Source organism: Vigna radiata, chromosome 7 (genome assembly GCF_000741045.1).
Source record: "Vigna radiata var. radiata cultivar VC1973A chromosome 7, Vradiata_ver6, whole genome shotgun sequence".
In the NCBI taxonomy this organism is placed as follows: Eukaryota; Viridiplantae; Streptophyta; class Magnoliopsida; order Fabales; family Fabaceae; genus Vigna; species Vigna radiata.
The window spans coordinates 26,653,747-26,725,835 of record NC_028357.1 but is presented as its reverse complement, the minus strand read 5'-3'; the positions used below and the strand labels follow the sequence as shown (position 1 = coordinate 26,725,835).

Here is a 72,089-nt window from a genome sequence, read left to right as displayed (position 1 = left end):
TAAAATAAGAATATACACTTAATTAGTCGTTACATCATTAATTAATAAAAATAATATTAGACGTAAAAAATTAATTTGAAAAATATAATTTATAATCTTTTAAGTATTTATCATAAAAATTCACAAATTTAATATGAACAATTAAGTTCATACTTCAAGATTTCCACGACCGAAAATTATTTAGAAAATTACTTAAATAAATTTTTTGTCTGTGCTAGTCACTATAAAATATTTTTAAATTAAATTAATCTATTTTTCAATTTAATTTAAATTAACTTTGTGATTTTATTATATAATTTTTTTATTAATTCGATTATTTGATCTTTTCTTCTTCACCTACTGTATAATGTTATTTCACTATTGTATAATGTTATTAATACTTTTACTTTTTTTTACTTCAATATAATTAAATTCTTATTTTTCATGTGTATAGTATTAAACATTTTCCTTGCTTGTATCAATAATTTTTGTCTCATTGGTAAAAGAAATACGAAGATACAAAAAAGTGTTTAGATTTCTACAATAAAATTAGCAAAGAGCTCATGTTTTGTTTACATTGATGTTAATAATTCCTATAACTTACCTCTTTTAGTATAGTAAATCTTCTCCAAGCATCTAAGATATTACAATATTTTCAAAATATAAATATTAAAATTAATTTTATATTCTTTTGTTAATAGTTTAGTTTGTTATAATATTGTTCTCTTCAAAGCTAAGAATGTAATACTTAACTTGGTAATGCAATTTTTTTATTCATCTCATTTATATATTACTGTATTATTCTTTTGTCATAGATTTACAAAATATAATTTTGTCATAGATTAAATTTATAAATATGAATTAAGTTAGATATTATAATTTTTTCTTATATATACATATTTCATGAGTAAAATAATAAATAATATAGTAGTATTTAAATAATTAATTTTTTTTGTTCAATTTAAATAGGCTTTGATCTAAAAATTTCAATGTTAGTTAATTATCAATTTTCTACATTACTTTTTTTGTTATATCTTTCATAAATCAGTTTTCAGACATTATGAAGGAGCTTAGTACATCGAACAGTTAAAAAATAATTTCGAAATATATATACTTCTAATTCAAGATAATATGTTTGAGAAATCTTAAACAATTTTTATTTATTTATTTAAGAATGATAACAATAGATTTTTTTTCTTCAAACCATAAGGATATATATAAAAGGAACTATGACAAAAAAATAACAACATGAAGTTATGAAGGTAGGTGGTTTAATAAATGGTTGAATAGTAGGATTTCTGTTTTAATTTTAGTTATTTTTATCCTCTGAGGTTCATTTAGAAATTATGGAAGTGTAGAAAGAAAAAACTGGATTAAGTCTGTCATGAAGCTGAAATGATTAGGTTAGAGAATAGTTGTTTTTTTTTTTTTTTCACGTTGTTCTATGAATCTTTTGAAGGCAGAGGTCATCCAAAATCTGGATAGATGTGTGAAGAGTAAAGAAGGGAAAGCAAATAGTAGTAGGGACTTGGATTATTTGTCTAAGGCTTTTTTTGGTTAGGCTTTTGCTTTCTGCAATCCCATAATTTCTTAAGAACCTCCAAAATTTTGAAAACAACCCATTTGATCTTCTTGAAAGTACATGTAAGTGACATTAAAAACTATTTTTATCCTAAAAATATTTGTCTTACACAAAAGTAAAGTCTTAGTTCTAAGACATTCATCAAGTTACATAAATATATTTTAATAGGATTATCTTATAAGACATAGGTCTTAAATTAAGATGCTTACTAAAACTATTGTATATGGTCTGCAAGTTAAATTTTTTAAGGACATTTAGTATAGTAAAAGTGTTAGTCATATTGAAGGAGAAAGAACATAAATGATATGATAACTGACATAAATTAACTTACTTGCTCATCAGTTAAAATTTCTAAATTGAGACATGATAACTGACATATTAATAAGTTGAAGAGATTAAAGGTTGGAAACAGTTTTTCTTTAATTATTTGCTGATAAAAAATTTATTATTTGTTTTAGAAAAGAAAAATGAACCTCTTTCAATATCTTTAGCTTATGGGTGCAAGAGAATCTCTAAAAGGTATTTCTACGTGGTTCCTTATTAAATGTGTGACAATGTTTCAACCAAACCATTTTGAGGGAAATTTGTAGAGTTTGCATGGAAATAGATATAAATAAATCCACACACAGACGTCATGAAGAAGATACATAAAGAAAAGACAAGAAAGAAGTTAAGAGTAATTGAGCCGTCACAATTAGAAGGGAGATGTATGTGGCTAACCATGCAAATTGACACTTGCCATTTATATATATACGTGCCGTGATTGTGGAATGGAGTATTTTAAGTTGTAACAATGCCAAAGGGCAAATAGAAATTGAGAAAAAAAAAAAAAAAAACACAAAGTCCAGGTAAAGTCAACAGGGTGCATCGGTTTGGTGTGTGAGACCCAGTAAAAGATTGATTTTGGTGGATCAATTTTGTTCATTTTCATTCAGTCTCTACACTAGTACAATAAAAAGAAATGTTCATAGAAAGTGGTTTCTGAATTAAGACATATATAAACTAGTTAAAAAATTTATTTTTTTATGTCTCTGTTCAAAGATAACTAAAGTAGTAGAGTTTTTTTTTTTTTTTTCAAATAACTTTACGTCTTAGTTTTTTTTTTAAACTAAAACAATATGTCCATCTCTACTGCCTCGGTTAAGACCAGAACCGAAGTAGTAAAGTGTTTTTTTTTTGCTTTTTCACTGGACTTTATGTTTCGGTTGTGGCTTGAACCGATTTTATATAGGATTTTCTGTCTTGGTTATGGTCATAACCGATATCTATTTCTTTGTTTTTATTAAGATTAGTCTCTGTTTCTGCAATATTTCCAATTGTAAAAATAGACCTGCATATAATTTTACAGCTAGAACAGTCAATACAATTCAAAAACATATATTTTCAATAAAAATTATATTAAAACATAAATGCTTCCACAATATGTATTTGGGTTTTAAAAAGTAGATTGAATAAATCTGCCACAAATAAAAATAAGAAATGATTTTTTTCTTTCTCATAAGAAATTAATTGTTTTGTAATTTCATCATTACTTATAACATGTAAAATATTATATGCAATATTTTAGTAACCTTATTTTTATTTAATTTAACTAAAAAATTTTATAAGTTTATTTTTTATTAATAATTTTATATTTTTTAATTTATTATTATAAGCTATTAAAAATTTCATAGCAAAGATATGTATAATTAAATCAATAATGAAAACTGAATTTCATGTATACACAAATAAATTTGAGAACGGATGAAAGATTCTTCCAAAAATAAACTTTAATTAATAACAAATATACACAATAATCATATAAGTGAATACATTATAAGTAATAAACATATTTTGAGACAAATTAACACAATACAAGTTATGCAGACTAGTATATCCTATCGTTAGTTTATACAAAATATAGACTATGTAGGATAGATGCAAACAAACCAACAAACTAAAATACTTAGTTCATCCTAAACTTTTTCTTATAAGTCTAAGAACATGTTTATTTCATATTGTTATTTCTATATCTTTCAATAATAAACTTTGCTTTATAAGTTTTTATTCAAAAATCAAGAAAAATAATATATTTATTTTTTCATGAGTTAGAGCTAAATTATACATAAGCTAAAAAAGATAATTTCTAGAAGGGTTAAATATGTTTTTTTGGTCCTTTAATTTTTAGTGAAAATTGGAATTAGTCCCTCTTCGGCATAATTTAGTCTCCAAATGTATAAATTTAGTCATTTTAACCAAATTTTGTTAACTTTATTTGCGGTTTCAAACGTGTTTTCCAGTTAACACTGAAGCAAAAATGTGTTAAACAGTGTAAACAACCAAAATGCTATCATGAAACATGTTTGAAACATAAAAAAAATCTAAAAAAATTTGATTAAAAAGACTAAATTCATACATAATCTTTCTTCATAAATATTTTTCATAAATATTTTTCAGATATGACTATAACTTTTCCCTATAGCTGGAAACACAGTCACCCTATTAGATAAGTAAAAAGAAAAATTATAATTTTGAGTTTTGAGGTCAAAAACTATATTAATATAAAATATATTTGAACAAGCTATTTTCATAAATATTTTTAAACGAAATAAGTTTCTTCCTAGTATGTAACATAAAAGATGAAAATTTTATTTAATTTTTTGTATAAAACATGTAAAATTTGATCCAAATATATATATATTGAAACTTAACAAAGAAAATAGTGTGAAGTGTATAAAAAGCTGAGAATCCATTTAAATGGTAAAAATGTTGAAGTATTAACAATAAGAAGGTATAAAGAAATGTTAAGTCATCTAAGAAAAATGAAGCAAGGCTAGAGTGGTAAATTCCAGTTATATAATTATTAGTATTGGTGACATTTTTCTGGAGCTTTCCCGAATTGTGGGAAAAAGAGCTTATGTAAATGGTTTGAGAAGACAACAGAATTTGGTTAAGTGGCATATTATATTGATGAAAATGAATGGTATGTAGTAAATTGATTTGACTTAGGATTACAAGATTTTAGGGTTCATGAGAACGTGTTGGAGTGGACATGGATACACATTATCACAATGCAACAAATTCAAAGTATTATCTACTTACATTGAGTACTAAGTTTGTGATGGATTGTGTTTTGGTTATACCATTTTATAATTTAGTGCTTGACCATCGCCATCACCAATATATTTTCTACTTTTCAAATAAGAAATCATTATCGTGTAATTTGGTCTATGCTAGGGGACGTTTTCCACACACATGACCTGTTCCCCATAATTTTAAAAACATGTTAGTTGTAACACCCACATATATTTATGTAAAGCAAAACTTCACATATATTAGTATTTTACAAGTTAAATTTAATACAAGAGTGATACACCATAAAAGCCTTATAAAACTTATCAATTCTGAAATATATATGCATTTAATCAAAACATCAATATGTATATGTATATAATCTAAAACAAAATAAAATAATTTTGTATAAGGGGAGTTATTTCAAGTAGGTAAGTTACTTAAAATTAGCAATTTATGATTGAATGTAAAATATATACATTAAACTGTTCTGAACATATTTTGTATTAAGAGTCGTCTCCACACATTATAAATTTAAAATAAATATAAGCACAACTGAACACTAGATAGATAATAAGAGACTAACATCATTTAAAAAAGAGTCATATTAAAATATATAACTAACATTTGAACTACTTTGAAAAAAAAATCTAAACATCAAGGATCGATTTAAGTTCATTGTAACTAATATTTATACATCTATCATGCATTTTATATATACAAGATATTCTTTCTCAACTTCTTATTGTTGATACAAAGTGATTCTAGAAGGGAGATAAATAATAGATATATTATACGTTTGATTGTGTTATGATTGTATTTAGGACATAACAGATGTTAATGTAAATTTCGGTGATAATTCTAAACAAATATTAAATTTTCATATAAGTCTTTTATTGATAATCAAAGTAAGAAAATAAAAGAGATTGCAGACATATATTTATACTAATTACCTTATATACTAAGACTACATTCAATCTTTAAGCAATTTCTTTGAGATATCACCAATCAAAACTTTTTATTAGAACGAGAGTCGCCCTTTCTAGGTTATAATGAGTATCAACCTCTTTAGGTATCATGAAACTTTTTTAAGTTACAAGTATATATCTCTTTAAGTTACAAGTATAAACTTTTTTATGCCTCTTTCTCAATCTTCCTATGATATTGAGAACTCTCAAATGAAATAATAATTATAACTCAAATTAAAAATGTACAATCAAAGCTCATAAGATATACTTAGTGGAAAGGATTTACCATGATTAATCACATAATCCAATATTTCTCACAATTAATAAAATTTGACTCTATAATATCAATATGTATATGAATCTTTTGCTTGTTCTTATTCTATCTTTATTTAGTCATTCATTCCTATTCTTCATCTATGTCTTAGTATTTATAATCACGTTGTAGAATATGATTGTTGATGTATTAATTCTTTCTCTAAATATTTTCTCTCAACTTAATATCTTTATCTATAAAGAAAGTCTTGATATATCTATCAAAGTATTTACTCGTGTACTAATTTTATTTTTTGGCAACTTCATTGATTTGACTCGTCTGCTTATTTTTAATTTAGTCGTCTAATCAATATTAGTTACCTTATCTACTTTGAATCGTATGATGAAATTCTTTGTTATTTTGACTTGTCAATGTCTTTTACCTGAATTGTTTGGTCAACAATTTTGCCTTAGTTGTTTTGATTTGTCTAGTGAACTTCTTTGACTTGACTCATTTATTCTTTACTCTAAACTTATTTCATTTGATTTTTGCTAATATACTTTCAATAAATCTTAATTACTTCAACTCATGAGCAAACTTTAGATAATCAAATATAATCACAATTTATATTGAACATATCATTAAACAACTCTCTTCAATGAATCATCTCATGGATATTTAATAATAATAACTAAGTCTATTTTAGTCTTTATATGAATATATTCTACTTATTTCTTTAATTCATCAATAACTTTAATACTTGAATAATTTAACTAATATATTTCAATTCATTATAAATTTTGTTATCATCAAAACGTGCTTAATGTTTAATGAATTTGTGATGTCTAATTCTAACACTTATCACTCGATATTTTAAATTAAACTGTTTAAATTATTATATTATTGACTATGTAAAAGAATATGCTATATTGTAGATTCTATTAATTAATACTCACAAATGTCACTAAAGTCTAGATATGATGCTTAGATACATGACTCAATTAATCTAATTTAACAAAATCATATCATACATTAATTTAATAAAATATATCATTTTAGGTTTATGCATAAACTTAAAAAAAAAATACTATATATTAACCAATGATATTATATCTACTAATTAATATACATACATATTTGTATATACATACAAAATATATATATATATATATATATATATATATATATATATATTATAATTTGATAATATATATTAAAATAGTAGTACGTAAAGTGAACATTATTAAATATTTATTAAACATGATAATTATAATAAAATTGTAGAACATATATAGAAATAAATTCGTATAAATTTAGAGAATATAAGGCAGTTTGTTGGAATAGTTAAATATTTGTCCCCAATATCACACGAATAAGACAGACGCAGGTTTAAATAAATTAAGTGTGTTTTTGAATGAAGATAGTCAATTATCCAGGAGGAAAAAAAAATCAATTTTTGTCATTGACTATTTCAAGATAATTAATTATATTTTTAATATTATTAATTATTTTATTTTGTTTAACTAAAAGATGATTTAAAAAAATGTAAAACTTCTGAAAGACAGTATAAATAATAAATTTATATAAATACTTAAGAAATATCTGTTTTCTTATTACCTTTTTTGCGATAACCTATAGTCAAAACACCTTCCCCATTTTAATGTATAAGTAAATTTTAGTATTTAAAATAAATTTATTTATTTGTTTTTTCTTTTTATGTGTTTGCAAAAACTAATGGTCACTACTTATACCAACATTTTCTTTTTAAATTACATATAAATAAATTCTAGTTTAAGACGATATATTTATTTTTTTTCCTTTTATATTATTAGAAATGTTTTGCAAAATGGTTATGACTTAGAGTATTTTTTTTTACCCAACTTTTGTTTTTTCCTTAAATGGAAAGTTGGCCAAACAATTATTTAGAAATATTCTTAAAAAAATGTTTTTATATAAGGGAAAATATGTAAATTAAGGATTTTTTTTTATGAGAGTAAATTAAGGAGCTTAAAAATAAGTTAGTGTCACCAAGTGGAACTTTTTAAGTGTATTACCTTCTACTCCTAACTCAAGACAAAATAAAAAGATAAAATATGAAATCACTCTTGGCAAGACAACACTATGGTCAATGGTTTAACGTAGAGATCTTATCTAAAGAGGTTGATTTATTAGTTATTTTTATTCATATATTAATTTTAAATTATTTCTTTAAATTTCCATAATATGAATTTATATTATTTTTATTTTTCAAAATATTTTTTATTCCTTTGAAATATTGATTAACAACAATATATAGGAACATAAATATTTTATCACTTGGAATGAAATATTGAAATTCTTTGATTGTGGTAATAAATATATTATATGCAATACTATGAGTAAAATAAAGTTTCATTACTTAAAGAAATTTTATATTTCAATAATTAAAGGTTTTCAATAATTACGTACGTGCCAAAGAAGCATGTGTGTGTGGAGAAGAAAATAAGCAAAGGGTAGACTGGTGATTGAGAAAAGACCCAAAAATGAAGACATATCTTTTACGTTGGGGTCCCAGGAGGACAAGTGGTCTGAGACGCTACACAAGAATTAGAAGAAGCTTCTCTGAAACTCACTCAATCAAAGCGCTCTGTTTGCCTGTGTTACGCAGTGCGATGCTCTTCTTTCATTCCTTGGTCTCTTTATGCTTCACAAACGACAACGTTAACTCTTCTACTACTACTTCTTACATCACATCACACACACCATTAACTTTCAACCTCGATCTTCGAGTGGTTTGGTGAAGAACTCCTGCCTCTGCCACACCCATTAATTTTCCAACGTTGCCCAGCCCGGAAGCTAAAGGTATATGCATGCATATCATATCAACATCACCCTTCATTTTTCTCTCTGTTTTCCATTCCATACTTAATTCAAACCTTTATTTCCTGTGAGCATTTATTGAGATAGATGGCTCCCCAACCGCATCCTTCGCAGGATTTAATTTCCGTTTCTCCAAAGTCAACCATATATTTATACGCTTTTCCAACTTCCTCAAAAGCCTAACTCTTTATTACACCAGAAAGCTCATGATTACACCGTTCCCTCAAATCCAAGTTTCATTTCGCATCCAGAGATGTTCCACCGCAGCACAAAGTTCGCACTGCTTCTCACCATCTTCCTTTTCTGTTCAACCATCGCCCCAACCAGTAGCAGCTGCCAGCCCAGTTGCGGACAACATTCCCTAAAATACCCTTTTGGGTTCTGTTCTGACAGCAAAGTCAAACTAAACTGCAGCAGCGACAGTTCGAAAGTCAAAATCGGCGAGTTCGAGGTTCAGAATATAACCTCTGATAGCATATTCGTGAGTCTTCCGGTGAAGTGCAACCGCAGCTTGGGAGTCATAGACCCTCTTTTCGGTGGCAACTTTGCTCCTACGTTCAACAATAGCTTTCTGTTGCAGGGTTGCAAGTCCAAACAGAATGGCTGCGATATTACCCCATCGAGTTTCGTTGGCGAGCACGGCCCAGTGGAGGGGTGTGACTGGAAAAGCAAAAGTGAAGATGTTATTTGCTTCAAGCGGTTGCCGCGTGATAATAGTTCGCGTGAAGATGTGCTCCCGAGTGATTTGAAAGGAATTGGGTGCAGCTTCCTGTTTTCTGCCATTGCTTATGATAAGAATAAAGGAAAAGAGCTTTCGTTCCAATTACAGATGCTTGAGTTGGGGTGGTGGCTCAAAGGGCCGTGTAATTGCTCCAACAATGCATCCTGCACGGTGGTCAAGCTTGCCACAGGAGATCGAGGTTACCGGTGCCGGTGCCATGAAGGTTTCGTAGGCGACGGTTTCAAAGACGGCGATGGCTGCCGGAGTAGTGAGTCTTTTCTCATTCTTACTTTTCAAAGTCTATCTTAATTACAATTTCATTCTGGTTAATGCATTAATAGTAGTAGCAAGGTAAACGGTAAACAGTGTCTAAAGTGGTATTTAAGAAAAACGTTTAAACTGAGAGAGGAGGTATATGTATTGTTTGCTTTTCGTGAAGTAGTTATTGTAATGATGATAATAATGGATGGTGATTATGATTGTTGAATGATGACCAAGTGGTGTTTGACATCTGGTTGCGGCTTTATGCTTTGGGCAACCAGGTTGGTTTAGTTTATAATACTAGTGTAGGATTGTGCATCGGGAATTTCGGGGATGAGGTTTTTTAAGTGGGGGAATCTCTTAAAGATCAGTGTGTGCTTTATCAAGGTCCACAATGGGAATATTTGATTTGTTAGGGGCATGGGTGTTATGTAGATTTAAGCATAAAGTTCAATATTTTGATTATTGTGGACCCATTTGGACCATGATGATATTGATTCTCTTTCCGGGTGTGGGTGTTGATTTTTTAGTTAATGGGTGATTAGTGACCCAGAATTTTGCAGAGAATATGGAACTGGTCAATGCTAGGCTTGATATGTTTTTGTTTTGAAGGGTAACCTGCGTAGGAAATAATTCTTCAGAAGTCAACATGTTCTGATGGTACCTTTGGATTATTTATGGATCAATGGTAGGTAAAGCACATGTCTGGTATGATGGATTTGAATTTTTTTTGATTCTATATTATAAGTGGTCAGAGGGGAGAGAGTGGTGCCAAATACATTTATCAAGTGGGGATGTAGGAAATGAACCTAATATTACACGTAATTTCTTAGTTCAGGACATCACCGACCGACGCTTGTAGCTTATCATTTTTTTCTTTTGCTGACACTAGAAGTTGAGTGTGATACGAGTCATTGGAAAACTGAAATTAAGTAAACATCTACTTTGACGCAATCCATAAGGAATATTATTGAAGGCACGACAGATCCGGTTAGTATTGGTCAGTAGATACACGGATATGAACTCACCGACATGTTGTAGATATGAATAATGCCATGATATTTAGTTGTTTACTCTATTGTTTTGGTGTCTGAACTAGAATTATGGGTGCAAAAAAATCAGTTGCATCATGCCACAATTCTTGTATCAACTATTTCATTTCCTTGGAGACTTAAGCTTCTGTGTATTTAATATTGTCGTTTTTCTAATCCCCTTTTTCATTTTAGCCTTTTCAGCAGTTCCTCAATGCAAACCTTCAACACTATGGCCTGGCAGATGTAGAAAAGCAATCAAAATCGGTGTCCTTGTTGGAGGTAGAACCTTACGAAATTCAGCCAATATATGATCCTCTATATAGTATAGTTCATAGATTTATTTTATTCAATGCTTTCCTGATAAATGGACCAAAGTTTCTTGTTAATTATTAGTTTACAAGTATTGATTATTGAATGCATATCTTTATTAAAATATACTGAAATAAGCAAAAGTTGGAGAGAACTGAACAAAAAGTAAATCACCGAGAGTTGGAGAGAACTAAGCACTAACTGGATTTTGTGTTTTTCTTGATTGAATTATTTCTCTATTCCCATTATCCGGATACATAATCGATTCAGTTAAAAACGTGCATTAGAATCTGAACAAGTGCTGCATTGTTGTTTACAGGGGTGATAATTGTGGCTACCCTGGTGGTTGCTCTGTCTCTTGTATGTTACTTTACTAGGCGTCGTTCCTCTTGGCTGAGAAAACAAGTTACAGTAAAGCGGTTATTACGAGAAGCTGCGGGCGACTCTACTGTTCCTCTATATCCCTACAAAGAAATAGAAAGAGCCACAAGTTTTTTTGATGAAAAACATAGGCTTGGAACTGGGGCATTTGGCACAGTTTATGCTGGACACCTTCACAACGATGAGTGTGTTGCTATAAAAAAGATTAAGTATAGAGACACCAATAGTGTTGACCAAGTCATAAACGAGATCAAGCTCCTTTCTTCAGTGAGTCACCCAAACTTAGTGCGCCTCCTAGGTTGCTGCATAGAAGGGGGAGAACAGATACTTGTGTATGAGTATATGCCCAATGGAACACTATCTGAACATTTGCAAAGGGAGAGGGGCGGAATACTTCCATGGACAATAAGACTCACCATTGCTACAGAAACTGCTAATGCTATAGCATATCTCCATTCTGCCATTAACCCACCGATATATCACAGAGACATAAAATCCAGCAACATACTCTTGGACTACAGTTTTCAATCAAAAGTGGCAGATTTTGGGCTTTCTAGGCTTGGAATGTCAGAAACATCACATATCTCAACCGCCCCACAAGGGACCCCGGGCTATGTTGATCCCCAATACCACCAGAACTTTCACCTTTCTGATAAAAGTGATGTCTACAGTTTTGGAGTGGTTTTGGTAGAGATAATAACTGCAATGAAAGTGGTTGATTTTTCGCGACCTACAAGTGAAATCAATTTGGCTGCACTTGCAGTTGAAAGGATTAGGAGGGGTTGTCTCGATGATATCATTGATCCCTTCCTTGAGCCACATAGGGATGCTTGGACACTCTATTCTGTTCACAAGGTGGCTGAGCTTGCATTTAGATGCCTTGCTTTTCATAGTGACATGAGGCCTACCATGATTGAAGTGGCTGAGGAGCTTGAAGTTATCAGACGCAGTGAGTGGGAAGCTTTGGAGGAAACCATATGCACAGCTTCATCGATTGGGTCCGTTTGTTCATCGCCTCGAATAGGAAGAGAGAATTCATTGGTTGGTGTTAGTTTTGAGAGAGTTGCAGGGCAAGGGAGTGAGACATTGATTGTTCCACCCAAGAGTGAAATGTTTTTGCAATCAATGAAGGAAGTGAAGGACAACTCTCCTGTATCTGTGCATGATGCTTGGCTCAGTGGAACTAGCTCACCTTCAACAAATTGCTAGTTAGGAAATATACTTATTTTGGGTGAAATATCCACCCATTATTTGAATGGCAAAGGTCATTCAATGGTTTTCTTTTTTCTTTTGCAATTGTAGGATATATAGCCATTTGGATTATGATTGGCATAGAGATTCTTCTTTCTTTCTCTCTGAATCGTACCAACAATGTCCAAGACAATTTAATTATGTTCAACGGTCCTATGTACTGAATATACAGAATTATTCACTATTCACTATTCTTTGGTCGTAAGAAAGTGACCTACGAAGAGTTAGCGTATAGATTTTGTTGCTGGAATAACCAACTGAGCATGTAACTATCTTGTTTGAATATGTTAAGTCAGTGATGGAACGTTGCTTTTGATATTTGCTAACGGTGCTTCAATAGAAGTTATCCAAGTCAATGAGTTAATAAGTGACGTTACACCAAACATGGTTTTCATTGGTGTTTTATGTCGTGGTTCCGATTCCTACTGCGCCCCCTTTTGTAGAAAAGTTTAGTAAAGGGAAAGGCTCAGAGTAAGCAATTGACGCTGACTGAAAAGGTATTTTAATCATTACTGCGCCCATTGAAACTTGGTGCCTCATAAACCAATTCAGTTCTTCGACCCAAAAAAAATATTTACTGCAACAAATTCAACTTATAAGTGACTAAATTGCTGTAAATTAGATAGATTGGAGATTAATATAGGATTTTGTTTCAAAAGAAATACTAAGTCCAACAACTCTTCCTCTCTAGTCTTTGATGATATCGGTAGGCCTAACTTTGCATTCAATGGTAGTGTCGGGAATTAACGACAATTTGACATATATTTGTGCTATGGGTTTATTCATTGAAATTAAGGTTAATCATTTAGAACGTAATGGCTCCTTCAAGGTTATTTTTTAACTGTTTGCTGTAATCCCTTGTTGAAAGTACCCATAGTTTGGATGGCAAATATAGGAGCAAAGTAACGAAATTTGCTTTGACACGAAGCGTTCAGATTGTGTAGCATTTGAGTTGTAGGAATAATAAAAATGATAGTTCCATGAAGAGGTTAACCAGTCCCATAAAAAAATATAAAAATATACCCCTGGTGTTGCTATTAGAAATAGTATGGTTCATGCAATCCTATATATTGATTTTAAGTTCCCAATGATCCCAGTTGTAGCACACTACTTTTACTTCACCTTTTTTAACAAAAACTGCACGATCTTTTGCTGAAAAGAGAGTTACTTTTGCTTTCAAACAGTTCGCTGATTCCAACGTCTTCTTCCAGGTTATGGAAAAGTAACAGATAAAATTGGCAGTACCAGACATCTTCCATTCTACCCACTTGTTAATCAAAATTCTCTATTTTCAACCGATTTTCATAGCCATTTTAACAAAGATCACACTAGGTTTCCGTAACAATATTAAAGTTAAATTGACTACTAAGACGAATGACAGGAAGCTGCTAGATTAATGCGAAAACATAATTTTGTGTTGCAACAAGAAACATTACAACTAGACTTGTACAATAAGCTCGATAATTAGAGAAATTTTGCAGAAGGCATCAATTGAAGTCATCACTTGTACAAGCTCACTTTGTCATCAGTTGAAAATGCTGCTCAACTTTGTGCACAGTAGGAGCTAATTCCACACGTACTTCAGACTAATCTGCATCAAACTCCACCACAGTGAGCTTCCCGTTGTGCTGAGCCTAGAACATCCAACACCACAGAAACAACCCCATAAGTCTAAGGACTCCTGATATTCTCACACCCCTTTTTAATTTCATGCACTCACTTTTTATTTTCTATCTATTTTGATAGAAATGATATATCTTGACTAAAATTATTGAATGCCCGTGACATAAAAGACTGAGAAATTCTGAAAACAAACCTCTTCGGACGGGAATGCATGGGCACAATGATCCTTCGAAGGAACACCAAAGAAGTGAAGCCTTGTAGATAAAAAAAGTCCCAGAGCTCCTAGAAAGGAAACAATGGCGATTTTCTTCTTCAAGTCTTTGCTTGGGAATTTGCGAGGAACACCTTTTGGGGTACTCGTTCCTTTGCTGTTGTCAAAATCTGCTACAGATTTTTCCTGACATCATACATTTCATTAGAGCATTTACTTCCTATCTTCAAAATTTTATTTTACCTTCAAGATCTTATGGGTTTTGCTTTAACCGTGAGACGTTAAAAGATTTACATTTTTTTATAAATTTGAATATCTACTTCGGTTCTTTGCAATTTTAAAATTACTTTCATCATATAATAATGAATTTAAAAAAAAATATATACCGTTGTTGAGGATTTGTCTAGGTTTTGATTTAAGATCTTGACTTGACGGTTCTTGTGACGGTGGAAGGGAATTGGAAGGATTGGAAGAGGTTGATGAAGTTTGAAGTATGGTGGGACTGCGTGGAGAGAGAAGCGAGACATTGAGAGAGATTAAAGGAAGAACTTAGAAAGGAAAGATCCTGTGGTTACGTATTTGTAGCAGTTGCTATAGCAAGTAGTCTGTAACACGGAACTAATGGTGGTAACTTGTACGCTGAATTTGATTGCAACTGTTGTTTTAGATTTCTCTCTATATTTCTGTAATAGGGTATGTATGACATAAGCTATATTAAAATAAATCTTCTTTTTCTTTCTTTATTTTTTTCTATTAATGATGCATAATCTTTATTTTTGTTTTCCTCTTCATTATTCATTACTTGCAATTTATTTCTTTCTTTAATTTCTTTCAACTAGCCTGTTAGTCAGGCTCATTACCTCCTCAAGGAGTTGAAGATAAAAGGATAAAAATAATAGTTATATCAACTTATTAACAGTAAAATCAAAGTACTTATAAAAAATAATTAAGCATTCTATAAAGTATAAACATTTTAATAGAAACTTAAAAATATAAGTATTTATAAAATACATAAAATTTAATTAATTCTATTATTTATTAGGACCAGACATGCCTTGTTTCTTAAACTTCATCAGTCGTGAACCACTTTTCCTATCCGAATTAAGAAACCGAACAAAAGTGTTTTTGAACGTGAAAAAAATAAAGAAAAACTTTTTTTAACAACACTTTTTTAACAATTTTTTGACAACGCCTACAGCTTGTGATTGGTCTGTTTTAAATATTTTTTAAACATAAATTCAAATAGACCAATAAAATAATAACACGTGTCCTATTATAAAAAAATTGTCAAAAAGTATTGTCAAAATATCGTTATCCAAAAATAAATACTACTAACATGTGTTTTTCCTTGATGACAAAGCTATCGTCGTCTAAAACATAAAAAATTTCTTGGATTGTACCACCAAATGGTGAGAGGAATACATACATCACTCTATAAATTCACTCATATTACAAAATTGATTTATATGTGTTCGTAGACAATAAACATCAAAGTATAAGTTTTGAACGATGAAAAAATTAATTTTAAGTCTAATTTAATCTTAGAAAATAATCAATTAATAAGACAAGATTTACAATTATTTATAAAATAATGTAAATTTGTTTTAACTATAATAAATGTGAGATCCGATTGACTGTGATTTTCAACATTTTCTGCCTATAAATGGATAATTAATCCCATTATGTAACACAAAACAGAAAACCCGGAAGAGGTAGATGTTGTGAGGAATGCGATTTGGCAACGCATATGACTTCAATCTTTGTTACCTGAAACGTTAAAACCCATCAAGGTGGGGTTGGGTGATAACTCCAAACTCAAAAGTGATTCTCTCTATGCAGGGCGTTACTACCTTAATAGCAAGCTGTTGCTGCTATGAGTTTCAGGCATAACTAAGAAAATAGTAGATGTTTACAAGGTACCAACGTAGTATTTATCTCTCCTATTCTAGGTTGAGTAAGTCGTTCCACATTCAATTGGTAGCACCAGAAAACGTAAGAGTAACAGAAAGCATCATGTGTTACAAGGTGTTGTGCCAGAAGTGTGGGAAATATTCCTGGGCTGGCTGTGGCGAACACTTGACCAGTGTTTACAGAAACATAGGGGAGGGAAACCATTGTATGTGTCGCTCATGGCCTGGCCTTGTCATACCCCGACAACACCAACAACAATCAACACAATCAACAACTCCACCCCAAGGTATAATAAGCACGTTTGATTGTTGGAGATACGCAGCTCAAATTATCAAGGGCCTGTTTGGTTACCAGAAAAGCACCTCACTTTGAACCAACCATCTTCAAGTACCTTCCTCTTCTTTGCTCATCATTTCACGTGGATTATTATATTTGGATAAAATTTCAATTTACTATGTACTTTCAGTCTTGTTCTTCATTCAAGATTCGAGTCTCACTTTAATGATATGTATAATAAAAAACCGTCACTGAATGTTATAGCATATCGTTCAAAGATGAAACTTCATCTATAATATTCTGTCAAAGTTTTGCTATTGTAATCAAAGTCGATCCAAACACTTATGTGTTAAAAAAAATTTGTCAACCAATGATATTTAGATCAGTTTACTCCTTGGTGTCGTAGAGAACACCGGTGTTCTTTTCCTTTGGTTATTGATCAAAGCAAAGTGATTCTATGAAAGGAATAATAATAAAGAAAAGGCGAGTTTAATTATAGTGTACTATCTTGTGACAAATTAATCTCAATGTATATTTCTGTTCATCTTGTCACTTTAATCTGCTATTTCGGTTCAGCTGTCTTATTCATAATACTTCAATGATAGACATTCAGATTAATTTACGTACATATATAGTTCAGAGCACGGAGGACTATGAATGTGCTAAAGAGGCTTATAAAGAGGAATTTTACTTTTTTCTAAATGGTGTTTCTGCTGGGAACCCTCAATTTCTTGAAGCACTCGCAGTGGATGGTCTGAAATGAATATTTTTGCTTATGGTGGGACGATGAGGACAGAGAGAGAGGGAAAAAAAAAATCAGGATTTGGATACCTATGTTGCTCCTAGGTGTTGCTGACATGATAATACTATGAAAACAGTCATATGTTGTTATTGTTATGTTATGCCAAGGGTCGATTTTGTTGTGATTCTGTGTCAACTCCATTAATAATAAATTTTATGATTCGTTCTTATTTGAAAGAAAAAAAGTTCTATTTTTTTAAAATAATAAAAGGAAATTTGAATTATTTTTCATTTTAATTAATATTTTTTTTTTCAAATAGTTTAACTTCAATTAATATTTAACTTAAGATTACAGAATCAACATAATATGTTGAGAAGAGCATCTTGGAAAGAATATTAAGAAGTTGGTAAAATTTAACAATTTGTGTGAAGTTCTGTTTCTTATAATATTTTCCTAGGATATGATGATGTAAGGTAGGGGTGGTGGAGTTAAAATAATAGACATAAACATGCATGCTTTTCTATTGTTATGGTTAAACTAATAAAGAATAATTTCCTCTGTTCTTGAGCTGATTGTTTTATTACGCATAGCTTGTTGAATTGAATAGTTTCTCTTATTTTATTATCTTGTATCATGTTTTTGTACTCCTGTCCTGTTTTAACCTACTCTTTGTAAATGTGTGTATGTCCTCAAGTGAAAGGAAAAGAAAAAAAAGGCGGGAATTGGTGAGCAGGGAAATGGAGGGACATTTGGGATTTTAAATATAAGAAGAATACACTTTGACTTAAACTCGTTTTTTACATCTGGGGTTGGTAAAATTGAAACGAGTAAAAATGTGTTTGGTTTTTTACTATTGAAAGTAGATTAAAGAAACAGAAAAGAAATTAGGCTAATGAAAGAGGGTGAAAGAAGGTATAAGTGTTGTAATTATCCCTTTGTTATTTTGGTTTTGGTGGTTTGTCATTATATTGTCCTTGGAGAAGGCCCAAATGCATGGTGAGATTAATAGGGTACATTATTGACACAATGAAAGGACTTGTTTTGTGCAAATCGTCTGATAGTGAGCCACCAAACACGTGAAAAGAAGCATCAAAGACATGGCTATTACCTATAAGTAAACCACATTCTCAAATAATTGATTTATCCTCCAAGTAACTTTGTTCATTCAAAGAAATTTCAAAAGCCATGTAGGGTAGGTGGGGCTTATTTGACCATTTCCACATCCATGTTGAGGACATTGTGTCCTCCTCAGATCTTCTTCTCCTTGGACGGTCGTCTACTACACAGTTTGAATATTTGAAAAACACTTGCGTTCACTTTGAACTTGTGATGGGAATAATTAATAATTTATCTTACAATGACTGTCTACTTAATAAATGCAGTCATAAATTGTTAGTAAGGGCAGATATGACAACATAAATGAAGGGAGAGGGGTATTTTCAGAAGGGGGACCAGAGGTGAAAACTTCAAAAGTTTGAAAACTAAAAAATCTTAACAATAATGATTCTGTAATGCATATCAAGCAACTTTCTTTTTATACACAGTTTGCTACTTATGACTATTTATATGTATGCCCACTTGATAAAGTATGGAAAATCTCGAACCAATTAAAGTTGATGGAGTGAGTATGTGAGCTGGACCCGGTAGTTTGCTCATCACAAATTTCAAATATCCTTTCATACATTTAACCACTATAATTGACCTCTGCTCTTGCTTCAATACTTTTCACATATTTTTGAACGATGTTACACTCACTTATTCTTGGCCGATGACATTGACAGATAAAAAGTAAAGTACTCTGGTAATCATAGTAATTAAAATTGATCTCATTTTTTTTTCTAGTAGTGGTTAACTTCACGTCTTCATTGAAGACTGACATATTGAAGAGGTCACATTAGGACACAATATCCCATCCGTTGGGTGTAATATAAAGCTAGTTAATTTATTTATTAAACTAAAAAAAAACAAGTAAGTCAATGACCGGGATTTCATTTATAAAATTAAAAATATTCCATCATTTGTGCAAAACTTAAGTATAAAAAAATAATGTAAGAAAGTGGTTAGCAATGAATAAGATAGTGTATGGTCTAATAGGGGATTATTGTCTTTTGAAATTGTTTTAAGGAGAAACCTCATGGAAGACATTTCCCTTTTGTTGATGAGAGTGAAATTGTGATCTGATGATTCGTAGAAAAGAAAAAGAAAGAAGGTTTGGTAAAGGAGGGAAAAACGATCCAATGTGATCCCCTTTTTAGGTCCATTTGTCCGCTTCGAGTTTGTGGATTCCATTCCATTCCGTTTCACTTTTATTTTTTATTTTTTTATTTTTATTTTGTTAAAGTTTCAGCTGTTGTTTTCTTTCATAAAACCTCAACAGAAAGCACAAACAAACAATTTATTTCATTCTCATCTTCCCTTTCTTTTTTCCAATTGGTAGTGCAAGTCAAGTCCATTTCAGTCCCTGCAACACTACCACAACTCTGGGTATTATCCCCCCCACATTTTGCATCTGTCCAGTCTAATCTTTCCTATTCGCAAAATTTTCAGCGTCTCCGTTCCCGCAAATCTTCACATGCTCATGGATCTGACTGTCCAGTAACCTAAATAATAGGAACTCCCGGAGAACACCAAAATCGTATCTTATATTTAATTTCCAGGGAAAAATGTCATCAGCGGAAAAACCCAGTTCCAAAGGGCAAGCGTGGTTAGACTGAAACTTATTGGTTTATGCACATCCACTTTCTTCAACCTTTTTTCTCTTCTCACATTTCTACTCTGCAGGTTCTGCACAACGGGATTGCCGAGTGACATTGTGGTGGAAGTTGATGACATGACATTCCATCTCCACAAGGTAAGCCTCAACATACAGAGTATCAAATCTCTCACACACATGCCACATGGGTACATTTCCACTTCCAGTACCGACAATAATCCGTACTCCAATCTCTGAAATTTGTCTCTGATACCTATTTCAGTTTCCTCTCATGTCCAAAAGCCGAAAGCTCCACCACCTTATAACGCAGCAAGAGGCAGCGACTCATTCCTCTGCCCCACAGCAGCCGCAGCAGCAGCAGCAAGAAACCGAAGACGAAGACGAAATCGTTGAAGACCAGTGTCACGTGACGTTCTCGGGCTTCCCCGGCGGCTCTGAGGCCTTCGAGATGGCCGCCAAATTCTGTTACGGCGTCAAGATCGACCTCTCCCCGTCCAATGTGGCAGCGCTCCGGTGTGCCGGCGAGTTTCTCGAAATGACAGAAGATTACTCCGAAGACAACCTCGTTTCCAAGACGGAGAGGTTCCTCTCGCAGCACGTGCTCAAGAGCCTCAAGGACTCCGTCAAAACCCTAAAATCTTGTGACTCCTTGATGCCTATGGCGGAAACGCTTGGAATCACGCAGAGGTGTGTTGATTCTGTGGTTTCCAGAGCTTCGTCCGCGGATCCTGCATTGTTCGGATGGCCGGTGAGTGACGCTACTACTGCTTCCAAACAGGTCCTCTGGAATGGAATTGACGGTGCAGGAAGAAGAAAGGCCGGCGCCGGTCACGGCGATTCTTGGTTTGAAGATCTGGCGCTTCTGCGTTTGCCTCTGTTCAAGAGATTGATTCTTGCGATGAAAACTGCGGAGCTGAGTCCTGAGATTATTGAAACCTGCGTGATGTATTATGCTAAGAAGTACATTCCTGGTGTTTCAAGATCGAATCGGAAGCCGTTGCCGTTACCTTCGTCGTCGTCGTCCGTTGCTACAGAAACGGAGCAGAAGGAGCTTCTGGAGACGCTGGTTTCGAATCTTCCGCTTCAGAAGAGTTCGAAGGCCGCAACAGCGACGAGGTTTTTTTTCGGATTGTTACGAACGGCGAATATACTGAGCGCTTCGGAAGCCTGCAGAGACGCGTTGGAAAAGAAGATAGGATTGCAGCTCGAAGAAGCCACGCTCGACGACCTTCTCGTGCCGAGTTACTCCTACCTGAACGAAACGCTTTACGACGTCGAGTGCGTGGAGAGGATTTTGAGTTATTTTCTGGAAAGTTTAGAGGCAAGAAACGCCGCATCGAACGAAGACCCCGCAGCGAGGTCGCCGGCGCTGATGCTCGTTGGAAAACTCATCGACGGGTACCTATCGGAGATAGCTTCCGACGCGAATCTCAAGCCGGAGAAGTTCTACAATTTCGCCATCTCGCTTCCCGACGAGGCAAGACTCTTCCACGACGGTCTCTACAGAGCCGTCGATGTGTATCTGAAGGTACCGAACAACCGATTCCATTGGCGTTAATTACCATTTTTCTCATTTGATGGAGTTGTCAATAATGTTGATATTCACTTCTGCAGGCACATCCGTGGGTCTCGGAAGAGGAGAGAGAGAACATTTGCGGATTGTTGGACTGTCAGAAGTTGACGCTGGAGGCGTGCACTCACGCGGCGCAAAACGAGAGGCTTCCGCTGCGCGCGGTTGTTCAGGTGCTGTTCTTCGAGCAGCTTCAGCTTCGACACGCCATCGCCGGAACGCTGATGGCTGCGGAGGCGGCTGCCGAGCCTGGGCGGCAATCGGCGGTGCTGGAACGGGAAGCAGAGGAAGGCGAAGAAGGGTTAGGGTTAGAGCACGTGCAGGAAGGGAACGGCACGTGGCGCGTCGCGGTTAGGGAGAATCAGGTGCTGCGCTTGGACATGGATAGCATGAGGACGCGGGTTCATCAACTGGAACGCGAGTGTTCCTCGATGAAGAGAGTAATCGCCAAGTTTGATAAGTCCGGCGGAAGCGACGGCCGTGGCGGCGGTTGGAGGGCGTCGCTGGGGCGGAAGTTTGGTTGCAAGTTTAAAACTCAAGTTTGTGATTCGCATGAGTCAACGGCTGTCGATACCCGCAAAGGGCGCCACCAGCAGCAGCAGCAGCCGCAGCAGCAGCCGCAGCAGCATCCCCATCATGAATAGTCACCATGTTACACTTCCTCCTCTCACGTGAGAATCATTGTTGGAGTAAATGTCATACGGGTCCCCACTTGTAACTCTTCATTTTTTTTTTCTTTAATTTTCCATAAATTTAATTTTAATTGATCAATATATAGTTTTACTTTCTAAAATTTGAGATGAAGTTTTATATCGATATAATTCTATTAATTGAAACTTAAAATAATGTTGGTTGATATGCTTTATAAATTAATTTGAGTTGATAAGATGTTTGTTTTTGCCATGGAGTTACAGTGCACCAATTATTGGGTTTAAATTGTTGGAGGAGATAAAGTTTTGAGGTGATGGCGATGTGGGGAGAAACACAAGACATTCATAATAGGGTATGAATGATAGTGGGTGGCATGGTGGAGACAGCAAATAGGTAATGGAAAATTCTTCGAAGTTTGTGTGATTATTATTGTTGGTTGCAGTACTGAATCACACTCATAATTGCTTCTAATAAAAGGCGGGGTTATGCTAAAGTGCTTTTCCCAAACTGAAAGTACTAATGATCATGATCCGCAGAAACAGCTACAAAGGCTTCTCCACTTTCTGGGTTTCACGCTGGACTCATAATTGTCTTTGCTTCCATTTCTCCTTCGTTTGGGTTCCTTAATTCTATACCCATCATTATTACGCAACGAAGTTTTTAGTCGCAAATTTTGACCTTTCATCTTTTGTTATTCTTGTTGTTGACTTCAATATTGAATTGGAAAATAAAAACAATTGTCAAGCTGGCAAACATGAAAATGACCTTTCTATCTCCATTATTTTCAAGGATTTTGATTAAAATAATAAAAATAACAAATTATGTATAAAAGTGTTAAATTTGTTTTTGTTACTTAGACTACTCTAACAAGATAACGGATGCTTCCATAACATTATTAGCAAGGCTCATTTTCCTGTTTAAATTTAAACACCTAAATACTGTCTAAACTAAATATCTTCAAAAATTTAATTAAAACTTATATATTCTAACGCTTTAATGCTTTTATTCTAGTTTTTCAGTTTTCGAATTATCCGTCTCTGTTTTGACAAATCCAAGATGACTTCATTGAAAACATATTTTTTTAGTATAGATTAAAATCTATATTTCTTTGAAGAACGAAATTTAATTTATAGTGCTACGAAATACTCAAAAAGTCAATATTCTCCCAAGCTATTGCAAGGTTACCCACATATATTAATTCCAAAATAATATAAACAAAGTAAATTAGCGAAAATAGTTATAGACCCATATTTGTTGATTAACCATTTGTGACATATGTCCAATATTCAAGAAAAAAAAAATCAAAATTTTCTTTCACTAACTTGGTCAAAGAAGTACACCATTCGATTAAATAAGGATGTCTTCCTCCTAAATAAAACACAACAATAAGGATATTTTTTATTAAACCAAAGAGAATATTCACCATTAACTACTACTAAGAACAATGGATTTATAATATTTGATATAAAAAAGTCTTCACACTTACACGACAATAGTATCTCATTCAATTCAACCTTAGAATAACAAAGAAATTTATTTGTCATAACCTTTTAAAAGAGAACATATATAATTCAGGAAAAAGGTTATAAACTTCATTCATGGTTTCAAAGTGGGAGAAAAAAAAATTGAAGACATTTGTTTTTGTATTGATTCAATTTAAACTACATCTAGATTTCATTTCAGAATGGTTCCACATACCAAAACAAAAAATCCAAATTTGTGATAAGTATTTTTAAAAATAACACTCTTTAGTTAAAACAAATATAAAAAATTATGACGTATTTTTTAACATTAAATGAATTTTACTTTCACAAACAATAAAAATTGGTGAGTTTAACTATTCAGAAAATAAGGATAAAAAGTGAAGCATAAAACTCTAACTTATGCAAATGCAAAAGAATAAAATAATAAGTGTAAAAGCTTTCATCCAAAAGTCTTTGTATTTCTTTTATTAAATATCTCACATATCGACTTTCTCTTTGTGTTATCTTTCTAGTTATTCTTCCTTATGATATTTCTTTGTTGACATTAAAGATCCAAGAAAAAATTGAAGTTATTTGTTTGAGGATTAAAGTGATGAGGTGTTGATATTGGAGTTGAAATTTTTATTGATTTGTGACTTATGTGGTTTTAGAGTATTTAATTGTTCTTTATCTTTGTTAAAATTGATGAAATTGGTCTATAAGAATGTTAAAAATTTAGTAAAATGCTTACTTATGTTTTAGTTAATTAGAAAGAGTTTTGGTAAACTAAAATCCTTTTAAACTTGACGAGTTTACAAGTTAGGGTATTTTAATAAACTAAATTATGGAATTAGTCAACTAAAATCATCAAGTAATTTAATAAATGAAGTTAGCTCTACTTTAACATATTAAAACAAACTTCTAATTGAGTAAAATCACTTAAAAAAATATCTTGTTTTAACTAACTATAAAGTTGTGTAATTTCATTTGACTTTGTTATAACTTACTGAAATGAATTTTAGTTGGTTAAACCTATTAAATCTACCAAGTTGTGGCTCTTACTCTTTTTAAATAGGAAATAACTCAACTTAATCAACAAAAATACTTGACATTCGAAAAACACCTTGAGTAAGATCTTTGCATTATAAAAACACTTCTTTTGAGCTATTAATCGAGAATATATCATTATTTTATTTTTGGTTTAAGTTTTTTTTAGGTAAGCTTGTTCCATAATCCTTTTCTTTTAAGTTTTTTCAAAAATTTGAAAATTTATTAGATTAACTTAATTAGAGTGATTAATCAACTAAATATAACTCTCTTATGAAGATAAATAAAGTATAGTTTTTTGTATTTTTCTCTTGCCCTCATTTCATATTGCTCTCAACTTGATTAATTTGATTATGTATGCTTTTAAATTTTAAAAAATATTGAATATAACAATAGTTTAATAATTTTTTTAATAAGAATTGATTAATTCAAATACTTGTACTATTTGTATCCAAGACCAAAATGATCCATATACATAAAGATATTTCTAGATTGCTTGACACCATCTTGATTCATAATAATCAAGATAATTTTTCTTCACTTATAACTAAGAGAATCTCAGCCTATACTTATCTAGGATTATCTCGAACAACCATGACGATATGATTAATATCATTTTTTTTTGTTCTCAGTCTCATCGCATTATAACAATAAAGATCAACTATGAATAAATAAAGATTAAGAGTTAAAACGTATTAATAATATCATTAAATATATTAATTAAATCTAATATAATTAGTATTGTTGACGTGTTTATTATTATTATTATTATATTTATTGTCATTTAATTTATTCGTAACTTAAAAGAGTGTCTTTTGTGGACACATTTATCTGGGATGGAAACCATACTTAAACTTAAGTTTGAAAGTTAAAAAAGTAAAGAAAAGAGCTTCTTGTGAAGTCTTTGTACTGTGCTTTCGGTCATAAAAAACAATATTTATTCATTTTCATAAAATTTTCAAAAGTTTGTGAAAAATCAATTTATTCTCCTCTCAAAATGAAGGTATAATTATAATACATTGAGTAGAGCTATATTCTATGTGTATCGATATGATTTTGACTTTAAAAGTAGGTGACAAATATAGTTGTGAAAGAGAGACAAATGAATGTAAAACTTGTTTCTACTACTTGTATGAAAAACAACAGCGTCAAAGCGATAATTCCGTTTGTAAAGTTGCATTGCACAATTGTGTCGGTGGTTGCTTTTATCCATTAGTGCATACAAACTTTAGCCAAAAACATATACGAAATATTAAAATGGGAAAATTCTTTAGAACTCAGTCTTGAATACAACCATATTCGAGACATTCAATTTAACTTTTGGGCAAACTATGTTTTATTTTTAAGAAAATATAAACAAAATGTGGTTTGGACAAAATATTGTTCAAAATCTTCTGGTTGGTAGTTTTGGAATGTTTTCCAACCAATTTGTTGAGTGTTATTATTATCAAAATTTAAAATATTTTAAGGATTAGGCATCGTTTTTATTGACTTGAGTCTAACAAACAACACTCAATTTCATTAATCTAAAAAAATGGATCAGTAGATTAAATTTGTTAAGTTATGATAGTTTACTTTACATCCTTCGTGTATTATTTTTCTCCTAATAAAATGCTAAACTATTTCTTTTTGGACACGATTCAATTTTGGAAATCATAACTTTACGTCCTACTACAATATTTTTTAAACATTAAAAACATTAAACATGACATTATTCTGAATGAGGCTAATAATTGTGTAGATTGAGAAAAAATGTCCACACTCGATAAAATGCTGGGAATAATTACTGTCATTGTTTATGACATTTAATTTGATTGTGGCCATAAAAAAAAATAGTCACATTGCTAAAAAGACAATAGAAGTAAAAATTTCGTCAAAATAATTTATCAAGGACACTAAATGATAAATTATATAGAGCTAAAATCTTATTTCCAAATGTTTCCTCAAGAAAAATAGTACAATATTATAAAATATAATACAGGAGTATTAACTAATAAAAAGAATGTAATTTTAGATGAAAACATACTTTTTAATCAGAAAGGATGTATAATATGTAGATACAGTGACACCAACAATAATTGAAGTAATTAGAATGTTTTGTTAGAGATTGGAGCTTCGTGATTTTATTATTAAATGATCTCAAAAAATTGAAAGAAAAAAAGAAATATTTAAATTGTATTTGACCTTAACTATTAAGTGATATGAGATTATTGGGTGTACCGAAACAATTCTCTTGGTCGAGGGCAAGTAGAGTTTTCATCCTCACAAACAGTGCCAACAATTTGATTATTGAGATACTATTAGGGTCAATCTCTAATTTAAGATATTGTCCCTTTGGAGACTGAAACTCTATTATGGTTTTATCTTTAAAAAGTGACTTAGAGGGTGGAAGGAGAAAGAAGTGAGGAGAAAGAAGTATTTAAAATGTCTTTGACCTCGATTCTGATGTGAGACTATTGGATGTATATCTAAACAAAAATAAAACATTACTAAGTGGATAATCTCAATTAACTTGCATATCAGTGATTAAATTATAATTGGGTTCCAATTAGGTCATTTAAACAGTAAAAGTTAAATATTAAACGTGTGACGTTAAACACTATTTTTTTCAACCGGACATTTTTTGTTAGGAATGCAAGTGTGAGTCAAAGTCCCACATTGGATAGAAATGAGAAAGTACAACACTATATAAAGATGAAAGACCCATTAACCAATTGCCTTAAGGTTTTGGGTAGAGAGTGATGTCAATCTCTTATATGGTTGCTCAGATGTTATTAGTGTTTTGTGTAACCCACAGGTAACCTTCTCCTCGATAGACCCAATATTTTTTACATTGATTTTTTATTTATTAAATATTAAACATGTGACGTTAAAAACTATTTTTACACTAATGGAAACACAATGGTCAAAATATTTAAATTTATAAGAATGTTTTGAAAAAAAGAAAGGATGAAAAATGTGTATCTTATTCAATAATAAGGAGATACTACAATTGAAATATATAGCTGTTTAAAACAGTATGAAAATGGAATATAAATATAAAAATAGAATATAAATATATAAACATAAATGCACATATATGAATGGAAAATAAATTAAATCCAATATCCCCCTCAAGTTGCAGCATATATATCCTTAATGCTCAGCTTGGACAACAAAGATTGAAATTGTGTTGGATGCAAAGCTTTAGTATGAATGTCTGCAAGTTGGGCTGAAGTAGAAATGGGCAGGAGCTTAATTACACCAACTAGAACTTTATCCCTTATGAGATGACAATCAATTTCAATATGTTTTGTCCTCACATGCATGGCTAGATTCTGTGCAATTTGTATAGCAGATTGATTGTCACAAAACAGATGAACTAGTTGTGGTAGAGGTTGTTTCAAATCATGGAGCAAATACAAAAGCCATTGAATTTCACATGTTGTGGAAGCTAAGGCTCTATATTCTACTTCGGTTGATGATCTAGATATAGTACCTTGCTTCTTGGATTTCCAGCTGATTAAGGATGCACCATAGAACACATTAAAATCAGTCACAACCTTCCAGTGTCAGGGCATATAGCCCAATCAGAATCACTAAATGCCTTGAGAGCATGTTTTGTGTTAGAGGGAAAGAATAATCCTTGTCCTGGATTGCTCTTGATATATCTCAGGATCCTTATTGTTGCTGCATAGTGATCTTCCAAAGGATTGGAAAGAAATTGACTGAGAGTACTAATAGCAAAACATAAATATGGTCTTGTGTTAGTTAGATATAATAAACTACTAAGAAGTCTTCTATAGGCATGCACATCTGAGTAGGGTTTCCCTTCTGTCTTGGAAAATTTTGTGTCTGACTGTATAAGAGTAGAAACAGGTTGACATCTTAACAATCCTACATCTTCTAGTAAATCTAGAGCATACTTCCTTTGTGACAAATTAATGCCCTTTTGAGATCTTGCAATTTCTAAGGCCAGAAAATACTTCAGTTGGCTTAGGTCTTTAATCTTGAACTTTGCATTCAATAGAGTCTTCACAGTTTGGATTTCCTAGATGTCATCACCTGCTAAGACTATATCATCTACATAAACAAGTAAGATGGTGATATGAGCATAATCACTTTTGACAAAAAGTGAATAATCTGACTTTGATTGTGTGTAGCCCAAAGAAAGTAAAGTAGTTGTCAACTTGTGATTCCATTGTCTAGAGGCGTGCTTGAGTCCATATAAAGACTTCAACAACTTGCAAACTTGCCCTGGTTTTTCTGTTTTGTAGTCAAGAGGAAGAGACATGTATACTTCTTCATCTAGATCCCCATGTAAAAAAACATTATTTACATCTAGTTGATGTAAATACCAATGTTTGGAAGCTGCTAAAGTCTAAACCAATCTTACTGTTGTGAGTTTGACAACAAGTGAAAAAGTCTCAAAGTAATTTAAGCTTGGTTGTTGTGTGTAGTCTTTGGCTACTAACCTTGTCTTGTATCGTTTAATACTCCCATCAGCATGCTTCTTTATTTTATATACCCATTTACATCTGATAGGTTGCTTTCCATAAGGTAGATCAGTCAAAATCCAAGTTTTGGTATTTTCTAAAGCTGCAATTTCTTGATCCATGACATTTCTCCAACAATCATGTTTGATGGCTTGGTTATAGGTTTTAGGTTCATTGACTTGAGAAAGATTAAGGACATATGATTTATGAAGAGATGATAATGCATCATATGAGAGATATGAAGAGATAGGATATAAGGTACCTATGGATGATTGAGTGGCGAAAGAAGTAGATAACATGTTGCAATGATAGTCCTGCAAATAAGATGGTTTATGTTTTGGCCTGGTTGATTTCCTTTCTGGAGTAGCAGTGGCAGGTTCAAAGAAATAGGTTGAGAAGAAAATATAACAGGGTCTGAAACAATAGAAGGAGGAGATGCAGGTGGTAAAGAGGGTTGATCAATAACTTCTGATAAAAGAGGCGACGAAGAGGAAATGATTTTGGTGACAAAATCTAATGAATTTTGTGTATCAATAGGTGAGTGTTTGTCACTAGTAAGAAAAGGAAATATGTTTTCATAAATACTACATTCCATGATAGAAAAATTTTCCTTGAGTTGAAATCTAACAAAAGGTAGCCTTTCACTCCTGTTTTAAAACCAAGTCAAACACATTTTCTTGCATGAGGTTGAAATTTTGTTCTATGAGCTTAAAGAGTTGAAGCACAGGAAAGTGAGTCAAAAACTCGTAAGTAAGTAATTTCAGGTTTAACATTGTGTAACAACTGAAATGGAGAAAAATATGCCAAATATTTGGAAAGTAAAATATTAATGAGTTGTACAGCATAATGAACAACAAAAGACTAGAAAATTATGGGCAAATGAGATTGAAACATTAAAGATCTAGCAACATTGAGAATGTGTTGATGTTTTCTCTAAACAATTCCATTTTGTTGAGGTGTTTTAACATAAGATAATTAATGTTGTATCCCCTTTTGTCTATAAAAATCTGTCATCGCAAACTCATTACCATTATCTGATCTAACAACTTTTACATCAATGTCAAATTGTGTTTTCATATAAGAAACAAAGCCAAAAAGTTGTGATCTTGTATCTAACTTACTTGCCATCAATTTGATCCATGTGAATCTAGACATATCATCCATTATAGTTAAGAAATATTTGAAACCATCAACAAAAGAAGTACAATAGGGTCCAATATCAACATGAATTAAATCAAAAGGAGCTTTTGAGACAGTAGTACTTAACTGAAAAGACAATTTTTTTTGCTTAGAATAGTGACAAGTATCACAATGAGTGTATTCTGTATCAGGTAAAGTGACATACATCATGCGTAATTTGATATAACAAGAAGGAGAAGGATGCCTACAATGTCAAATATCTATAGAGTATAGAGTTAGGTCTTATTGTAGAACAAGCAATAGAATTCTTAGGAGTAATAGCAGCTGATGAACCAACTTATAATATATAAGTGAGGTGCAAACTTCATCTCACAAGCTGGTTTTGTAGAGATGAGTTAGGCTTAACCTACTTTCTAATATGGTATCAAAGTCGTGATTAAAGCCTATCCTAGCGATATTTCTTGTTTCTTGGGCATTTCTATTCCACCCGTTGTCGGACTGCTATTGGACCACTCAATTTCTACTATCACACACGAGATATCTATACCTCGGCGTGAAGGGAGTGTAGCGGCCCACCAAATTTCTACTATCATGCACGAGATGTCTATACCTCGGCATGAAGAGGGTGTGTTGAAAGTCTCACATCTATTAGAGATAAAACCGATTTATAATATATATAACTGAGGTACAAACCTCACCTTACAAACCGGTTTTGTGAATATGAGTTAAACTCAAATATACTTTCTAATAAAAAAAAAGTCAAAATCTTTAAATAAATAAAAATATTACTCACTATAAGATGGTAAATAAATTCATGACAGGCCGGTAACTCAACCTTATATTACAGAAAACATTCAAATTAATAAAACATTATTATGACTAGCTAGTATTTAATTTTTTAAATTGAGAATATAAATGCTATGAATATATATATATATATATATATATATATATATATATATATATATATATATATAATTATTTTAAAGATATTATTTATGATAAATATTTTTAAATGAATATAAAATAAATAAATTTTTATTTGTCTATACATTTTTACATATTTAAATTAAATTTATTTTCTCTGTTAGATTGTTACATATAATTACATATGATGATTTTAAATTTGACACAATCTCCTATGAGTTAAGATATGTATTCTATATATTAAACTCAAATACTTAACTTTAATTCAATAAGGATTATTAAATAAAAATAATAATATAATTATTTTTAAATTTATTTTATTTATTAAATATGTGTTTTAAAATATTAAATAATGTAATTTATTTTAAAAATCATTCTAAAATGTTTAATTTTTTTTTAAATTATAATTTTTATGAAAGAAATTAAGTCCATTAACTTAATTGGCCAAACCTAATTTATATATGTATTATATTGAATTGGATATAATAGAAAAATACATAAACCGGAACTAATTGAATTCAAAATATATATTATGATTGGGTTGAAAGATAAGTTTGACCAAACTCAAGTCAACTCGCTTAAGTCTTATACCCTAAAATCAGATTTCGATCTCTTTAGTTAGCTTCACCAGCAAGCATGTTGAAGTATGCAGCAAGCTTCTTAAGCCTGCAACTGAGTCGATCTTATATAATAAAAAATTGCATATAAAAAGTTACATAATCATGTGTCTTTCGTTATGCTTGTTTCCTCTTTCTCAACCCTTTACAGCATAAGCTTCATGTTTGATGCCTTCTAAATGATTATTTTAGACTTATCTTGCAAGTTCAGCATATATGCATGCCTAGGAAGTGATTTACATCTCATTCAAAGTGGATTTTTTTTTTTTATTTACTTCAACTTTATAGTTTTATGATTATACCAATTTTACACCATTATATGTCTCATTGATAAAGATAAGATAATTGATTAGAGATAAGATAGACTTATAATATATAAATATAAGTAGTTTTGAGTCAATTTTTTAAAATTAAGTTATATTCAAAATTTATATTTTAAGATGATATCAAAGTCAATTATGAAAAATATTTTTTGACACACTTAAAATTTTTACATTTATTTGATACTATTTTTTTACTTTTTACTTTCTTCTTTTTTTGAAAAAAATACAAAAAGTTACATTTTTATGACCATTTTACTCTTATACTCTGTCTCAAATGAATGTAAAAATGTGTTATAATACTATTTCTCAAAACTTATTCTAGTAAGATTTATTATTTATTAAACTTATCATGTCACTTAGTGTGAGACTGTTATCAAATTATATTATTTATGTATAACTATACATTTAAAATATATATGTTGTTAGGAATCTAAGTATAAGTTTAAGTTTCACATTAAATAGAGATGAGAAAGTAGAACAACAAACCTATTAATTTATTGTTTTAAAGTTTTAAATTGAAATTTTGAATTAAAAGCAATATCAATTCTTATATGGTCACAACCAGGTCTGATGGTGTTATCTATTTCCAATGAACTCATCCTATGATAAATCTAACATGTTTTAATATGAAACGTTATCAACAAATAATACATATTTGCCATAATACAATAAGGTTTAGAAGTGTAGTTATTAAGAGATTATATTTGCATAACAATGATAGATACTAAGCACATTATATGATCTAAGAGCTACAATTATAATAAGTTTGTAACACCCTTCTCTCTCTCTCTCTTTGTTCATCCTCACTCTCATTGGTTTGAATCTATGTGGTCTACCTAAGAAGCTAATTTTTCTTTTTAATTATATTATAAACAATAACTTGATTTTTTGTGACACGGACAAATGGCTATATGTGGAAGAGACACAGAATAAAAGCATGTGCAAAGATCTGCCTTCTCATCTCCTCGTGTTTTAAAAAAGATTGTAGATACTTCTGCCACAGACGGTTGAAGAAAAGTTGCATATAATTTATAACTATTTAAAAATGCATGCCATTGTAAATGTTAACATAATATATACACTGTCAACTTCTAAGGTACGTACTTATCATTTAAAAATATTTACATAAACCAGTAAATTTTAGGAAGTAGTTATTTTGTTTTGGCATAAATGTTAAAAGTAAAATGTTGTATGTAATAAAAACAGTAAAATATATGTTATATTAAACTCCCTACTTAATTAGCGAATCATAATTGGTTCCATGTTTAGTTAATTAAGTTTAAAATTAAGATAATAACTAGACAGTATTGTGATTGAATTCGAGTCTAGATTGATTGTATAGGGAAACCAACATCCATATCAAATCGGTACAACGGATGTGAACCAGTTTAATAATTTATCAAACTGATAAGAAATTGTTTAGCAATAATTGATAAATTATAGTCTTAAATTAAAAAAAAAAAACAACCTAAATTATTAGTTTTTTTTATTATACGTTTTAAATTGTTGGAAATATTGTATTAATTATTGATAAAATATATTTATCATGTATAAATAAATGCAAACTTCATTTTACATAGAAAAAACTAAATGCATCACCTTACAAATAAAAAATAATGAATAAGAAATAAGAGAAAAATATATATTTTCTATTAAATGAATAAATGAACGAATGAATATAATTTTAAAAAGAAATACACAGAAAATTATTTAAAAGGAAGACCCAATTACAACTTAACAAAGATATAATCAAGAGTAGTTGTAACTGAAGAAAGAAACAACTAATCCTATAACTTTAAAATCACGCGGAATTTTCATCCCGATCTAATAATAAAACTCATTGGTAATATTAAAATTTTAATTAAATAATATATATACATGTGTGTGTATATTATTTAAACTATTCTATGTATTTTAGATATTAATTTATAAAATTGTGTTTTATTTAAGTTCATTATCATAAAATTATGATGTTATTTAATAGTTTGATTCCGATTTGCCAATTAAACTATTACATTTTACATCTTTATTTTGATGAGTTTAATGAGGTGTTGGACTTTAAAAGCATTATTCATATTACACAAAGTCTTGTATTCTGACTACACCATCACATCTTCTTCGTCTAAAAAAGTTTGTGGCTTACACATGGTATAAGCAATCAAACATTTATTAATATTATGACCATGGTTATTGTGGGAGCCTTTCAATGTCCCCACACTGGAGAACATGTTTCAGAGTATTTAGATTAGATTTTGTATATATAAAAAAAGGAAAAATATATTTTAACATTGATATTCATTAAACGCATCTACTTTACCCCTATTTTCTATAATACCATAATAAAATAATAATTTATATCGTTATAGGTCGAATGCACATTATGAGAAAAACTTATATAGCATGGTAAAAAATCGATGCTAAAAAAAAGTTGATGCTAATTAGCTTCAGCTTTGCATTGCATGTGTATATAACGTCAAAATTATGAATGCTAATTTGTTAAAATTTGCTTTTGAATTCTAACTAGTATCAGTTTAATCAATGCTAAGTTATCACTAATTTTAAATTAATTGTTTAATTAAGCATTATTTAGAGTCATCTTGATCGATGTTAAGAAGTTTTATTTTAAAACTTTTGTATTGACTTAGTTAAGCTAATGACAATAACTTAAAAAAAAACCTTTATGTTTAAATGATATAAAAAAAATTATAATGAATTAAGGAGTTGAATGTAAATGGAGAAGATGAATGTAAATGAAAAAGATGTGTATAAAGGAGATGAGGAGAAAAATATAGACCAAGAATATGAGAAAAAAAAAAGTAGATAAAATAGATGTGTGGATGAAAAATATGAGTGTTAATGAAAGAGATGAATGTGGATAAAAGAGATAAGTGTGGATAAAATATATTAGTGTGAGGAGATTTATGAATATGATGAGATCTATGAATATGAATGAAAATAAATATAATTAGATTGATATACAAAATAAGAGAAGAAACTTATGGGTAAAGATATTTGTTACCTTTCAATCTGGGTTTAGATTAAAAGTAACTTAAAACTAATATTTAATAAGAATGTATATCAATTTAGAATATATAATTTAGTATTGGTTAAGCTAACAATTAATATAAATATTATAAATAATGAAGTTAGTGTTTGTTAAGCACTAACGTAATTAAATAAAATATTAAAAACAAATAGGTTAATAAGCTTGTTTATTTTAATTTATTTTTTTGTTGATATTGAATATTTGTTTATCCGATGTTAAATTAAATAAATAAAACATTAAAACTAAATAAGATTTCAGTGTTTGTTAAATCATACTAACTTTATTTATTTTTAATATTTATTTTAGTTTTGTTCATAATTAATATCCACTGTAGTCACTCAAATAAATATAAACATCAAATAAATCAACATTAACTTTTTTTTTTTTTTATTTTTAATATGTATTTTAGTTAATGTTGGATAAAATGACAAAAATACTTATATTTATAAATATTCACAAATAAAATATGTGATGAATAATTAGTATTTATAGATATTTATTATCTGTGTGAATAGAGAATATTTAATATCTATTTATAAAGAGATGAAATATTATTGGATATAATATCGTATTATCATGATATTTTATGTTCATGCTTCTATATTTTTTATTCGATATAAAAGGACTTTTCTACGTTAATAAGACTATTGCATCCTTCTAGTGCAACACAACAAACCTCACCCCTATCCTTGCACTTCCAAAGCTTAACAAAGTTTCAAACATTTGTCAAATAGGTGAAGGAGAAACTACTAACATTAAAAAAGTATGTCGACAGTTAGGAATATTTTGTTTATTTAAGATTTGATATAAATAATTAAATATTAACAATGTATATTGAATTTTAAATTGTTTATTTCATAATTTGAAAAAAGAAAACTATTTTTCTATAATTGGTTAATACATAAAAATTAAGCCTAACCTAAAATTTAATATAACTTTGGCTCAAATATTTATGTGTTGTTTACCGAGTACATACTTAACACAAGATAGAATGTGTCTTTGATATATATTGTGAAAATAATTTTAGATTATGTACATTACACTCATCTTAGTAATTTTAGATTTTAGCAATGGTACGTAAGCATCATTTGAAAACCAACTTAAGAGGATCCTTCATTTACGTTTCTTAATTATAGCTATGTCGGAGGTGACCTAAATTGATCAAAATAAGATTACATTAAAAAACTAGTTTAGATTAGTTTGATTAATTAATGAGAGTTTGCAAGATGTTAAAGAAAAGGACGGAAAGCAATTTGGATCACAAACCCGTAATAGGAGATGGTAAACATAAAAGGATCCGAAAGTTCGCATAGTTTTACATTCCCTCACCATTGGTCCAAACAACGAATTAGGACCTCACATCATATATAACACAACATTCTACACTTCATACCCTTATCTTTCTCCATCACTGCTCAGCACAATGCGTAGAATATTACAACACTACGTGGATACCAAAACCGATACTGTACTTTATACTTTAATTGATTCCGATCTAAATGAGCTCAAGCTTGCGGCCAAGAAGCTCCTCCACGATGCAACCCTCGTAGGAGGCAAAGCCTTTGGCGATTCTTTCTTTAAATGGCTCGCTTCCTTCGCTGCCATGTAATAACTTCAATTTTCTTGTTAATTTAATTCATATTTATGTTAATTTCGTTCAGTTCTTAGAAAAATATTTGTTTCAGTTATTTACTGATACTGGATAGCACAAACTGGAGGACGAATATATTGACAGCGTTATTAGTGCCTTATATATTTTTCAGCTTTCCTGAATCGCTGTTCTCCTTTCTAAGGTGATAATGACATTTATAGTTTCTCTTTCTTTTGTTATCGCTTTACAAAATACACATTGATTGAGTATAATCGTTCAGAGGTGATGTGGGAAAATGGATTGCATTCGTCGCGGTTGTGCTGAGGCTTTTCTTCCCTAGACATTTTCCTGGTATGCTTAACTATTTCTAAGCCTTGTTCCAATATGCATGATCAATTTTGCATGACTAGTGTCGTAAATGACGTGCAGATTGGCTGGAAATTCCTGGTTCAATGATTCTTATTTTGATAGTAGCCCCCGACATATTTGCTCAGAAATTAAGGAATAACTGGATTGGATTAGTGATTGATCTTTTCATTGGTTGTTACCTACTACAAGAACATATCAGGGCTTCTGGTGGATTCAGAAATTCTTTCACACAGAAACATGGAATATCAAATACTCTTGGCATCCTCCTCCTCATTGTCTATCCTATTTGTGCATTCATTATCCATTAAGTATAGGCATGATTGACATCAAAGAAAAAAAAATATAAGGCATAACAGTTGGTGATGATGTAATCTGTTAGGAAAATAAAATTTTAGATGGTGGAGTTTGTTACTAGTCTTCACAAAATAACTCCATCGTCACACTTATGTAGAATTTAACATAATTTCACTCGCCATTTCTGAAATCCTCTCCATGCAAAATTTATTTTGAACACTATTTGGAATATTAAGTCAAAATATAACTAATAACTAATTTGCTTGAATTTCATGGATGAAAAAAAAAAGAATTCTATTAACTTTTTTAGTCTTTATTTGTTTAGTAAAGAATCGGTAAACTTTTGTGAATAAAATAAAGGTTTAATCATTTAGAACATTTTTATTTATGTAAGATTTTCTAAATTAGGTCTTTATTTTTTAAAATGTCTCAATTAAATATTTGAATATGAAAAATTGGATCAATTAAGGACTTGTCGTTAAATTGAGTGGATGATGTTAAAATTCAGTGTGCATGACAGGATGACATTACTAACGTGGCAATGAATGACAATGTATGTTAACTGAGTTAGATTTGTGTGATTTTCGAATTAAATTTTATTCAAATAAAACAATTTCTAGGTCCAAAGCTCTTTTTTCTCCAAATCAAAAAATTAAGGGTTGAGCCAATTTCATTCCATTCTTGCTCAACAACCCAGAGACCTAGGGTCTCTTTGGAAACGAAAATGAAGCAGCCAGTGAAGGGACCTTCGCCGTTCACGAACACGCGCCACCGCGTCCGTCGAACGGTCGCCAGCGACACCGCTCGTTGCCGGAGCCATCGCCGACCACAGCACCAGACTGCTCTTCTCCTTCTCTTCTTCGCGCGAGAGAAACCCTCTTGTTTGTGCACGACGCCGGCCGTTCATCGTCGTCGATGCCACCAAACCCTTTTTGCTACTGCTATAATTTTAGCTTTTATTATGCCACCACCTTTACCATTTGGTTTTCGTTTGAATATCTTCAACCAAAGGTGCTTTCGTCAAGGCAATCTAACCCATTATCCCAATCTTTCAATGTTTTCTGTAGCGATAAAATGGCTTGAATGGACTGTCTTGCAAATTCCTTTGCGTCAGCGAGATAAATGGGAGGAAGTAGCTTGGCTTTTAGGTTTCGTGGATTGTGTTTTGGGTATCGAGTGGAGGAGAGCGATAATATCGGAATTGGTTGAAGGGGCTGGAGCTGGGTTTTAGGTGAGAGTTATGGATGAAAGTAATGGAGGAGAAAGTGGTTTCAGGTCCAAGAGTTTTAGTATGTATGTTTCTGTGTCGAAGCTTTGGCAACGGTTATTGGAAAGCAAGATGAAGATGGAGATATGAAGAGAACCCAGAATCGGTTTTGCGTGGAGTTTGGGTGCCACCAGGAAAATGATGACCAGAGGGGAGAAGGTGGATGCTTGTGCCTTTATTCTTCTTCCTCTTTCTTTTATCATTGTATCTGAATGATTATCTCCCTCTGTTTCTCTATTCTGATTTGGTGTTAGCAATGGAGATGATGAACCTTCGGGCTTACTTTTATGTTTGATTGATGTATGTATTCTATTGTGTGTGATGATCCGTAAGAGAGTGTTTGATTGCCTTAATTGATTTTTATTTAAACGTTGCGTTTTTATTAAAACATTTGTTTCATTCATTTTATTTGAATAAAATTTAATTTGAAAATCACACAAATCCAACTCAGTTGACCATACACTACCATTCATTGCCACGTCAGTAATGTTACCCTCCCACACACACTGAATTTTAACGCCATCCACCAAATTTAACGACAAGTCCTTAATTGATCTAATTTTTTATATTCAGGGACTTAATTGAGACATTTTAAAAAACAAGGACCTAATTGAAAAAACCTTACATAAATAAAGATGTTCTAAATGATTAAACCTAAAATAAATAATAAATTTAAAAGACGCAATTGAAACCACAGAATATTATTATTTCATAAAAAAATTATGTATGATATATTACCATTTTAATTTTTACATAGATAAATCTAAATATATATGTTAATTAAACATTAGTGTGTAATTTGAAATTGATTTGAGTATTCACTTTTTTTTTTTTTTTTTACATTTGAACCGTAGGTTTGAAACTTTAAATTGTTGATAATTTTCCAAATATGTGGGTTAAAATGAGACATTGATGTTAAATAAATTATTACTATAAATATGGTCCATTTTATCAATCAAATTTTTAAATTTTTCTATGAAATTTGAAATTATAGTTTCATCAAATTTGTAACAATTTATTATACCAATTATTTTGTGTTGGGAAGGACTTTATAAATTCCAAGCTACCATGTGTTTTGGTTCAACAAATTTGATCTCTTTTACAATATTCTATATTATCAAAGTTCATGAGAGTAAGAGTTTGAAACTGAAAAACATATTAAAAGATTCTAGTGGCAATGGTTTGATGTTAGTCCTTATTCCTCTTTTTTTCCACTTTATGTTTACATTTGGTATCAAAGCAAAGTTTAAGATCTTTTGAGGCTTTGTCGGCATCGCTTTAAGGAGTCCAACATTTGTTCTGTATTCATGTACCTTAATGCAAACAAGACATTTTATATCGATTAAAAAAAATATTTTATATTGGTTCAAGAATGGATATAGAAATAGGAGGTATATCGTCAAAACTAGTGTAATAAGTACTACTTTTTATACTAGTTAAACACATAGCTAATATGAAAAAGTATTTCATACAACAAAATCATTATCCAACCACCTCGACACACACCAATGTGGAATACGCCACCACTACCCAAACATCTTTCTATCGTGAATTAGACCATCCTAACAACTTCTTTCCTCTATCAACTCTCGCCATCAAAACTACCCAGTGCAAATCGAGATAAAACCAAGACGGGCCATCCTTTCGCATATTTGCACATCACAAGTTTCTCCCTACAAAAATATCATTGTTACCACCAGAAACAAAGTCATAGAACCCTACACCACATAGATTACCACCATCACACAACCCACGAGCAACCAAAGAACGTAACCAAGCACTAGCAACCTTGTGAACTCTCATTGTCACACTCGGAGATCTCACTTCACTAATCACTACAAGAAAAATTGATGTTATACCGATGTCAAAATCTATCGATAATGTAAAAAATTTGTTGGTAAATTAAAATTGCCGAAGGTTACCCAACATATCGTTAATTTTTACAAACAGTTTCCTTATTTTGTCCATAATTATCGATGGATTTTTCTTTCAATAAATTTGTTGATAATTACCTACAAAAAAAATTCATCGATAAAATTCATCAGTAAATTTCGTAATTCGGTTCATCTTTTTCCTCTTCTCTTTTTTTTTTTTTTTTCTTTTAAGGTTCTATATATAGTGAAACACACTATAATAACGCTTGCGAATCTGGAAAGAAATCAAAAACCCAATCATGAACACCAAAAACCCTATATTGCACTACTATGTTTCGTTCTGCCACCTTTCCTTCCCGCAACTCCAAGAACCACTATAGAACAACGAGCCACCACAACCATGTCCGCCTCTACACTGAGCACCAAGTGAATAACAACACATCGCACAATGACACACTTGTATCTCCTTTATGGTGCCACTATTAAGAACCACTACATATCGCAAATTCGTCCTTGTGCCACTACCATGATCTTCATCACCACAAAACCACCATTTCCCTCCATGGCGAACTCTAACCACGAGCAATACCACCAAATCTCTTCAACAGGACGAACCATTGTGCCTCATCATGGAATAAACAAAAATTTTGCACTTCCTCATCAGTTTTGGATAAAATTTTTCCATAACTATATTTCCAAAAACTGATTTCTGTTGACCCATTTACTCACCAGTTCACCCCACTTCGAAAAGCACACTTCATACCTGGCTATTGTCTTCAACCACTCCAACCATGTTTCTGCGTTTTCTTCAAAGACCAAAAACGCTCCTTCAGCAACTCAACAATTTCAAAACGCACCAACTAATTAACCACCTTCTCTAATAACGAAGCACCGTTTCTTTTGTTGTTTTCTTCATTGACACACGTTCCAAATGAAAATTTGAAGGATGAAACTAGAATTAACTAAAATGATGGGATGCAGGAAAAAGAGTGATAGGGTGCAGAAAGTAATTTCCAATTTTCATCTATTGTTAGGCCCAATGGGTTCTAAATTAAAATATGGCCCATACCTTTTATACTCTCCATTTTGCTTTCTGTATCCTTTGCCTAATATTTTAATTACAAAAGTTTAAAACAAAAATTATTTTAAAAAATTTAGTTCTGTAATCTAAAAATTTATATTATATTAAATAATTTTCATAAAATTTAAAGAAAGAAATGATAATCTATGATGAGAGAAAATAAGAGTAGTTTGGAAGTATTAAAAAAACGTGGAATATGATATGTAAATGGAGCGAGCTTTAACACGATCAGGCCCATTTAACTTGTGGGCCAGTAAATGGAGCCATTAAACCCTTATGGCTGTGTCAAACCCTAAATCTTCCTTCACAGATCCAAACGCCTATAAAAGCGAAGCGATGATCCCTCTCTAACAATTCAGTTGTGCAGTTTCACTTTTTAAAATTTTGTTGTTATTTTTAGTCTACTTTGTGTTTCGTATTTATGTGTTCGATCTACTTTATTTGATTTAGTTTATTCTGTTTTGTCTTTTGATGAACTTACGCGAAGTTGTGGTTTTCTCGGTGATGATCAAATAATGATGACGAGTCCGATCTAATCCATTCTTACAATTCTGACGACAAATCGAGGCATTTGTCTGAGAGGATTCCACTCTTCCCTTCCATTAAGCTTTTTAATTTATTTTTCTTGAATTCATGTCATTGTTTTTTGGTGATTAATTGGCATGATGATGATAGTTTTGAATATGTTCATTTGATTATTCATATGATGAATCTAATCCTCCTACTCATTCTGAATGCCTGGTTATGTAATTAGTTTTTAACTGTGTAGTGCAGATGGTATGGATGGTTTTTGGAGTGTTGAGTTTTTGAAGGTTTTCTTTCAAACACAATCAACCCATTTTCTTTTTCTTTTTGTTCATTTTTCTCAAACCTTTTCGCTGTTTTGGTTTGTGATTTCTTGTATATTGTTTACTGTAGTTTCTTGTATATTGTTTATGTCCTGTGAAGAAGATAATGGTATGTGAATTTTGGAAACTTCTTTTGGGTTTGGCTACTTGCGGAGTAAAAGTAATTATCCTTTCACAACTATGTTAATTTTTATTATATTATGTTTATATATTTTTTCATTGTAACAAAAAAATTAATAAAATATTCTTAAAAAAGTATTAAAATAAATAATTTATTTAAGTTTTTTATTATATGATTGTTTTTTATAAATTATCATTTTAATTCAAAAAGTTATTAAAATGGTAAAATTAGAAAATGTTATTATTATTATTTCCTAGATATAATCAGAATATTTTGAGTTCAAATTATGCTTAAAATCCTTACCTCTCATGTAGATGAGAGGAAATATGATAAATTTTTTCATTATTTAGCTAATTCTTTACAATGAAAAATTAGTTTTTGTAATTTAAAAATGGACTGAGAAATGTAGTATTCAAACTAACTACAAATGGAATGAATCTATTGTAAGCTGAAACACAAACATAAATAGGTAAAAAAGTAATTATATTTTTTTCCATATATCCCCTGATAAATGTCTTTTCAATTAATATTTATCTCAAAACACAAAGCATATTTGATAAGAAGGTTGCTTCCTGCACCTCACCAGTTATTCCTACACCTCCTAATTTTTAATTTTATCTTTCATTTAATAATATTTAAAAAAAGTGTAATGACAGTTTAATGATTAATATTTAATTAAAAAAGTTATTTAATAAAAATTATAAATTCAAAAACAAATAATATTAAATTAAACAAAAAATATACATAACCAATAATATATAAAAATTTAAATTTTAAAAAATAAAACAACAAATTCAAAAATAATTAACAAACTAATCAAAACATATTAATGAAAGAAAAAAGCTGCGTAAAACTAAAAGTTCCAACTGCGGCGACCGCACTTCCAAGTGCGATTCCACGGATCTCATCATCCGCAACTCCAACAGCAGCCTTTCATCCGCACTTCGAAGTGCGACGGGTCTTAATTGCAGTTCCAATTGCGGTTAAGATCTCCGACTTCGTCTTCTCCACGTTCCGCCATGCACAAGCCGCAAATAAAACACAAATGCAATAATAAGCTTGATGTGAAATGTGTGAGAAGAAGAACTATCCTGTTGTAACTCACCATGACACCAACAGCACAAAGTCACAAAATCAGGGAGGAGGGAACTACCACCATAAGAGAGGACAAAGAAAGAGGTGTAGGCTTGTAGATATGAAATGCGGTAAAGAAGAGAAAGGAAGAAGAAAAGGGGTGCAGGGTTTTGCAAATCTGAGATGCGGAAGAGGAGGAAGGATCGATGCTTTTTATTATTCAATGTATTCAGGTTTTTTTAAAACCAAAATATTCTCTACCAGGTTATAGTTGGAATTATAGAAAAAAAAAAGAGTTACAGGTTGAACTCGGGGAGGTGTAGGGAGAATCACTCACTTATAATTACTTATTATGTCAATATTTATCTGAAAACACAAGCATACTTGATAATTACTTATTTTATGTTACTATATGGTCATATCATTGTGTAGTCTGTATTTGTTTCAAGGGATTATACTGTTTCCTCATATTGGTCGAGGAATTAAGGTGTCCAGGAGGTATTTTTTGGGTTACTTGATGAAGAGATTTACAAGGATTTGTAGTAAAATGTCATGTGTACCCTTAACTTTTTATTAAGTTCCATGACTATATAAATTAAATATATATAATCGGATTCCACCAAACACCTTGATACAGAATCAATTTCAAATTAAAGTTGTGAACAGTTTTATGGTCAGTTGTGAAGAACAATTAAAAAAAAATTTATTTGATCAAAATAATTTTTTTTTACAATACTAAAATTAATTATTATTATTATTTTTAATTTTTTACTCTTTATAAAAAATTTTAAAGTTAAATATAACATTAAAAGATAACATTTTATATTAATTTAATAAATAGGGGTATTTTGGTAATTTTTAATTTCTACCAATTAAACAAATTTTTTAAATTTATCACATCAATCAAATCCTACACTAATTCCCACAAACTTTACTTTCAAATCTACTCTTAATTACCCACAAATCCACTCAAAAAAATAACAAAAAAATCACCTTCAAATCTACTCAAATCCATTCAAATCATCTCTCTCAAATCATCTCTTTCAAATCATTTCAAAAGAACACACTCTAAATCTCTCACTTACTTTAAATAAATAGTAAATTTATAATAAAAAATTATATTTTACATATATTACATTAACGTTATATAATTTTACTCTAACCAATAACTTTTTTTAATGTCTACTCCAAAAGTAACATTTTAAAGCACATATTAAGTGCATGATGGTAAAAACTTACTTCAGCAAACCTCGAGGTGTTTAATTACACTATATATATTACATTTTTTTATATTAATTGTGTATTAAACTCATTCTTATTTAACTTAAGTCTAATAAACAAATTAAAAGCCAAGAATGCAAATATCATGGAACACAGCATATGAAGATTATTGTGTAAACTACAATTAAAAGAGATAAAGACAAAGCAATTCACTTTATTTGAACAATATTATGAAATTAATTATTTTTTCTTATAGATTAATATACAAATATTAAATATTATGATTTTTTGCGAAGATATAATTTTTTTAATTTTAATGCACGTAAATATCTTATAATCACTTTTACAAAATATTTAGTTAAGACATACTTTAGGGTACTTCATATAATTAAAATACCTTTTACATTTCATAATTAATTAATGTAGTGGTAGGATTTAGGTCCGATCTTTTTAATTTTTGTTTTTTCTATCTCCACCCAGTCAGTGTCTTATTTATCAATGTACGTTTAATAAGTAAATTACTATTGATAAATATAAATATGGTAAATCTAGATAATGAACAACAAATATTCATATTAGAATAATCTTTATATTTTAGGGGCGATAAAAGAAAACAGAAAAACATATACTTTAACTTAAGTTTTCACACATTTTTATTATAATATTTTGATATCCACTATAAGATAAGTAAAATTGATCATGGATATCTTTTTAGAAGGGTCACTCTTTTAAGGAATGATAAAAACTATGAAGACAATGTTACAAAAAGAAAGAGATGAAACAAATATGATGATTCAACAAGTTATTGCCTAGGTTAGATCCTTATCAAGTATGTGAATTTTTGAGGAGGAGTCATCCTAAAAGTATAAAATATTGTTAATCTTCATTTTATTATAGGTGCAAATAATGGGATCATGTTTAAATTCATATAATATACAATCTTAATCCCTTGATCGAAGTAGAAGAGTCGATCTTAATCATGCAATAATGATCTTAATTGCTTTTCCAAAGTAAAATAGGTGATTTTATGCAAAATTGTTCGATTATTATCTGAATTGTTTAGTTAAAATAAAATAAAGTAGTTTATCAAGATATGTGAAGGTTTTTCTTTTGCCAAAATAAAAAAGTAGGTTGATTAAGTAGATATTCAATTATTTAGTAAAATTAACTTATATTAGTTAATTGATTTCAGGTGATAAAAAGTATCGTTAAGTCTAGCTAAACAAAATAACAAAAAATGTAGAAATAATTTAACAAAGTAAGACGAAAAAGTAATTATGAGGTCAGATCTGATTTTAATTAATATACTTGAGATGGGAGATTGTGTTTGAAATATATATCGTGAAAGCTCGTCTTAAACCCCAAGCGTAAATTACCTTTATGTAAAAATGTTGGAAAAAAAAATATGATTAACCATTAGGTTAAAGAGTCATAGGCTAAAGAATTGCATAATGTTTGAACTCAAGTTAATCCTATCTTCTAGCATGTTTCCATTTTATCAATATCATACCTTATATTATTGTACATTTAATGAATAAATTCTTATATTGTCATGAGGGATGAAAAAAAAATTCGTACAAGTGAATAAAACTTATGACAAATACGATAATTACGAATAATAGATATGAGTATTTAATTATCCGTTTACTAATAGAATGGTATTCGACCCGAAGATACCCCTATATGTTTTATAACTATTTTTTTTTTACATTTTTTCTTAGAAAATAATTATTAGTGAGTTTCATTTTAGTATTTAGTAATTGGGGTTGGGTTGCCATCCATAATTGTTGTTTAAATATTTAAATTACTTTTAATAATACAATAAATTTAGATAATACATAGAAAATATTAACAAAAAAATTAATTTTTATCTATATAAACAAAAGTGACAATAAAGAAAAATAATACACTAAAAATTAAAATTAGTCTATTTTCAAAATTTTTATTTAATTTAATATCTAAACTTTAAAAATATGTAAATTTAATTATTTTAACAAAATTTTATTAAATTTATTTAACATTTTAAATGTTATTATAAAATACATTTATAATATCAAATAATTTTAATAAAATTTAGTTAAAAAGATTAAATTCACGTATTTCTAACATTAGAAGATTAAATTAAGTTAAATTTTTAAAAGGAAACTAATCCAATTTTTCTTTAAAAAAAAATATATTTAACCCATATTTTAACTTAGATTCTCTGTAATTTTTTTTTACGAAACGATTTACATTTGATTAATGAATAATTTTGATTATACTTATAAGTGAATTCTAATAATGATTTTAAAGGATTGTGGAATGTAAATTTGGAATTGGTACAGTAGTTATTAAGTTCAACCGATATTAAAATAAAATATATACGACAATGTTTATTCTTACAAGCATCGTATCACCAATTCAACGACCATTAAAACTAATAGCTGTGTTTGAAAAAAATAGTGGTTGCAATTGCAAGTAGTAGGAAAAGAACAAACATAACAATGCTATATATTCCCATCATAGTCCTTTCATGACAATTCTAAATAACAACTAGTCTCCAACAGTTATCAACCATGAACAGGATTTCAAATATTGTGTTTTCTGTGACAGCTCATCAACAACAAATTAAGATAAAAAGGTTAAAACCTTGTTTTCTTTTTTTGTGGTGGTGGTATATAAAACTTACACTAAATTAAATTATACAACAATTAGTGTTTATCGATATATGCGCATCATATTGACAATAAATTTATTAACTAATATGTAGATTGAAATGATGATTTCATAATAACTTTTCAAGATTAATATCGTAAATTGGGTTTTAACGTCATTCTATAGATGTCGGACCAATAAACACTCAATGTAAATTATTGATCAGTGATAATTTCGTAAATAAGTGGACATATAGACGTCGGTCAAGAGGGGCACCGACGTCTATTATATTTTAGAGGTCGGGATCCCTACTAACTGACTTCTATATATCTGACAAGTAGGTGAAAAGTTATTTCTTTTAGCCATATAGACGTCACTTCAGAGGGGCACCGACGTCTATTATATTTTAGACGTCGGTGTCCCTTTAACGGACGTCTATATGTCTGAAAGGTAGGTAAAAAGTCATTTTTTTCCACCATCTAGACGTCTGATCCCTCCGCACCGACGTCTATATGCGACTATAAACGTTGGCTCCTGCCGCCCCGACAACTTACAGGGACTGTTGACTGCCCTCACACATCACCACGAGACTTTCCAGTGTGCTTTGTCCTCACTCGCACACTTTCTGGGAAAACTTCCCAAAAGGTCACCCATCCCAGAATTTCTCCAGGCTAAGCACGCTTAACCATGAAGTTCTTATGGGTTAGGCTTCCGAAAAGTAAATGCATTTTGGTGATATGGGTAGCCAAATCAATTCCTTTAAGCTATCTTTCAACTGTATAGTCTCATACCTATATAGTCTCCAGATCCCTCTCATTCCGGTGTATGTTCGATTCGTCCACATGCCCCTTCCACTCGAAGCCTGCCAGGAGCCGCTCCTTGTCTGTGCCCCCTGCACCATGCCTTCTTGCACCGGCGATCACTCCCCGCCCTCGTCAGTGCCCGGGTGTCACATGCCCACCAGCTTTCGTCTGGTTCGTCCTCGAACCACACCGTACTGGGAGAGGCTAGGCTCTGATACCATTTGTAACACCCCGGCAACTTACAGGGACTGTTGACTGCCCCCACACATCACCACGAGACTTTCCAGTGTGCTTTGTCCTACCCGAAAAGTGTGCGAGTGAGGACAAAGCACACTGGAAAGTCTCGTGGTGATGTGTGGGGGCAGTCAACAGTCCCTGTAAGTTGCCGGGGTGTTACAGACGCCACATTAGTGAGGTCCCCGACATATATTCTAGAATCTAGAATAGACGTCGGTCTCTAGGGAAACCAACAACTTATATGTTGTTAAATAAGTCACCAGCAGTTACGCGCACTTCATCGTCTTCCTTCGCTTTTCTCTCCACGACATTGCATTTCCAGGTGTGTTTGATCTCTTTTAAACCGTTTAATCTTATGTTTACTCCGATTAAAGTAATCTTTGATGTATTATCTTTCGTTTGAACTGATTAAAATGAGTTTTCGTTGTGTTTGTGTGTTTTTTCTCATGTCTTTGGGTAGCGTAGTGCACCTTCTCCCTTTGCTAGCTTCCTCGTAAGAAAAGCTTACGTCTTTTGGGTCTGTTATGGCATTTCAACCTGAAGCCGAACCTAAGTCCTTGCCTAGTTTCCATGTCAGCGTATTCTCGCGGTTGAAATGGAACTAGGCAACGACCCAGGTTTGATTTTGGGTTGAAATGCCAAAAGAGATCCAAATGACGCAATTTTTTCTTACAAAGAAGCTAGCAAATGGAGGAAGTGCTACAACGCTACCCAAAGATGAGTAAAATTGCATCAAAACACAACAAATACTCAATAGACTTCGATTAATGACATACCTGACGTCTATTGTGTCCTTAGACGTCGGTTAGTGCCATGTTTGACATCTTTATAGTGTCCTTAGACGTTGGTTAGTGTCATGTCCAATGTCTGTATAGATGTCGGACATGACATTTAACTAACGTCTATAACGACGTTAGAGTTGCAGTGTCCGACATCCCATTAACGTCGCTCATATAGACGTCAGTTTTGAATATGACGTTAAAAGCCCAAAATAACTTACGTTCAAAGCTTTTTATGCACTAGTGTATTGAGCCTTTTATGATATTTACACTAAAAAAGATATTAATTATTGTTAGGCTAAAACCCTTTTTTATCTTCTAATTTTTATAAAAAGTTTTATTAGATTTTTAATTTTTATTTAGTTTAATTTAGTTTTTTAAAGTGATTTAATTAAATTTATTATATTTTTATTAAATTTGTGTTAAAATTTATACATCAAATCACACTATTTAAAAATTTTAAATATTTAAATTAACTTTATTTTTTAAATATTGATTGGATGTATAAATTCTAACAAAAAAATTTAATATTAATTTAATGCACCTAATGAGTTCATTTTAAAAATTTAAAATTTAAATTGAATCAAATAAAAATTAAGGATATAATTAAATATTTTATTAGAATTAAAGGAAACCTTTTTTAACATTACTATTAAATACAAAACAAAACATGCGCTGAGAACATTTTACATGTAGACTTCCGAATGATTATGCATAAATTGTAAATAAATAAACTGAAATTTAATAGTTACATTTTTTGTACTTAATACATACTTTGTTTTTATCTAAATTAATAAAAAATCATTAATTGCATAATAAGCATATTTACATTCTTTCACAAGGTGAAAGGAATTAAAGATAAACTACTAAAATATTTTCTATAATTAACATTAAAAGGGTATCCTTAATTATCTAGATAACTTTTGAGTATTTATATTTATAATTTTAATGTTTGCTTTCATTGTAGTTTTAATGAATACATTTCTTAATATTTGTAATATGTTATTGGTTGAAAGATTAACTAAAATTAAAGAAACTAATTTATAACCAATGTCTAATTAAGTTTATATTACAAAATACTGAATAATAAAAATATTTACATTATTTCATAATGTTAAGGGGGTTAAGTTCAAGTACTACGCATTTGCTATTAAAACGAGTTACTTCAAAAACTTTTTTGATTATTTATTTATTTTTAAACTCTTATATATATACATATTTTTTAATTAAAAAAACTGTGATAATTATAATGATTATGCATTGTAATTATATACATATACATATATTTCTGAAATAAGTTTGATATGTGTTGGAAAGAACATATTCCTCGGGGGGTAAAGGCTAACATAAAAGCATTATTAAAATGGAAAAAGTCTCCTTAACAACTTTTTTTTACAATTGACAGTTTGTAATTAGTTCGTTTTAAATATTTTTTTAAAATAAATTCAAATAGACCAATAGAATTATGACACGTGTCTTATTGTAAAAAAGTTGTTAAGAAAGAGTTGTTAAAATATCGTTGTATTAAAATATCCTATTTTTTGGAGCATGTTTGTCCTCAAAGAAGGATTCGTGGTTTGTGTTTGGGATCCATGTTCCTGTTTATTTTTGAGCGTGTTAGTTTTGTGGTGGATGTGATCCTAGTCACCAAAATGTTGACAGATAGTATCTTGATCCCAATTGAGAAGCTTGCAATGTGGCAAGCAACAGCAGCATCCAATAGGAGATTACCTTATCCTATCCGTTATCTTACTCACACCATAGCCACCAAATAATTCTACTCTCTCCACTCTCCAAAAACACTTACAAACTGCTTTCTTTCAAGACCTCACACACAGAAACACTGAGGAATTGGTGGCAATGGCAGCGTCACTACAACCAGCAGCTACTTTCATGCAAGCCACCAAGTTGGGCAGAACCAACACTTTGCAGCTAAAGTCCCCTCACTCCATTTCAAAGGCTTTTGGTTTGGAACCTGCTGGAGCTAAGCTTTCATGCTCCCTTCACACCGATCTTAAGGACTTAGCTCAAAAGTGTGTTGACGCAACCAAAATTGCAGGATTCGCCCTTGCCACCTCTGCTCTTGTTGTCTCTGTATGTGCTCTTCTTTTCTACCAATCTATCATTAACTGTTACATGAACTTCCCCATATTTTCTATTTTCTATACCAAAAAACTTGTATACTTTGTTGTTTGTTGGGAAGTCCCACATCATAGTAAAGTTCAAGGTTAGGCCTAAGAGCACTCATGTTCATCTTTCTTATCGAATGCTGAATGCTTTTTCTTTTCTTCTTTACGTTTTAGTAGGATACATCATATGAACATCTCTGGCTTGTAAGTAGTAACAGTCCATTTAATTAAGGATGTGGTTGACAAATGTTGCACAGAAACCATCGATGATATTATTCGCCAGTAGTTTAATTTTGTCTTGTGATGAATATTCATCATAAGATATCTTCTGATTTATGAAGCCAAGCCACTGCCAATGCCAAGCATAGGAATTAACCTTGTAAATCCCAATTTAGAATATTCATCGGTCAAGTTAGTCCTCGTGTAACATGTTATGAAGACTAGTTTCACCGTCCTAATACACTCATTTTAAATTTATTTATTTTTATTATAGGATGAAATTTATTAGAATTGACCAGATCACATTGTTTAGAAAGAGCTAATGCTGGTGATGGGTATTTTAGAAAAGGTGTTGTGAACAAAAATGATGTTGTATGTTTAAAGAACTAATTTGACTGAGCTATTAAACCTTCAGGGGGCAAGTGCTGAAGGTGTTCCAAAGCGGCTAACCTTCGACGAAATCCAGAGCAAGACCTACCTGGAAGTGAAGGGGACTGGAACAGCAAACCAGTGTCCAACCATTGAAGGTGGAGTGGACTCATTTGCCTTCAAGGCAGGAAAATACAATGCCAAGAAGTTATGCCTTGAGCCTACGTCATTCACAGTGAAGGCTGAGGGTGTGGCCAAGAACGCCCCATTAGAGTTCCAAAACACAAAGCTCATGACACGTTTGACCTACACTCTTGATGAGATCGAGGGACCCTTTGAGGTGTCTCCCGATGGCACAGTCAAGTTTGAGGAGAAAGATGGCATTGACTACGCAGCCGTGACGGTTCAGCTACCTGGTGGCGAACGTGTGCCCTTCCTCTTCACCATCAAGCAGTTGGTGGCGTCAGGGAAGCCAGAGAGCTTTGGGGGGCAGTTTCTGGTGCCATCATACCGTGGAAGCTCTTTCTTGGACCCCAAGGGAAGGGGTGCTTCCACAGGCTATGACAATGCTGTTGCTTTGCCTGCTGGTGGAAGAGGAGATGAGGAAGAACTTGCAAAGGAAAACAACAAAAGTGCCTCGTCATCCACGGGGAAAATCACCCTGAGTGTGACCAAGACCAAGCCTGAGACTGGTGAGGTTATTGGTGTGTTCGAGAGTGTTCAGCCATCCGACACTGATCTGGGAGCAAAGGCCCCAAAGGATGTCAAGATCCAGGGCGTCTGGTACGCTCAACTTGAGTCATAGAGTGTTTCTTTCATGCTTTGTTTTGTGTTTTTTGTTGGCTCAGATTTTGTTGTGACTCCATCGTGTTGCTGCATTATCCCTTGACCCAACTTTCCTAGCACTACTCAGAGTACTATCATGGTTGTATATTATTATATCGACCTCCAATTACAATGCTTAAAATTTCAAGGTTTAAATTGATGGCGTGTGTGAGTTTTGGAGCCTAAGTTCTTAGTCGTTGCAATTGCATCGTATAATATGCTTCTTTACATATAATATGTTAGTAACCAAGGAAACACTGCATTTGAAGAGGATTGTAAAGAACTCAGCTCTTCCATCCTATGAACTTGAATAGGATACTATACATGTTCTATATTCGGTTGATTGACAACAAGCATATGTGCTTACTTTCTCAGTTTTCTGTCAGAGAAATTATCAAACAGTTTATGATCATCATGATCTATTTTCACTAAGTTATGTAATCAGACTATAGCATATTGGAAGGGTAATTAGACAGACAAACAGTACCCAAATTGCTGAAATATAGCATCAACTAGGATGGTCAATGAAATACTACAATGATTCATTTAGCATCTCCTTTTAGATCACGATAATCTACAGAACATAAGGGGTTTTTTAGGCAAACGAATGGATGTTCGGTTTACCTTGTTCTAGTGAAATGATTGTTTAATTTTATATTTTGTTTGCAATGTTTTATAATGGAACTGTTATTTAACTGACTAGTTGGATGGTTTGACATTACCGATATTAGTAAACTTATTGTAATAATTAAATAACATAGAATAATATTAAAAAATATAATACGATGATTGTATGATGCTAAAAATTAAAATAAAACATAAATGTATAGAATTTTAACATTTAAAGTACATACAAAACTTAAGATGAAGAGTGATATAGAATTTAAATTAAAAGCTTACTCGGGTGTCAATTTTTTTTTTTTTCATAAATTTAAATATTGGGTTCCAATTAATTTTTTTATTAAGTATTTTTATATTTTTTTGTCATTTAGTTTAATATTTTCATTACATGGATAATAGTTATTTTATCTCATCATCTTATTATATATGTATTTGTTAGAATTTGTGAAATTCTGTTAAAACGTGTGACTTTTATTATTTTTATTAAAAATATTTTAAAGTTCATTATGTTTATTTTGGCGTTTACGTCTTAGAGGTCATTCTTTATTACCATTGATAGAACTATCTTTATTATCTAATATTTTTAATAAAAATAATAAAAGTTATTCACCATTTTACATTTATAAAAAATAATTAATTATAAATAGGACTAACAAAAGAAAATAGAAAGATCATTCTAAGTGTTCCAAGTAAAAGAATTCTGACTAAAAATTCTCACGTCTTTAGAACAATAGGTACTAAGTATTATATATCTTTTGAATATTTCTTTTTGATGAAAGTTGAACAAAAAGTTAGTTATGTTATGAGAAATGATATTTTGTTATACACAGATTTTTTTCATTAATTTGATATTATTTCTTTTAATTTTTACTCTCTTCTTTTTAAAAAAATATAAAAATTCATTTTTTATGATTATTTTATTTTTATAATATATGCTAAACAAATATTAATCTGTGTCATCATATTATTTTTTATGTTATGAAGATTGAAAATAGATACATGAAAGCTGTCTTACGTATTACCTACCAACAAAATTGAAATTGCAAATAAATTGAAACTATATCTAGGATATAAACCCGATCCTAATCGACCCAACTAACCTTTTATGGCCTTATTGCGTAGAGCTTGACTTTTGAGTTCAGCAATTAATTTCAGTGTTTTTATTTTATTTTGTTTTGTAGCATTAATTGGTGCAGAATTTGTATAAGATGTGTGTTGTTACAGTTTCTAAAAATACTTTTGTATAACTTTTTAATGTCTAACTGTGTACTTATAAGTTATCACGTAACCAAGTTTATTAATTTATTTTTACAAAACTAATTAATAAGAAATTTGCTTACATAAAACTGACATAATAAATAGAATGGATCCAATTGATTATTTATATATTACAGGACTGTTACAGTATCAAAAGTTTTATTACGACCTTGCATAAAATAAATAAAAATCACATTATAATATTATCGTCGTTAACTTTTTTAATTAGAAAATAGTATTGTCGTTAACATTTTATTAAAGGAGTCTCTTTGGCACGAAGAGACTGAAGGCAGTTAAGAACATTTATAGCAAAATCCTATTCTAAAATTTATTTACAAAAAATCTTCTAAAGATGAGCGTATAAACACTACAAGCAAGGTTAATAATATAAATTATTGAGTTAAAAGTGTATATAAAATGTCTTCACACCAAATCACCTTTTGAAAAAATTAACCTTCAACCTCAACAAAAACTAAAAATTCCCTATTATATTTTTTATTATTATAAATGCTTTTTTGAGAAAAGTGAACTAAGTTTACTTCTACTTTTTCTTGTCTTACCAATAACTCGTTTATACTAATATTTTGCGAATATCTCTTTCACTTTTAAATTTATCTCGAGTTGTTTTGGTTTTTATAGTCTAAAGTAATGACTAACCTATAAAAATGTCTTTTAGATTTCATTTTTTTCTCGTTATACAGTTATCATGCTATGAAACAATTTTGTATAACTATCATTATCCATTTACCACTTTTATCTCTTGATTTTTGTTGCCAATAGACATTTTGTGCATAATTACTTGTAATAATCTTACTTTTACTTTGCATTCTTCCTCTGTTAACCCTTCATCTTCACCTTTCTTATCCAACTTATTCAAATATGGTTCCACTTTTGCACCCAATCAGTGAATATTTTCAAAATTCTCTTTATCCCATGTCTTGATTTTCTCCTTTTTAAATACTTTCATTTCTTTCAAAATATATAATAGGATCTCATAGTTTCCTAAAAAAAGGAAGTGAAAGAAGAAAATAATAATAGGTGTTTGAAATTATAGAAATGGATATATTGTCTCATCAAAAGGAAAGGAAAAAAAAGAATATATAAGACACGATTCATAATAGAAAAAGTAAAAAGAAGACACATGTTATAAGACTTGACAACACATAACAAGTTTGGTAACACATGATAAGCTTGGTAATATTAACAACTCAACAACAACTCAACAATAGCTTGACAACAAATGATGATGATTTTATCAACAAGCTTGGTTGCACATGATAAGCTTGGTAACATCATCAGTTCGATAATAATTCGACTACAACTCGACAACACATGATGATGATCTTATCAACAAGCTTGGCTGCACATGATAAGCTTGGTAATATCAACAGTTCAACAATAATTTTGTTGGAAGTTTCACATCGACTAGAGATAAGGCCATTTAAGTGTATATAAGTGGGTGCAAACCTCACCCTACAAGCCGGTTTTGTGAGGTTGAGTTAGGCTTAAACTCTACTTCTAACATGGTATCAGAGCCATGATTGAAGCCTATCTTAGCGATTTTTGTTGTCGTTGGGCATGTTGTTCCACCCGCTATCGGACCATCCATTAAAAAGTCTAATCCCACGCTCGAGATGTATATACCTCGGCGTGAGGGAGGTGTGTTAGAAGTTTCACATCGACTAGAGATAAGGCCATTTAAGTGTATATAAGTGGGTGCAAACCTCACCCTACAAGCCGGTTTTGTGGGGTTGAGTTAAGCTTAAACTCCACTTCTAACAAATTCGACTACAACTCGACAACACATGATGATGATCTTATAAGCCTCCCTCAAGTTGAGAATAAATATTTTGTAGTCCTAGGTTGGAACAAAGAGTTTGGAAAGATGGAGTAGGTAAGGGTTTAGTTAAAATATTAACAATTGGCAAGGATGTTGATATAGGAAGTAATTTGAGGTAAAGATTTAGTTAAAATATGACAATTGGCAAGGATGTTGAGGAAGTAATTTGACCAATCGCACATCAAACTTTTCATGAACAAGATGGAAATCAATCTCGTTATGCTTGGTCCACTCGCAGAAAATTGGATTAAAAGCTATTTGTAGCGCATATTGGTTATTATGGTAAACAAGTGCTGGAGAAATGAGAGGAAGCCGAAAATCGTGAAGTAGGAAGGTCAAACAATGGAGTTCACAAGCCTTGCTCACAAGTGATCACTACTCTACCTTAGAGGAACTATGAAAAACAATGTGTTGTTTCTTGGATCGCTAGGATATAAGGGAGTTACCTAAATAAATAGTGAACCCAGTGATAGAGCATCACGTAACGGTGCATGTGGCCCAATCAGAGTCATAGAAAGCTTTAAGATGAAGAGTAGATTTGTGGTAAAGAAAAATGCCAAAACTAGGGATACTTTTATGGTATCTAAGAACACAAGTAGCAACTTTGTTGATGAGAAAATTTGGGTGCAGAAAGAAACTGACTGATATCGTTGATGACGAAGGTTATATCAGGACGAGTGGTGGTAAGATAGATGGGCTTTCTAATAAGACGACGATAAGAGGTTGAGGTCAACATCATTCAAAGGTTAAGTAATAGCTAGAGAGGATTGTTTACAAACCATAGGAGTGGGCACGAGTGAACTATCAAGTAAACTAGTTTTAGCAAGCATATCAAGGACATACTTATTTTGGCTAAGATGAATAACTTTGGACTTGTAAGAAACCTCAAGACCAAGGAAATATGTTGAGTCTCTAAGGTTCTTAATATGAAAAAAGGAATGAGGTTGGTGATGCATTGAGTTTCCTTACTGATAATGATTTCGTCGACGTAGATGAGAAGTGTCGTGATTTTGTCATTAGTGTGTTGTAGAAAAAGAGAGTGATCAGAAGGACATCATTTGTAATTATGGAAAAGTATAAAGTGTTGTAGATACCATTTAAGATCCACTTGCTTGAGACTATATGATGATCGTTACAATTTTGCAAACTTGATTTTTGGAAGAGGTTTGGAGGCCATGCAAAATTTTCATGTAGACATCTTCTTGAAGATCACCATGCAGGAAAGTATTATTAACATCCAATTTTTTAAGTAATCAATGTTGAGAAGCAACGATGGCTAAAAGGAAAAGAATAGTTGTAAGTTTGGCAACTAGTGCAAATGTATCAAGAAAGTTTAAACTTTCAAACTGATTATATCCTTTGGCAACAAGTCATGACTTGTAATAATCCACATCTAAGAGATATATTTTATTTTTAAAACCCAGCGACAACCAATAGTAGGTTTGTTGGGTCAAAAAGTTGTTAACACCTAAGTGCTATTAGCTTCTACAACATCAAGTTCATCTTGCATGATAACAACCCATTTGGGTTGTTTGGAGGCTATGTTTTGATACCATCATAATATCTCATAGCTCCATGAAAAAGACAATGAAAGAAAAGAAGAATAACATGTGTCTAAAATTACAGAAGACAATGTATTGTCTCATCAAAAGAAAAAGAAAAGAAAGAATATATAGAATATGAGACATAATAGATAAAACCGAAAGAAGACATATGTTATAAGACTCAGCAACGCATAACAAACTCGACAACACATCATAAACTCAGAAACATCAACAACTCAATAACAGCTCCACAACAACTCGACTATCAGCGACAACTTAACAACAACCTGATAACAATTCGATAAAACATGATGATGATCTTATAAGTATGTGCCTCCAGCTGCTAACCTCTCTCTTACAAATTTTTTTGGAATATTTGATATCCTATAATCAATTACCCTAAATGTTTTTCCACCCAATTTTTCTTTGTTTCTCTCAACAACAACGAATGGTAAACAAAGTTCCTTTCCAAAGTTGTTAAGTTGTTGTATATGCTTCCTTGCCAACATTCCATCCGTTTCCCCTGGTCACGAATTTTTTCTTAATGCGACTTCTAGACTTATTATTGGTTTGAACCATGTTAACTTCATATCTACGAAAGGAATATATATCACATCCGTTTTGTTGATGAACTCATTAAAATCTCTTTTCATCTGTATTGTTGAATTTCCTTATTCACAACTTGTTTTTTACTCTTTCATCTCATACATAAGGCACAAATACTTTTGTTTGATACGACCTTTAAATTCCTTCACTTCTCCATTAAGAATTTCTTTATAGGACATAAATATTTATCATGATAACTCTCTTATTTCTTTCCTTCCTTCCTTCCAAATCTCTTCCATCCCACAAAGTAATCTTCCTGCCATATTTTCTTATGGATTCATGTATTTTCTCCATTAAGAACTTCTTTTTCTTTTTCTTTCTTATATACACGTAAGTTGAAATTTTCTTCCTTCACCGCGTAATTTTTAACACTTCCATTTTACTTCGGTCTATGTGGGCCAGCTAAACAGGTAAAATCCTTGTTTTAAATTTTAAAAAAGAAAACAATTTTAAAAAATTTATTTTAGTATTAATTATTTTAGGTTCTTGATTTTTTTAAATGTTAATTGCTTTAAACCCTTAAAAAAAATGTTTCAAAAAGTTCAAAAAATAAATTTTAAATAAATTTATGATAAGAAGATTTCATTCTTAATTTTACTTTAGTCTTCCAAACTTCTTATCATCCTGATATTATAGATAAGTATATTTATTAAAACTTAACTTCTATCCTTCACATAATCTATTTATCTCTTCTCAATTTCTTCTTTGCCTTTAAAAATATCCGATTTTTTAAATAATTATTTTTCCATCAGAAGTAAAATAATAGATAATATTTTATTTTATTATATAAACATTAAAAAAACTAATTTTACAACTCACGTTTTTTCTTATTTCCATTTAACAACTCTATATAATAATAAAATATTGTATTAAAATATAAATTCAATCACTAAATAAAAAAACTAATAAAAATAGTTGTAAAGCTAGACTATAAATTCGAAAGGGTGTTAATAACCTATTCTGTAAACGTATAACTTACTATTTTTTAGATAACCTATTCTTGCAGTACTCTTTGTTTGCATAATTTATATATGTGAAATAAAAAAGTTAGTTAATCAGTAAATTTAATTCAAGTGTTTTTATTATATATTAGTTAGTTAAATATTTAAAGAAAAATCTGTCAACCATATTGAACGTACAGGTTTTGGTCAGATTCCTGTTACGGGGACACTGAACTGCGCAAGAAAACAGGTATATATATGTATACGCTAACTGTGTGTGTAAAAACTGAGAATTTGAAATGTTTGGTTTTCTTGTAGAGTGTGATGTTAAAATGAAGAAGTTACAAGCCGGTTTGGTTTGATGGTTTAGGTTTATTTTTTAGGGAATTATTTGTAGTACAGTTTAGACAGAATGATTAAGTGCCACGTAAGCGAATCCAGCCAGGTACCGCGCCGACAAAACCATTGAACCTAATTCCAAACAAGAAGAAGAAAGAGAAGGAGAGGTTAAGAACCATCCACACCCACTTTATTTATCACAATAACTCATTCGCCTCTCCAATTGAGATTAGTCACCACATTATTTATTAATTATTGTTATTCATTTATGCCTTTCATACACTAATAAACACTCATCCTCCCCACCTTATTATTATTCTTAATACTACTCTGAAATCTTAAGGTGGTTCATGTTACGGGCATGTTTTGGGTTGAATTACCATGGTAGAATGGAGGAGCTGCCAGGGGCGTTTGGAAGCAGCGCCAGTTTGGCTCTCCGATTGGGTCAGACAGTTTTTTCAACAGCTTCCCTTCTCTTCATGTGTTTGGATGTTGATTTCTACGGTTACACTGCTTTCTGGTATCTCTCTCTCTCTCTGTTTCTGACTTTGGTTTTGTCATGTTGTTCATCTTCTTCATATCCCCAATTGGGGGTCTTTTCTTATTCTGTCACTCACTGCTTCACTAAATTCGGTAACTTTTGCCGATTTCATCATGCCCCATCATCTGATTTTATAAAGGGTAATTAATTTGGGGATGATTTTGTTTCGTGATGTTGAAGTTTTATGTAGAATTGAGTTTGAGATCATGTATCTGTGCTTGTCATGAATTGTTTCAGAAACTAAGTGAGGTAGGATTTATGTGTGAGTTTGTGATTGGTGTGTCAGAGAGTGATGTACTGTGGGCAAGAAACATGAGTAAAGGTAAGGGGGGGATTGTGGAAGAAAGTCAGTAAAATTGAGTGGCCTATTCAATAATTAATTTTGGGGGTTGCAAACATCCAGAACAGTTAATGAGTGGGTTTCTTGGCAATTACTCCCTTTTTCTTTTTTTTTTCTATATCGCAATAAATACATATATTTAAATCAATAAAAATTGTTAACTAATATCATCTTAGATTTTGAAAATAACACTGAAATAAAAACAAATATCTTTAAAAAAATTATACTCGAGAGACTAACTGGTTAAAGAAAAAAAATCAGATTTTGAAATGGTGAGTTTTTATCTGTTGCCGCTGATCCGTTTTTTTCAACTTTTGCATTGAAATGCCTTTATGAGACTTTAAGGAGGGTTATTGGAAACATTGAATATTATTAGGTTCTGATTTGTGGTTTGGGGAAGTGCACATGTTTATTGGTGAAGATAAATCAGATCGAATTGGCATGTAGTCCATTGCGATGTTGGGCATTTAAGTAGAAAAGATAAAAATGAACTATTTCAAGTTGTCTTTTGTTGAAATGAAATCCTTTTGGATAATTGAGTGAATTTCAATATTGACGGCACTGTTTTTTCCGTTTTTCACTTCAATGTTTGTTTATGGTATTCACAGCTATTTGGTAACAGTCATGGGTTTGGTAATTCCCTGGAGCATAACACTGTTGGTTGTGGATGCATACTCTGTGTTTATAAAATGTTTACCCCTCCAACGAAGACTCGTAATGATAGTCTTTTTGGGAGACTTGGTACGTGCAATTTTTTACCTAAAAAACTTGAAGTGTTTGCTGTTTCCATGCTATACTAATGCACTAATGAAATTACAGTTTTTGTACACCCCAGATTTTGTCATATCTGTCATTAGCTGCAGCATGTTCAACAGCCAGTGTCACAGATCTGCTGCTCGATGCCGATCGATCCTATTGCCCAGCAAAGCTATGCGGTAGATATCAACTATCTGCTGCTATGGCCTTCTTGTCTTGGTTTCTTTCATCAGCCTCTTGTTTGTTTAACTTCTGGCTTTTCCCTTCTTTGTAAAATCTACCTTGCTTGCTGCTGTTCATATCTGCTCCTATCAAAAAGGCTGCAAATGACGAAGTCATTTGCTTTTGTAAAGATATTTTTTCTTTCCATGTGAATAAAATCATCATGGCTATACCCAACAATGTAATAATTACTTTTCCCAGGCAAGAGAAATATCAAATTTCTTTGTTTTGGTTCTCTACTGCTTGGCACTTTTCCTCTCTATTTTAGATACTGATTCTAAGATATGAACCCCCCATGCCTCCTCTGAGTGTTTTCTCGTATTCATATAGATACTGAAAGTTTATACATTTGGTGCACACACTCCAACACTTTGTCTATGAGATTATCTTATGCACACATTTTAACTGTCTTTGTTGCATCAGATGAACATCATGCACTAATTCCCATCAGATTTGAACCTGTTATCACCCCTGGATGTAAATGTAATGAACACAATAACAAAGCTCTGAATAGAGCGTGTGCGTGGCGGGTTACTTATAGCACAAAAACTTTAATTGTGTAGTTTTTCTCATAATGTGACTAGTGATAACTGTCAGCTGTCAGTAATCAGAAGAAAAATTTTCCATTTACTGTCATGTATCTTTATTGTTTTGGAGCAGAGGTCGATGGAGTGATTGTTAAAATAACTGGATAGATTGAATGAAAGAAGGAGAAATTATTTCTGCTTTTGATTGATATCATATGCTTGATGTTAATAAGAGAGTGCATAGGTTACGAAATTGAAATATGAAGATAACTTTTATATACTACGTTTCCACAAATATCATAGGACTATTTTCTATCTTGTGTTATGTTCTTTCTTTCTTTAGACCTACCAGTTCACATTCTACTAATTTTTTTTATCCAGTTTCTTCACACATTATAGGAATTTTGAGTATTTATATGTTTCATATAAATTATATAGTTGTGTTCTAATATTCAAAATAGTTTTTTGAGTATAGTAGACAGAGGAAGTAATCATTGAACAACTGCTGATGCTGATGGATATTTTCACTATAATTATATCTCAATAATAAGCACATCATTGACATACAACAAGATAGTGAAATTATCATAAAAAAAAAAATTCTAACAATGACATAATGGTCAAAATAATCTTTTTATACACTATTATCCAAAGACCCTTTGTTATGAGGAAACTTCACTAAATAAAGTATGACTATCATTTAAGAATTTCATCTCATCCTTGCATCCAATAACTTTGATTCTTCCTCATATTAGACCATCTAAGTTAAACTTAAGGTGCTTTAGTAACATTATTAAGATTTTCATCTCATGATATTTCAAGTCCCCTTCTTTCTTCGTCATCAATAGGAATATTTACTTTATCAATTTAAAACATCAATACGCATATTTTGCATAAGTTGTTAAATAGATTCAACGTCAATCACCTTACCAATGTGTTTAATGGTTTGGTTTTCTATTAATTTTACATCACAACCTCTCACAAGAAGTGATGAAACTTAGAAGCATCGTAAGGGGCATTGACAACCCCATTATTTTTATATGAAAATTTATATAATATAAGTTTTTTTTTTTATTTTAATGAACTTTATGTGTTTTGTATTTCTAAAATTTTTACACATTTATTTTGGTACCCTCCAAATATTATCTAAAGATCTATGACTACTCATGATTGTATTTGAATAAGATCATAAAACATATAACCATATTCATTCTCTAATAAATCAAACACTTATCACTTAACCAAATATTATAATTTATAGTCAAAACATAACTCTACTTACGAGTGTAACAATCCTAGTGCAACAATTTGTCTGTGACTTGACCCAACTAGCCTTCACCACTAAATAATTCATGCCACTTGCAAGAATATTGTCTAAACAATTGTCCTTTTGGGAATCAAACATGTGACTTTGCTTTGATACTAATTATTAGATTGAGCATTTATCAGTTGACCAACGATTAAAACTAATAATCAGGACACAACTCTTGTTGCTTAAGAGTGTAATAACTAATACGTCATAATTTTGACCTCTACCATAAGACAATTGATGTCACCTATAATATCCTTAACTTCACACCCAATTGGTATCTTTCCTCTTTTAGAACATGCACAAATTCCTTCCAACCAAAGACTCTCAATAGCTCATACTTGTCATTCTTACCAAAACAAATTTTGTTTCACTATCCAAAGCAACAATAAAACTAAGAATAATAACATATATCATAGTGTATAATGTCTCGTTTCAAAAAATAAGTAACTTAGCTTTAAAAAGGATACACTTAGACCATCTCAATCAATTTATTGGTCATGCTTTCAACAAAGTCATTTAATAAATAAATTTTAAGATAATCCTTCTTAAATGTAATAACATATACCTTGCACTAGACATCAAAAGGTCATAATATTCATTATTATTGTTAATACGAATGCACTTTAATTTTTTTATTTGATTAGTAAACTTTTTCAACAAATCAATCTTTTGTATTCAATGCATAGACCAATAATTTTCAAAAACAATAATTGATAAAGGTGAAAACATAGAGTTCAGAAATAAAGGATTCTACCTTCAATAAACCACAAACATTAAGGTACCAATTCTAGCAACTCAAATTTCATAAGTAAAGGTTCTTTTGGGAGGATATCCTAATTTTCTTACTAACCATCAATCAAAATACTTATCCAACTCTTTATTTTTTAATCCTGAAAACACATCTTGTTTTTCTAAACAATTTACTTACTTTTGTTTATTTGACCAAGCCTTAAAGCTTCTAAATATGTCTATATACATAACATTTACAACTATATTCGTCACAAAAAGCTTTAGGCTAATACAAAATATAATATTTTTTTTGGTGAGTTCCCACTTTCTAGAGCCAAATTACTTTCATAACAAATATCATTTATTGCGTGCATAAAAATCAAATTAAAATGAGCATTTGAAGCATATTTAATTCCTACCAATAACAATTGTATCTCAATGTTGAATTACAAGCACACATGACCAATTATCATCTTAGACTCATTATTGTCCATTTTAGAGTATAAAATGTGAAGAAATCCTTCTTGGTTGTGACACAATGTAACACTATTATCTTTCATCAACTATAAGATTAATTAAATCACGGTTCCTAAGAATAACAAAATCATCACTAATAGTAGTAGTAATCACATAATCACCATAATCACGATCTTTGTCGCATATTGCTTTGCTTTCTTGTGTTTATTTTCACTTATCTAAAGAAGAAAGCTCTTATGTACGTGTTCCTTTTATGAAAAAAAATGATATTTTCCATTATGTTACGTAGATTTAGAGTTTTTTTTTACCAATTCAATTATTTTCTCTAGTTTCTCCCTTTATTTTTAACAACAAATATTTATAAGTGAACTAAAATACCATGCATCATCTTTTTCATCTCATCATCATGAGCACTTATTTCTGTCATTTCAAAATAAATATCACCACTGAACATTACTATACACAACACATTCCATGTCAAGTATAAAAAGCTTAATATATTAGTTATTCTGGCATTACAGTTGTTGGTGATATACAAAATGCAAGCTTTCTATGACTTTGAGAAAGACCTGACATAGTAAGTTAAACTTATTATACAAGTGTTTAAATATATGTCATAGTAAGTCCAACCTACTATGATATGGGTTAATAATCCTAACATAGTAAGTTAACTTACTATGACACATATTTAAACACTCGTTATAGTAAGTCTAACTTACTATAGGTTGATAATCCTGACATAGTAAATTCAACTTACTATAACATGAATTGATAATCCTGACATAATAAGTTAACTTACTATAATGCATATTTGAACACTTGACATAGTAAGTTATGTTTGGTGTTGGTAGATCTAAAATAGTAAGTTCAATATAGTAAGTATCAAATTAATAGGCATAGTAAATATTTATTATGATGAATCTTTCAATAACAGACATAATAAACTTCATAATAATTATAATTGTATCGTCATACTTCATATATTATGACAAATCCAATATATGTCTACAATAATAAGTTTGTCTTCTTCACTTGTTATATATTCCTAACACATGACGTAATAAATTTTACTTTTATTATACAGATGTCAACTTATGACAAGTGCATACATCCATAGACCTGTCAAATAAGCTCTCATCATGGGGCTTGGCCCTAACCCACATGGGTTGGGGTCAAAAAAGCCCACAGGGCCAAAAAAAAGCCCTTTATTAAAATAAGCCCACAGGGCTAAATACCCCCAAAGTCCTATGGGTCAAGGTCAGCCCATGGGTCTTCCTTTTTACCAAATTTAATGTGCTGCAAATTAGAAATGGTGTTGCAAATTATCTTGCGAGATGCCTTACTCTTGACTCGAGCCATTATTTCGGTCTTCGTAAGGGCCCCAGGGGTGGAACCAATTTTAAGCGGTAGCAAATGAACATCTATGTGCTTTGATGATTGGACTAAAAGCATTTTAGATTGATTAAAAATAGAATTGAGCACTAGTTGAATGGGTGTCCTTTGGGGTGCAGGACAAATGTCATAAGGAGGGAACTAAGTGAATTCTTTGACTGGGTAGGCAAAAACTTTTGTTTAATCCCTTACTGATATAAGCATGGGAACCCCCAAATGAGCCCACTTATGGTAACTAAAATCAGCAGGCTTCCTTGCACCTCAATTGCTCTTAATCCTCTTCTCTAGGTTAATTTCAGGGTTAATGTCACTTACACAAAAAAGCACAGATAAGTAATAGAAAATGGAAAATATATAAACAAAAACTAAAGATACTACTTATTTGGATAAACTTTTCAACAACATAAAAACTTGTTTTTGGTATTCAAAAGAACTTTTGGTTGTATTGAAAGATTCGCATTAAGAAAATAGAAGAAAAATAACTTTAATTTTTCTCATTAGAACAAAAAGCTTAACAAGCTCATCCAAACAAGCTAATAAATACTTGAAGAATAAATAACAAAATATATAGACCTTCAGGACTTATCGGTACAACAATAGAAAGGGCACTGATGTCGTGCGTATGAGACCTTACATGGTGAATACAAATTCATCTCTTCGTCATAGCATAATAGTTGATATCATCAACTGATGCTGCTTGACTATCAGAAAGCTTGTACAGAATAACCTGCAAACAAAAATAAACTAAATCAACATTATTATACTTCACATTAGTAACAGACAAAATACATGATAACACTAACTGATTCAAAAATTAATGAATAAACAATAACAAAACCATATGTTGATATTACATATTACTCTTGAGAATATACAATTCAAAACACAATAAATGAGAAACAGATACACATACATTAGAAGATGTAGTAAATATAACACAGATAACCAAACACCTATATATTTAACAATTGGACAATGATATTTTGAAAACACTTTTTGACAACTTTTTTGACAACGAGACACGTATTATCATTTTATTGGTCTATTTGAATTTATGTTTAAAAAATATTTAAAACAAACCAATTACAAACTGTCATGTATGCGTTGTCAAAAAGTTGTTAAAGAAATGATGTTAAAAGAAGTTTTTCCTTAACAATTATATGACAGGAATATATAATAATTTGATTGTAAAGTAATGGAGAACACTATCACTTGCTTTTGAATGAAAATAGAAATACAATACTAAACTAAACTAAAGTTGTATGCTATTTTAATATGCTTATTTAATCTTTCTTCGTACGTGTTGCATAAATTATCTACACTAGTGACTTGCTTTAGTAGATAATCAACTTGCTCTGCAGTATCAATTTCTCTACAATCCTAAGAAGGTTAGGGACTTTAAAGAAAGCCCCTAAGGTAAGTGGGTCAACAAAAATGAAGCTAACTATAAATTGAGCCAGGGTTACCCTTGGAGTTTACAGAAAAAAAAAAAAAAACTGACAGCTGTATACATCCATCGTAATAAGTTATGGTTGATTTTTTTTATTATTGAAAGACAATTCTAATTTAAAATATGAGATAAAAAATAATAAGAAAATCATATATTTATATAATATAATTTCAGCCACTCAAATCTTTGGATCATTTATTTTATTCCTTTTAGGATTAACCCTCGTCCCATCTCGTTTTGAAAGGTATAAGAGAACTATATAAGAGCAGTATTGAGAATACCTGAGAATAATTTTGCTTAGAAAAAATATTTCAAAATTTAAAAACAGCATGGAAACATTTTGTGATTAAATACTCTCAAGAATTAAAGAAAAGTAAATCTTAAAATATAGATCTATTTATGTAAGGATATATATCTTTACACTGGTAGCGAAACAAACAAGCACTTAGTTATGGGTCCTATAACACTCATGTCTGACGAGGAGCATGAATATAGTATATTGTTTTGACATGTTTCCTGCTAGCTGCAGAACTTGCGTTGATGGGTTCAGTACTTCAGTGTTGGGCTTTTCACTTTGTCTTTCAAGTGAATTGGTGTAGAGACACTTTGTCTAACACACTTATGGGAATTTGCACTTCCTCAAAATATTTAGTATAAGTTTCAATTTTCAATTACTTATATTTATAAGTTACCACGAGCCTATTTTATTAATTTATTTTAAAACTAAAATATAAGAAACAATATATATAATAGAATGGATCACAGATTTTTTTTATACATTATTCTACCATGATGGTATCATAACTATTTTTACGATAATATTATATATATATATATATATATATATATATATATATATATATAACTTTATTTTAGCATTCATCAGTTCTATCCTTTCGGAATATCTCTTCAAATCATATATCATTTTATAATAATAAATAAGTATATTCTTGCAAGTTTTGATGCCCGATGCTAAATAATATCACAGAAGACTTCGGAGACTGGTTGAAAATGGGATAAAAGACAACCCTTGATTAATAATTGCAATATAAATTTATGGTATAAATACTTAGAAAATCTATTTTTACTCAGTGAAAATGATTCTATTTTCTATTTTCTTTGATAAAATACGACAAAACATTACTTCTATTTTGACTTGGATTCCTTCACAAATCAAAGGACTATTTTTAATCCTAAGTTCTTTTCTTTATTTTATTAGATTTTCCACCCAGATTACATTCTGCTATTTTTTTTTTCCAATTGTTATGATCTTTGTCTATTACAATCTAACCATTATCCTTCTCTCTCTCTCTCTATTTTTTTTTTACTTCATTATTTTGTTTTTATCACCTAGCTTGATGGTGGTTGTGTGCGATAAGTGAAACTCAACATTTGTTATGTATTTTTGTAATTTGAATTTGAATTTTGTTTCTCCTTTTTAACATTAATTTAGACGTGTGGCATAAAATATTTAGTTGATTCTTTATAAAATAGTAGTCATCCTAATCTCCACTATCCTAGAATAGCTTTGTTAGAGTTGGGAGTGTTCGGCTATTCAAGATAGCTTTTTCAAAGTTGGCAACTATTTTAAACTATTCAAGATTAGTAAGTAGTTAAGTGCCGAGAAATTAGGGGGAGAAATCCCTACCCCACCACATCCCACACATTTCTTAACTCACTACTTTTACCATTTAACAATTTTCTTTGCATCTATACTAAAAAAATAATATCATGATTTTATTATATGTATTTCAAGACAATTATTCTTAAACATTTAATATTGATTAGAAATTAAATTATGTAAATAACTATAAATCTCATTTAATAAATTATTTTTTTATAAAGTTGAATTATATATAAACTCAATATATATATATATATATATATATATATATATATATATATATATATATATATATATATATATATATATATGTATGTATGTATATATGAACAAACTAAAAGTACCAACAAGGTCAAAATATGTGAAGCTTTAAAGTTTTTAGGGCAAAGTTGCTCGAACTTCGCTTTCGTTGTGTCAAATGGTTATAATAATATGTTTCTCTCAAAAAATAGTCAGAAGACAAGGTTCACTGCCATGGGTAAATCTGTCAGTGGAACCACATTATAATATTGTTTTTTTTCTGTGTATTCTTTATCACATAATGTCAGCAATGCATCTTGACATCTTCCAAACACAATGTGTAGTACTTCCTTTTCAACATGCATAGAATATATAAAATTTCATGAAAAAGGAAGATTGAAAGCACCACTTTCTTTAACCTAGTTTTTAATACTTGATTATATTGTTAGATAAAATGTCACGCAAGTTTCACTAAATAATTTGTGTCTATTTATCCATATATTAGTTGGGCTAGCTAGAGATTACGTTTAATAAATAATGAGCCATGAAAGAGAATTAAAGAAGTTGTTTATTCTTAGGAAGAAGAAGAAAAATGATAATAAATAGAGGCATTAGGTTGAATGGTGATTTATTTACCATGCCACTTAGCTTCCAATGATTCAAAGTCTTATCCATCGTCACCGTATAATTTATTCATAATAAAACAATGATTATTACAATCATGACATGTCCCTAATCTTCATAATATGGTCAAGTTAAGTCTGAAAAATCATGTTTTGTTATTGAGGGGCCCTCCGTGATGATAATCTTGCTCAATAATGAAGATCATAATCTTCCAAGCATTGATGCTTCTTGGCTAAATGAATTGGATTTTGAATCAGATTAGTCTTAGGAAGCAAATAGTATTCCTCAACAACCGGCAATAACACATTGCAACATAATAATATATATTATGTGCTTAAGACATGAATACAAACAACAAAACTATCTATTTAATGTCACCCTATTAGATTTTCAAAGCATTTTGACGTTTTCAACACAAGGACAATGTATGGTGTTGGGTATATCTTCGACCATATCAGAAAATGATTATAAAGTAGGCATTGGCAATACTTGGAAACTTCATTTCTCCTCAACATATACACAAGATGCACACAACGCCAAATCAAATACATTATGACCCCTTTAGATGAGAAAAGGTATGTAATTAGACAAAAATTATAGTATCGTTTCGGGTTATGATTAATTACATCGCCACTAAAAAAAATAATTTTTGTTCTTGGAGCATAAGTCTCCTAATATGAAAATAATGAACTTCGAAAGAACCAAATTCTGCCTTAAGGAGAGGTTGTAATGATGTTAATAGAGACTTAGAGATTCACTTGTAAAAAGAATTTCGAACAAGCATAAGTATAAAAGTATAAGGGTAAGCGTGAATACTTTCTCTAAAATTACATTGTACTTAAGTCTCTATAGACTTTGATTAAGATGTCTAAGTGATGTTAAAAATAAATATAAAATATAATTTAAATATCTATCTATGTGTATGTGTGTAAATTATAGAATTGCATGCTCAAGATTCAAACTAAAGATAAAACAAGTCTACAAATTAGAAAGAATCATAAACCTACACGTGTTCTAGTTGTTTTATAATTATAAATTATCTTCGAGGATTTTTATAATAAATTCTAAAACTAATATTTCATACAAATAACATTAAGACTTAAATGATTTTTTTTATAAAATATTGATTTGTATAGTGAGTGTTGAATTTACTAAAAAAACACAAAGTGACGTGTTTCATCGAAAGAGCTTAAATATCATGCAAATAGAACTGTTAACTTTTATGAGCTACTTCTAACTTATCTTTCAATAAGTCTCTTTTCAGGAGGCTCCTAATTAAGGTGGTTAAAATAAAGTTTTAGTTTTCAAAGTTTTTTCTCAATTAATTATTAAAAACAATATATTTAATTGTTTTGAATTGAAGGCTAAAATGGTTTGGCTAAGATCAAAAGTTTGAGACATATCATCTATGACAGAAATTTAGATGAGCTCTTTTAGATTATGAGTAACAAAGCATCTCATAAATAAATGGATTAAATTATAATTATGGTTTTGTTTTACTTTATTAACATTTTATCTGCATTTCATAATAAATATTTTAAACAATTCCATTAATATTTTGAATAATTAATAGGTTAAACTCCATTAC

The 72,089-nt window shown here is 30.8% G+C and overlaps 6 protein-coding genes across 10 annotated transcripts; 5 read left to right on the top strand and 1 right to left on the bottom strand.

Moving 5' to 3' along the window:
• Positions 1 to 8,366: 8,366 nt before the first annotated feature.
• On the top strand, positions 8,367 to 13,108 carry LOC106769337 (wall-associated receptor kinase-like 14). The gene is made up of 3 exons (XM_014654926.2): positions 8,367 to 9,681; positions 10,901 to 10,987; positions 11,337 to 13,108. Exons 1-3 carry the CDS (start codon positions 8,946 to 8,948, stop codon positions 12,605 to 12,607), a joined length of 2,094 nt encoding a protein of 697 aa, XP_014510412.1. The 5' UTR covers positions 8,367 to 8,945; the 3' UTR covers positions 12,608 to 13,108.
• A 914-nt stretch (positions 13,109 to 14,022) lies between these two features.
• On the bottom strand, positions 14,023 to 15,151 carry LOC106767948 (thioredoxin-like protein HCF164, chloroplastic). Its single transcript, XM_014652914.2, has 3 exons — positions 14,870 to 15,151; positions 14,466 to 14,669; positions 14,023 to 14,283 (listed from the first exon to the last, which is right to left on the bottom strand). Exons 1-3 carry the CDS (start codon positions 15,008 to 15,010, stop codon positions 14,236 to 14,238), a joined length of 393 nt encoding a protein of 130 aa, XP_014508400.1. The 5' UTR covers positions 15,011 to 15,151; the 3' UTR covers positions 14,023 to 14,235.
• A 4,479-nt stretch (positions 15,152 to 19,630) lies between these two features.
• LOC106769102 (BTB/POZ domain-containing protein At5g66560) lies at positions 19,631 to 23,077 on the top strand. 4 transcript variants are annotated; one of them, XR_002668547.1, is made up of 5 exons: positions 19,631 to 20,116; positions 20,194 to 20,263; positions 20,388 to 21,653; positions 21,740 to 22,739; positions 22,824 to 23,076. XR_002668547.1 is itself a non-coding variant. In XM_014654581.2 (4 exons), the coding sequence occupies exons 1-4, from the start codon at positions 20,076 to 20,078 to the stop codon at positions 22,337 to 22,339; spliced, it is 1,974 nt and encodes a 657-aa protein (XP_014510067.1). In that variant the 5' UTR covers positions 19,631 to 20,075; the 3' UTR covers positions 22,340 to 23,077. The 4 variants fall into 4 exon arrangements, 2 of the variants coding, with proteins under 2 accessions (XP_014510067.1, XP_014510066.1); XR_002668548.1 differs by having other exon boundaries at positions 22,883 to 23,075; XM_014654581.2 differs by having other exon boundaries at positions 19,631 to 20,113; positions 21,740 to 23,077.
• Positions 23,078 to 36,807: 13,730 nt separating this feature from the next.
• LOC106766242 (cold-regulated 413 plasma membrane protein 2) lies at positions 36,808 to 37,652 on the top strand. Its single transcript, XM_014650987.1, has 4 exons — positions 36,808 to 36,989; positions 37,070 to 37,177; positions 37,256 to 37,326; positions 37,405 to 37,652. The coding sequence occupies exons 1-4, from the start codon at positions 36,808 to 36,810 to the stop codon at positions 37,650 to 37,652; spliced, it is 609 nt and encodes a 202-aa protein (XP_014506473.1).
• Positions 37,653 to 51,343: 13,691 nt separating this feature from the next.
• On the top strand, positions 51,344 to 53,305 carry LOC106768113 (oxygen-evolving enhancer protein 1, chloroplastic). Its single transcript, XM_014653069.2, has 2 exons — positions 51,344 to 51,671; positions 52,341 to 53,305. Exons 1-2 carry the CDS (start codon positions 51,438 to 51,440, stop codon positions 53,097 to 53,099), a joined length of 993 nt encoding a protein of 330 aa, XP_014508555.1. The 5' UTR covers positions 51,344 to 51,437; the 3' UTR covers positions 53,100 to 53,305.
• Positions 53,306 to 60,246: 6,941 nt separating this feature from the next.
• Positions 60,247 to 62,365, top strand: LOC106768116 (CASP-like protein ARALYDRAFT_485429). Of its 2 annotated transcripts, none has more exons than XM_022783307.1 (3): positions 60,247 to 60,787; positions 61,757 to 61,889; positions 61,968 to 62,124. In XM_022783307.1, the coding sequence occupies exons 1-3, from the start codon at positions 60,618 to 60,620 to the stop codon at positions 62,085 to 62,087; spliced, it is 423 nt and encodes a 140-aa protein (XP_022639028.1). In that variant the 5' UTR covers positions 60,247 to 60,617; the 3' UTR covers positions 62,088 to 62,124. The 2 variants fall into 2 exon arrangements, with proteins under 2 accessions (XP_022639028.1, XP_014508558.1); XM_014653072.2 differs by having other exon boundaries at positions 60,261 to 60,787; positions 61,984 to 62,365.
• Positions 62,366 to 72,089: the final 9,724 nt, after the last annotated feature.

Excerpts from the sequence above, each read along its gene's own strand:
- LOC106769337 (XM_014654926.2), top strand. The coding sequence starts at position 8,946 with ATGTTCCACCGCAGCACAAAGTTCGCACTGCTTCTCACCATCTTCCTT. Across the intron at positions 9,682-10,900 it reads CGGCGATGGCTGCCGGAGTA|CCTTTTCAGCAGTTCCTCAA; the intron begins GTGAGTCTTTTC and ends TTTTCATTTTAG. Across the intron at positions 10,988-11,336 it reads AATCGGTGTCCTTGTTGGAG|GGGTGATAATTGTGGCTACC; the intron begins GTAGAACCTTAC and ends TGTTGTTTACAG.
- LOC106767948 (XM_014652914.2), bottom strand. The coding sequence starts at position 15,010 with ATGTCTCGCTTCTCTCTCCACGCAGTCCCACCATACTTCAAACTTCAT. Across the intron at positions 14,670-14,869 it reads TAGACAAATCCTCAACAACG|GAAAAATCTGTAGCAGATTT; the intron begins GTATATATTTTT and ends GTATGATGTCAG. Across the intron at positions 14,284-14,465 it reads ATGCATTCCCGTCCGAAGAG|GCTCAGCACAACGGGAAGCT; the intron begins GTTTGTTTTCAG and ends TGGATGTTCTAG.
- LOC106769102 (XM_014654580.2), top strand. The coding sequence starts at position 20,076 with ATGTCATCAGCGGAAAAACCCAGTTCCAAAGGGCAAGCGTG. Across the intron at positions 20,264-20,387 it reads TGACATTCCATCTCCACAAG|TTTCCTCTCATGTCCAAAAG; the intron begins GTAAGCCTCAAC and ends TACCTATTTCAG. Across the intron at positions 21,654-21,739 it reads CCGTCGATGTGTATCTGAAG|GCACATCCGTGGGTCTCGGA; the intron begins GTACCGAACAAC and ends TCACTTCTGCAG.
- LOC106766242 (XM_014650987.1), top strand. The coding sequence starts at position 36,808 with ATGCGTAGAATATTACAACACTACGTGGATACCAAAACCGATACTGTA. Across the intron at positions 36,990-37,069 it reads CTCGCTTCCTTCGCTGCCAT|TTATTTACTGATACTGGATA; the intron begins GTAATAACTTCA and ends TATTTGTTTCAG. Across the intron at positions 37,178-37,255 it reads TCGCTGTTCTCCTTTCTAAG|AGGTGATGTGGGAAAATGGA; the intron begins GTGATAATGACA and ends ATAATCGTTCAG.
- LOC106768113 (XM_014653069.2), top strand. The coding sequence starts at position 51,438 with ATGGCAGCGTCACTACAACCAGCAGCTACTTTCATGCAAGCCACCAAG. Across the intron at positions 51,672-52,340 it reads CCTCTGCTCTTGTTGTCTCT|GGGGCAAGTGCTGAAGGTGT; the intron begins GTATGTGCTCTT and ends TTAAACCTTCAG.
- LOC106768116 (XM_014653072.2), top strand. The coding sequence starts at position 60,618 with ATGTTACGGGCATGTTTTGGGTTGAATTACCATGGTAGAATGGAGGAG. Across the intron at positions 60,788-61,756 it reads TACGGTTACACTGCTTTCTG|CTATTTGGTAACAGTCATGG; the intron begins GTATCTCTCTCT and ends TGGTATTCACAG. Across the intron at positions 61,890-61,983 it reads TAGTCTTTTTGGGAGACTTG|ATTTTGTCATATCTGTCATT; the intron begins GTACGTGCAATT and ends TGTACACCCCAG.